At 40.2% G+C, this 68637-nt stretch overlaps 8 protein-coding genes across 17 annotated transcripts; 4 read left to right on the forward strand and 4 right to left on the reverse strand.

Moving 5' to 3' along the window:
• Positions 1-244: 244 nt before the first annotated feature.
• On the forward strand, positions 245-9234 carry LOC147323639 (5-hydroxytryptamine receptor 3A-like). Of its 2 annotated transcripts, XM_086304121.1 has the most exons (12): positions 245-267; positions 1009-1053; positions 1330-1389; positions 1991-2154; positions 2636-2680; positions 2826-2935; positions 3796-3965; positions 4090-4250; positions 6502-6712; positions 7403-7582; positions 7746-7819; positions 7990-9234. In XM_086304121.1, the coding sequence occupies exons 2-12, from the start codon at positions 1047-1049 to the stop codon at positions 8224-8226; spliced, it is 1419 nt and encodes a 472-aa protein (XP_086160247.1). In that variant the 5' UTR covers positions 245-267; positions 1009-1046; the 3' UTR covers positions 8227-9234. The 2 variants fall into 2 exon arrangements, with proteins under 2 accessions (XP_086160247.1, XP_086160248.1); XM_086304122.1 differs by lacking the exons at positions 245-267; positions 1009-1053; positions 1330-1389; ... (1 more) ...; positions 2636-2680; positions 2826-2935 and having other exon boundaries at positions 3681-4250.
• Positions 9235-9803: 569 nt separating this feature from the next.
• On the forward strand, positions 9804-15024 carry lrrc59 (leucine rich repeat containing 59). 2 transcript variants are annotated; one of them, XM_086304124.1, is made up of 8 exons: positions 9804-9979; positions 10125-10234; positions 10392-10451; positions 10811-10969; positions 11265-11369; positions 11452-11524; positions 12748-12939; positions 13124-15024. In XM_086304124.1, exons 2-8 carry the CDS (start codon positions 10133-10135, stop codon positions 13402-13404), a joined length of 972 nt encoding a protein of 323 aa, XP_086160250.1. In that variant the 5' UTR covers positions 9804-9979; positions 10125-10132; the 3' UTR covers positions 13405-15024. The 2 variants fall into 2 exon arrangements, with proteins under 2 accessions (XP_086160250.1, XP_086160249.1); XM_086304123.1 differs by having other exon boundaries at positions 9805-9979; positions 13121-15023.
• On the reverse strand, positions 11631-20585 carry nat9 (N-acetyltransferase 9). Of its 2 annotated transcripts, none has more exons than XM_086304126.1 (6): positions 20421-20570; positions 19395-19523; positions 19166-19306; positions 18975-19034; positions 18713-18807; positions 11631-18621 (listed from the first exon to the last, which is right to left on the reverse strand). In XM_086304126.1, the coding sequence occupies exons 2-6, from the start codon at positions 19489-19491 to the stop codon at positions 18472-18474; spliced, it is 543 nt and encodes a 180-aa protein (XP_086160252.1). In that variant the 5' UTR covers positions 19492-19523; positions 20421-20570; the 3' UTR covers positions 11631-18471. The 2 variants fall into 2 exon arrangements, with proteins under 2 accessions (XP_086160252.1, XP_086160251.1); XM_086304125.1 differs by having other exon boundaries at positions 11632-18621; positions 19395-19504; positions 20421-20585.
• Positions 20586-22962: 2377 nt separating this feature from the next.
• Positions 22963-27431, reverse strand: syt15 (synaptotagmin XV). The gene is made up of 8 exons (XM_086304807.1): positions 27302-27431; positions 27025-27217; positions 26233-26375; positions 25636-25928; positions 24513-24680; positions 24289-24397; positions 23962-24144; positions 22963-23362 (listed from the first exon to the last, which is right to left on the reverse strand). The coding sequence occupies exons 1-8, from the start codon at positions 27306-27308 to the stop codon at positions 23223-23225; spliced, it is 1236 nt and encodes a 411-aa protein (XP_086160933.1). The 5' UTR covers positions 27309-27431; the 3' UTR covers positions 22963-23222.
• A 2062-nt stretch (positions 27432-29493) lies between these two features.
• Positions 29494-35515, forward strand: LOC147323643 (uncharacterized). Its single transcript, XM_086304127.1, has 2 exons — positions 29494-29779; positions 31336-35515. The coding sequence occupies exon 2, from the start codon at positions 31351-31353 to the stop codon at positions 33316-33318; it is 1968 nt and encodes a 655-aa protein (XP_086160253.1). The 5' UTR covers positions 29494-29779; positions 31336-31350; the 3' UTR covers positions 33319-35515.
• A 905-nt stretch (positions 35516-36420) lies between these two features.
• LOC147323644 (elastase-1) lies at positions 36421-39617 on the forward strand. The gene is made up of 6 exons (XM_086304136.1): positions 36421-36556; positions 36637-36746; positions 37485-37579; positions 37667-37947; positions 38305-38468; positions 38567-39617. The coding sequence occupies exons 1-6, from the start codon at positions 36421-36423 to the stop codon at positions 38744-38746; spliced, it is 966 nt and encodes a 321-aa protein (XP_086160262.1). The 3' UTR covers positions 38747-39617.
• Positions 38982-43936, reverse strand: timm23a (translocase of inner mitochondrial membrane 23 homolog a (yeast)). Its single transcript, XM_086304137.1, has 7 exons — positions 42735-43936; positions 42557-42615; positions 42372-42465; positions 41324-41408; positions 41175-41233; positions 40876-40986; positions 38982-39829 (listed from the first exon to the last, which is right to left on the reverse strand). The coding sequence occupies exons 1-7, from the start codon at positions 42838-42840 to the stop codon at positions 39714-39716; spliced, it is 630 nt and encodes a 209-aa protein (XP_086160263.1). The 5' UTR covers positions 42841-43936; the 3' UTR covers positions 38982-39713.
• Positions 43937-48124: 4188 nt separating this feature from the next.
• Positions 48125-65455, reverse strand: qki2 (QKI, KH domain containing, RNA binding 2). 7 transcript variants are annotated; one of them, XM_086304130.1, is made up of 9 exons: positions 64806-65455; positions 62202-62350; positions 60928-61044; positions 55370-55513; positions 54104-54191; positions 53592-53876; positions 52321-52344; positions 51578-51652; positions 48125-49650 (listed from the first exon to the last, which is right to left on the reverse strand). In XM_086304130.1, the coding sequence occupies exons 1-9, from the start codon at positions 64945-64947 to the stop codon at positions 49628-49630; spliced, it is 1047 nt and encodes a 348-aa protein (XP_086160256.1). In that variant the 5' UTR covers positions 64948-65455; the 3' UTR covers positions 48125-49627. The 7 variants fall into 7 exon arrangements, with proteins under 7 accessions (XP_086160256.1, XP_086160254.1, XP_086160258.1 ...); XM_086304128.1 differs by having other exon boundaries at positions 51578-51655; XM_086304132.1 differs by lacking the exon at positions 52321-52344.
• Positions 65456-68637: the final 3182 nt, after the last annotated feature.

Genomic DNA, 68637 nt, shown 5'->3' on the forward strand with positions numbered 1-68637 from the left:
GCTCTGTTTATTTACTTTCACATTCAGGCAGTTTTTTTTTCACTGACTTTGTAACAGCACCATTGGTGTTACTGGTTGCCAATATGCTGCAGCCATTATGCTCTTACAATTGATGTGGACATGGATGTGCAGTAAGTCTTTACATTTGCCCCGCCCTCTTCCAGTGAGGACAGTGAGATTAGTGCAGCATGTGCAGACAACATAGAGAGGTTAACACACTCACAGCCATGAGAATTGTGGGTTTCTTTTTTCTACTCCTCCTCAAAGGTAAGCTGAGACGTTATTGTGTACTGCATGTGTGTTAAATTTATAGAAAGACTGTTTGTTTTTACTTATTATAAATATTTTAGTCTAGGATAGATGCTTGCTTCTCTAAGCATCTTGTAGGCATCTCTGTGATGTATCCAGTTGGAATAATTTACTGACAATATTTACACAAAGGCCTATGATTAACCTTCATGCCAAGTTTTGGTTGCTAAATTCCTGCTCAAACAAACTATTACTTTTAAAAGAATATTATATATAAGATTTGCCAAGTGGGTAAATGGTATAAACTGAGCAATTAGCTGATCTGGGCTGGCAGTAAAAGAGGCAGCCCAGATCAGTCACGAGTGCAGCTTTTCTTTGTGGCTTGCATAAACTGACAATATGGTTGATATTTGTAACTATTGTCATCTTACTGTCCTTCCTGGATGATAAAATACGCAAAGTAGGAAATTTTGCTTTTCATTTTTGTATTAAAAAACTCATTTCTTTCAGGTGGAAATGCCTCCAGTTTAGAGAGACAAGATTATGGTACAGAACAAACACTTCAAAACTTTTTTGCTCTGTGTTTGCCCTGTGATGAGCTCGCAACCTCTCCAAGCTGTGCCCTATACCCTGCCAGCCCCATAGTGACAATGAATTGTACAAGTGGATAAGAACATAGTTAGATGTTATTAACAGATGATGAAATATGAATAATCTAATAGATGTGTATTGTTTGTTTATATGTTTGTTTTTTGCCAGATGGAAATGCTTCCAGTCCTGAGCTACAAGATTTTGGAATGCCATGTAAGAATCTAATTATATAAATATTGTGTAATCATTAAACTTTCCCATTTCTTTAGCCAGGCAGTGTTTTTGTTGTGGATAATTTTCCTGACTAAATAAAGAAAAAATAGTAGGTATACATGTACTTGTGAGCATTTTAAATGGATTTGATGCCATAAAATATAGCTGCTCGTCCCAAGGTAAATATACTAACAGATAAATACATTAAACCAACACTTACCAAATACCATATACTGAAAAATGTGGAAAATAACATCCCATATGTTCTTCTTTCAGTTAATTACTCGGCAGAGATAAAGAATCCTGAAGATATTCTGATCTTTGAACGAATGCGAAGTATGAAACAAAACCTGCAAAACTTCTTCTTTTTCTTCTTCTTGTCTTTCTTCTCAATCTGTCTAATATTGTAGACTGTGAGTATACGTGGAGACTGAACCAGGTTATTGTTTTAATTCTGGGTTGAGTGTTTATGCCTGTATTGAGTCAACAACAACTTGCTGAAACTTATGCGTTTAGAAAACGTATTTTTAAATGAAGACTGTTTTTAAATTTAATTGTCTGCTCAGATCTTCACATTTACAATAATTTCATTAGAGAATTGATTACATATACATGCTCAATTCAGGCCTTTTTGTGACCACAAGCCCCTAGATCCTGGGTTACATTTGTGATCCCATGCTTTTCATGGCTTGTTAAAAGGTTCCTGAAGCAGTCTATACGTACCCACAGAAGTGTTGTTCTGTTGTTCATTGACGCCATTAGCTCATAAGCATTAACATGGATAAACATGAAGTTTGAAGTCTCGATAACCACCAGATCACTGAAGTGCTTTTTGAAAGCAAATTTAATTAGCATGGAAGAGTGGAAGGTGGAATTTGTTTTTTCTTTTTCTTGCAGGAATTTACTCTCTAATGCATTATATGTGTATTCATTTCAGATAGACAAATGGACACAGATGAAAGTTGCAGTTCTCAGGCTGTTGTAAACTACCTGAACCTAACCCAAGACAGTCACAAATACACTCTGAGCCGGCCTGTTAAACGCCACAATCATCTTACATGGATATTTGTTGAAATGAAAATTTTTGCCATCCTAGATGTGGTAAGTTATTTTTACTGTTTTGTTTATTTTTAATGACTGCTCTTGTTTTTAATGTTATTCCCTCTGTAGCTGATTAAAAGGATCATAGCAAACCATCTTTTTCAGCTACATTCACGGAGCTGGAAATTTTTTAAATACTGCATTTCAGTCTGGACAATTTAAGTCAATTAATTACTGTCATTTCCATCTGTATGTGACCGACCCCCCCTCTCTGACTACATGGAAAGTTGTTGATTAAGTCAGAAAAGACATGGAACGGGGGGTTGTGGTGGACTCTGGTTGCACAGTGGTTTGCGGATGAGTGTCTTTTGTCCTGTCTTCCTTCCCTCACCCCCAATCAGTCGTGGCAGTTAGCTACAGCTATATAAATAAAATTGAACTGAATTAACCGTATGCCATTAGCCATCAGATGGTGTGAGATGGCACTGAGAAAAGCTCAGCTTCTCCCTGAAGTAACACTGCTCAATTTCTTTGCTCACAGAGAGAAACTGATCAGACCTTCATTTCTTACATTTGGGTTTATTTGGTGAGCCTATTCTTAAAAATACATAATTTCTCACTCTATTGGTGAAATTAAAAGTATTATTTTTAAAATGACATTTTCATCTTTTCCTCGCTTTTTTTCCCCTCTACTTGTACCTCGTCTCTCTTTTTCTCATTCCTCTGTGCAGAGATGGGACAATGAGCACATTTGGTGGGATCCAAATGAGTTCTGTGGACTTGATCATATATTAGTTCCAACCAAGCTTTTGTGGATGCCGGATCTAACTATTGAAGAAATGTAAGTTTAATAAACACTCACTGATTCACAAACAGTCACTACCAAAGAAATTTATTGTTTAGAAATGACAAAAGCCTGAGACATTTAGATTAATTTGCAGGGAAAACATACATTTTCATCAAGCTGTAACCTTTCAGTCATCAAATAGCTAATGGAATAGAAAATATAGCTAATGAAAAGGTTAGAAAAAAACAATCTTTACCTGAGACATTAATTTTGTCTTTGAAACTTTGAATCACCATACAAAAAACAAAGAGGGAATATGATGCAATGATCACAGTGCATCCATTGTCTTGAATGTGGTGATTTTGTCAGACATCACTGCTTTGCAGACAAAACTGTTTAAGTCCTCTTTGTTCAAAGTTTTTACCGATAGCATCCTTCTTATTATTAATAATAATATTATTAACTATCCACTATCTCACCTTGTAAGCCTCTTGAAATCTCTCTCAAATGTAGAAGTGATATTTTTCAGGTCATTTTCTTCTGTAATATTCTCTTCTGTGCTGTATCTGCTGTATGCAGCAGCCTTCAGACAGTGTAACTGCTGATTTTAAAAAATATCAAAATGTGTTCGAACTTCAGAAATTAGACTTTGGTCACCCTAGTTTATTTTTAGTTCATAGCAGTTTAAAGCAGCGCAGTGAGTAACTAAGATGTGGCTAGATGAATCTTCCATTTAAGCTCCTCCCACCAGTAGCTAGTTAGCTGTTTTATGCTATAGATACTAAAAAAATACCATTCTTATACATGAGAGTTTTTTGTTTACATAGTAGGTGTACTTAGCTTGTTACAGTCCGTAACAGATAATATACTATTTTTAGTTACCATAATCTAATTTGTTCTCATTGGTTACTCAGGACAGAGAAGGACAAAGCCTCTCCAAGTCCTTATCTCAACATTAGGAATTACGGTTGGGTTGAATTTAGGAATGATCAGGTAGTGCTAAGCACCTGCAAGATGCACGTGTACAAATTCCCCTTTGACATTCAGAGCTGCAACCTCTCCGTGAAGTCTATCATGCACTCTGGTGAGCCCATAACATTTTGTTTGCATGTGTTTTCAATGGTCTGATGAGCACACAGCATCAGAAACCACAACATGTATTCCTTCCTTGTTGGACTGCTCACAGTTATTTTTATATTTCACTACAGATGAAGAAATTCTGTTATTCTACCAGGAAAACAGTACTTTGATCTCAGAGTGGTCTCGTGAGGTGATGCACACACAGTACGAGTGGCTGTTCATCAACATGTCAGTCACCAACAAAACTGTTAACCATTTTGGCTTCAACCAAACTACGATTATTTACACTGTAAGTATTGCTAAAAGCAGAATAAAAAAGTTGTTTTTCAATCGTGTACATTGCATACTTTAGCCACACTATGATGACTCATGTTTCTACAGCAAATAAAGGATATCACTATCCATGCTGCTGCGGTTTAGTAAGTTGTAGAGCAATGCAGTGTGCTTGTTGCCAAGTTAGTTGGTTCAAATTAGCAATGATATATTTCAGATAAATACACTTTATTAAGGGGGGGCACACTCTGGCGACAGTGGGAAGGAAAAACTCCCTTTTAACAAGAGGAAACCTCCGGCAGAACCAGGCTCAGGGAGGGGCGGGGCCATCTGCTGCGACCGGTTGGGGTGAGAGAAGGAAGACAGGATAAAAGGCATGCTGTGGAAGAGAGACAGAGATTAAAAACAAGTAGTATTCAGTGCAGAGAGGTCTATTAACACATAGTGAGTGAGAAAGGTGACTGAAGAAGAAATACTCAATGCATCACAGGAATCCCACAGCCACCTACACCTATTGCAGCATTATAGGGATGATTCAGGGTCACCTGATCCAGCCCTAACTATATGCTTTATCGAAAAGAGAAGTTTTAAGCCTAATCTTAAAAGTAGAGATAGTGTCTGTCTCCTGAATCCAAACTGGAAGCTGGTTCCACAGAAGAGGGGCCTGAAAACTGAAGTTCTCCCCTGAGTTCTCCCCATGTTTGCATGGGTTCTCTCTGAGTACTCAGGCTTCCTCAGTCCAAAGACATGTAGTTAGTGGGGATAGGTTAATTTGAAACTCTAAATTGCCCATAGGTGTGAATTCGGGTGTGAATGTGAGAGCGAATAGTTGTCTGAGTCTATGTGTCAGCCCTGTGACAGCTGGGATTGGCTCCAGCCTCCCCGCAACCCTGAAAAAAATAAGTGGAGGAGAATGGATGAATGGATGGATAGTCACTTTATTAATATACATAAATTACTCATATATATACTTCATTTGTAAAAGAGAGTGTAGGTGTACAGAAATGTTCCTTTAAATGTAGCATAACAATGGTGACAGGAATAATGCTAAGATCTTTGCAAGTCAAAGTTACATACCGATCAAACGGCATTGATTCTCAGAGAAAGCAGACATTGTTAACTACCAAGTAAAATAACTGAATGTACAACACAAAATAGATGGATGGAAGGCCTCAGGGCAAATAATCTGCAGGTGATCTCTACAAACTACAAGTTGCATCAATCAACAAAAATATATAGCCAGTCCAGACTGAGGCAGCGGCGGCATGTATATGACTCCTATAACGGTATAGGGAACAGCTGTGCAAGGGAGGGATGCTCAGATAGAAGATGCTATTTATAATTTATAAATAAATATAATACAGAAAAGGGCCATCAGATTAATACATAATGCAGGGTACAGGGATCATACAAATAGACTATTTTTCAAAATGCAAGCTATTAAATTCCAAGACTTAGTGGAGTTTAAAACAGTGCAAATAATATATAAAGTAAGAAATAAAATGCTTCCAAAAGAAATCTGTAAATTGATTATAGATAGAGAAGGTGAGTATAACTTAAGAGGGAAATGGAATTTAAAAATACAAAGTGTTAGAACAACTTTAAAAAATTTGTCTATCTCTATAGCAGGAGTTAAATTATGGAACAGTCTAACAAAAGAAATGAAAGAAAGTAACAACATAAACCAGTTTAAAATGAAATATCAAAAACACATTTTTAACAAATATAAGAATGAAGAAAACAGGGTTAACCCAGGGCGGTAATGTTGCTCGTAATAGTGTTTTAGTTTGTTTGTCTCATAATTTGTCAATCTGCAAACCGTCACTCCTCATTTATATGAAAGTAACTATTCTGTGGTGGGGCTTGTTTATTTGTTTTGTTTATTTGTTTATTTGTTTGTTTTGTTTTTGTCTTTGCTTTACTTTTGCTTCATATGTTGTTTGCTTAATTTAAGGCTAAAAGAAAATTAAATCAATGAGAGGTAAAATTTGAGGGGGTAGGGACTAATACGTGTATACTTCTGAATACTCCTTTTCAAACAAAAGAATGGAATGATATTTTGTAATGATTGTGAAGTCACATGTTTGAAATAAAAATGAACTGAACTGAATATAATATTCTTTTTGCTACTGCACATTGTCACATAATCTTTGTTTATTGCAGCAAAAAAAATGTTTGATATTGTTACTTGTCTTTCTGTGGCTATCTTGTTAGCATATGTATAGTTACCTCTATCCAACATAACCACCTGACATAAAATTTGGCAGATTACCATGAAGAGGAGATCTGTACTCTACATTGCCAATTTCTTGCTGCCAGTCCTCTTCTTCTTGTTTCTGGACTTGGCTTCTTTCCTGATCTCCGACAGTGGTGGCGAAAAACTCGGCTTTAAGATCACTGTCCTGCTCGCTGTCACAGTGATGCAACTTATTCTCAATGAGATTCTGCCCTGCTCTTCAAACAAGGTTCCACTTATAGGTAATGCAGCTGAATCTATCCTTTGTTTGACTGTGCATAGTGCACCAGTTTTACTGCAGAGTTGAGATCTTTTAACACTGAGCTATTTGTTTTAAAACACAATTAATTTTAATAATGACCAAAGCAACCAAAGATGTACTGATCCACCCGCAAAACACTTCAAGCTGCTCATCTCACTGTAACAACAAGTAACTTTGCTGACTCAACACATTATGTGTCCTTGTGATTACTGGGATTCTGGCCTTCACTCTGTGCTCCAGTCTAATTTCACTTCAGTTAAGTTCTGCTGTATCACATCAAAATACCAGTACACAGCCAATAGAGTTAGTGCTTTGAGCAGTCCAATCATGTCAATTATACATCCCCTGGCATTTCACATAAAGGAAACAAACTTACCAGTATATGAGTGTTTTTGTTATTTTTCAGGGCTAATTGTTGTGCAAACCTTAATAAGTCATATCTGTATGATTTTAATACTCTACTCTCAAAATGTTGCACTCTGAAAAGGAAAAGAATAAAATACAAATTAAAAAACTGCAAAATTCATACAATGTTTCTTTAGTAGATACCAATAGCAGTTTTTAACTTTAAAAAATGGTTATGTGCTGCTGTAGACTGTTGGTTAATCTGGCTTACAGACTCAATAATTATTTACTTCTCCATCTTATTGATGCTGTCTGCTCTCCTCAGCAATCTACTGTATTGGAATTTTTGCTCTCATGCTGCTCAGCCTACTGGAGACAATGTTGGTGATGTATCTGATTGAGAAAGACTCAACAGCCCAACACAATGAGACAAATGAGGACCAAAGCCTGACTGAGAGATGTGGGGAAAAACAGCGCAAATCCAACTTCCAGTGCTCTTTTAGAGGTATGCTGTCCCATAGTATCATATAAGCTTATCATACAAACCTCTATTACCCTTGCAGGCTTGTATGTGTAGGTACGGTTTACAAGCTCAGACTGTTTCAGAGCTTACTATATACTGATTGTTTGTATCATTCTAATGATGTGGCGTTCTGTATGTCCTTTAGACATGACAAAATTCATTCACTGTGCATCTGTCTATGATGCAGCTACTGATGAAGCACCACCTGTGACCAAAGAGGTTAGATTAAAGTACAACAGCTATTATAAGCATGGAAGAAATATATCCCTATACTGAATGAGAAAAAAATTACATTATAAGGCAAAAAATGTTTATTGCATGTAGCAGCAACTAATAGACCATATATGGCCTAAAACCTTGTTAATTGCCTTTCTACAAAACCACATTAGGGTAGCACCAACAAACTGATGGAGGTGTCATTTGATATGGAAAAGATCTCAGATGAGCTGGAGAAGATTGAGAAAACTGTGAATCTGCTCAACAGCAACGAGAGCAAAGAGGAGAAATCCGGCTACTGGACCAGAATGGTTAAAGTCATCAACAGGGTTTTCTTAATTTGCTATATCATAGCAGCTACTGTATTTATAGGAACTATGTTTTCATTGTGGAGAACTGCTGAAGACTAGTATCTCTAAAGTCCAATGAAATAACAACAACAACAACAATAATAATAATAATAATAATAATAATAATAATAATAATAATAATAATAATAATAATAATAATAATAATAATAAATATTGCCGATTACATGTACTTATGTGTGGTCTTTGTTCACACCTGTAGTTCATTTCCTTTTGATTAAACCAAGGAATAGGCCAGTTAGGTCAATTTTGTCTCATCTGATGCATCTAATATTTACTGACCTGTTATACATTACTGTATGTATTACACTCTTTTGATGTGAAATGCTCAGTTTATTCTTCAAGTACACAATGAATTATTTAAAGTCTATTGTTTTGTAAGTGTAGCTGACAAATCGAGTTAAAAGCTCATCTGTGGGAATGTAAAACAATGTAGCTACTGCTGCTTTATGTGCACATTTACAACTGTATGCTCTTTTAATGCGTAGTCATTATGTCTTTCTATAACAACCAAAAAACCAACCAGGAGCATGTATCAAAGGTGATCAAATGAAAAAAATAAAATAAATGGAAATTGGAATGTACAATCAGCGGTCTTTATGAGGTACACTTGTTTAACTGCTTGTTGTTGTAAATGTCTAAATAGCCAATCAAACATAACCAGCCAATCAACCTAGCACCTTTGGGATGTATTGAAACATTATCACATCATGGATGTCCAGCTGACAAATCGACAGCAACTTTGTCCTACTATCATGTTAATATGAACCAAAATATTTGAGCAATGTCTAAATGTGTGTCACAGAGAATTAAGGAAAGTGTTCCTGTTGAGTGTATGTGTGTGGGTGAGTGTGCAGTCCAGAGAGATCTACCTCCACGCTGTAAGCTATCCAAAATGGTAAATACTTTTTCTTCTTTCTTCTTCTTCTTCTTATTATATAATATATTTTAAATTTGGTGCAGTGTTAGACTATTGCCAATTTCTAGAAAGTTGGCATTGATAAAACATTGGTTCTGGCTATTTCTTGATGTTGTATTTTAAAAGTTGCAGGTGGTAGAATTTTATTATTTGTAAATTTACATTTACAAATCACAATGTAAATTTTCACAAATTCTGAATTACAGAATTTCTCAACATTCAATTTAATAGCAATGCCTGGTGAAAGATATAGTAGATCATTTGTCTTTGGGCTCAGCGCTAAAGGGACTCTTTCATTAATTCTTCCATTAGAAACGCTGCACAATTGCAAAACTTTTCATTAAAGCTTCCTCTTGTACAATCAGTTTAAGCCTCTTAATTTCACATCTATGTAAATTTAAGAGAAGATGCTGAAGTTTGGGTTCTTTTGCACTTGAGGGATGTCAAGAAGAGAAGCATGGATTGACACATCAAATATAACTGCCATTTCTATTGCCCCCACACACTAACTATTTTAATTTGTTTATAATTATTACTCACAATTTATATTTTATTTAATAATTTCATATTATCATATTCATCATTTATAATTTAGTATATTATGACTTTTAAGAATAAGATCAAAGATAGCACTGGTTGCAGTGCGCTGTTTCCTCCGTTGCTACAGGGGGCGCTGTTCGCTTCAGTATCTCCGTATTGTCGCTCAGTTAGTGACGTGGATTTTCATTGAAGCAGTCAGTGCTGCCAGAAGCAGTTTCTCCAGCCTTATAGAGCTCTCCTTCTAACGCATTTTAACCACATTTACAAGGTGAATCCGTCGCTCTCTTTCGTCGTGTTTCACTTTTTAACACAGTTGTGCCGCAGCTGTCGAAACAGGTGAGCAGGTCGCGTAAAATGTTCACATTGCAGGGTTTTCCTGTTGCTAGTTCAGAAGTATCTGCAGTAAAAAACTACAGAAACTGGCCACTCATGTCAGTATTTCTTTGTGACAGTCCTTGTGATGTGTGTTTACTCACCACAGACTCCAGGATGAGTAAAAACAGCAAAGTGTTGAACCTGAAGGATAAAATCAGTGGGAATGAAGTGGACCTGAGCTTGTGTAATCTCACTGAGGTGCCAGTCAGGGAGCTGGTAAGTTACTCAGCTGCTTCAAAGCATACTGTAGTTTTACACTCACCGTTACTCTGCTGTGGTTTGTTCCCATTTCTGTTTCTTGGTTAAAATGTCTGTTAAATAATTACCTGCCACTAATGTCAAACTTGACTTATAATGTGATGTTTTCCAATAGGCCTTGTTCCCCAAAGTAACAGTTGTGGACTTATCTTGTAACAACATTACCTCCCTTCCTGTGAGTATTGAACACTCAGATTAAACATTTTGTTTGTTTTTGATCAAGTTGATGCTCTTAATAATACAATTTCTTGCAAAGACTGTTTGTTTGAGAAGTTTTAGAGGTCAAAATTATTTTATCTTATTAGGTAATTGATCATCTTCAAATGTTTTAAGTATTTCTTTGTCTTAGTTACTTTTTCATTGTTTTAAAAAGTAATCACTCTTGCTTTAGTGAAGTATTTTCAGTAACTTACATTTTCTGAAACTCTGGGAGCGACAAGTTGAATTACCCTGCATGCATTCAAATGTCTTAATGAATGAGCTGGGATGTTTATAACTGCTGTGTGTCTCTTTGACTGGGTTATCCTCCTGCAGCCAGAGTTCTGCAACCTGACCCACCTAGTGAAGGTGGATCTGAGTAAAAACCAGCTGACCGGTCTCCCAGATGACCTGGGGAACCTGGTGAACCTTCAGCATCTAGACCTGTACAACAATAAGCTGACAAACCTGCCAGTGAGCTTCTCTCAGCTCAGGGTGGGTGTTCTTTGATAGATGTGCATCCATTGTTTAAGTTAGCCTCATCCAGCAGCCTTAGCTTAGCATAAAGAGCTAAATTCATAGCCAGAGTTTGACCTACTGGATGTAAATCTCCTAAATCTCAGGAAGACGCTAGTATATGTTTCTAAACAAAAATCCTTTGCTTTTTTGTTAACCTTTGCTGCTGATAACTTGCTGTTTTCTTACTTTGTAATTACAAGGTGTGAAGCGTGTGGTTGTTGAGGTTCCCAAGCTCAGTTTTGGCTCTTTCTGTGTGTGTCTTTGTGTTCAGAGTCTCAAATGGTTGGACCTAAAGGATAACCCACTGGAGCTTGGCCTGGCCAAGGCAGCAGGAGACTGTCTGGATGAGAAACAGTGCAAACAGTGCGCCACTAAGGTGACAGAGAGAATGACGAGTCAGCAAATTGATGATATTACCATAAATGCGTCCAATACTAAAGATCGTGGGGTTTTTTTAGGTTCTGCAGCACATGAGAGCCATTCAGGAGGAGGTCGATCATGCTCGAGAGAAACGACTTTTAAGAGAAAAAGGTAGGCAACATAATCATTTGAGAACTTCAAAAAAGTAATAACTAGGAGAAAAAAAGCTATTTTAAACTAACAAGTATACTGTTGCATTTGGTTGAGAAAACTGTTTGATACATTAAAAGAAACTGATTTGCAAAGTGGGGTCATATCCTCCCCAAGTGTTACAGGAACATATTTATCCTGTGTATCGTCCACACAAACAACACATTTTTGAAGTTGTGTGAAATGTAGCGGAAACTTCATCTGTAGCTTTAAAAAAACAAATGCAGTGGAATACAGTGAAGTTAAGTATTTCTTACTGAGATCCAGGGTTGTAGAAATTATGAAAACGCACATTTAAAATGCTCTGCGTATAGTAAGGAAACTTAGATGTTATCAACCATTAGTATTCACACTGATTGATGTACATTAATGAAGCACGAGTCTCATTGTGCCCTTGGAACAGACTATAAAAGGATTTGAAAATGTTGACTGAATAAAAATGGAGGATTATAGAATTAATACTACAGAAGTGCTATTAAAACAAAAAACCCCATAAAACAGGAAAAATAATAATAATAAAAATAAATAATAAATGAATGAATAATAAAAAATAATTCTGATGAAAATGTGGGACTTTGAGGGTGAATTCTATCACAATTAATATTGTTCTTACTATTAAAACATTGTGGTTAAAAGTTGCAGTGACACAGAATGATTACATGTGTAAAATAAGACTGCTATTACGCTAGTTTATTTTTACACAGGCACAAGTATGTTATGTTCCTAGTTGGGGGTTTAAAACACAAAAAGTCTAAATAGTATGAATCTAAAAAGCAGACATCAAGACAAATGAAACAAGGAAAACTATACTTACGACTTTACTGTAAAGTGTGTTCATGAATTCTTTCATTCAGTCATGCATTGCTCCACCACTCAAATCTATCATTGTTAAAAATCTGAGTTTTCAGTTAGATAAATGTATTTAAAGGTTAGTGCAGACTCGCACAATAATTTTGTGGGTTGTTTTTGTTCTGGATTATTTGAAAAAGTATCGCAAACAACAGACTGAGAGGATCGTTGTTAATGGGAGTCTTGTTGCCGCTGTGAAAAGAAGTAAATGCACTTCATCTCATTTATGGACAGCAGGAAAAAGCTCCCTGAAATACAAGCTTATAATGTCCCAGCAAGAATAAATCTGTGTAATTGCATCTCTTCTGGCCACATTTCCTTCATCCTTTAATCAGAGCTGGAGAGGAAGAGGGAGGCGAAGCAGAGGGAGAGGGAGGCCAGAGAGAGGGAGGCTCGCAAACGGGAAAAGGCAGAGGAGAAGGAGAAGAGGAGGAAAGAGTACAATGCTCAGAAGGCAGCACTGGCTGCACAAGAGCAACAGAAGAAGAAAAGTGAGGAGAAGAAGAAGAAGAACGGACAGGCAGCAGGTGGTAAATCTATTGAAATAGAAAGTATTCGTATCTATGTTTGAAGACTTTATTCAGCTTGTAACAGGCCTTTTCTTTTTTCCTTTTTCTTTGAAATGCACAAATCACTCAAAGTGGTCAGAAAATCTTTTATTTCTGGTTTGACGAGTCACTCTGATATCAAGCATGTGTTTCGTTACAGCAGATAAAAAGGTCGCTGTGGAGTCTAAGCCTAAACCTCGCCGTTCTGTCATTGGTCTGATCTTCAAGCTCCTCCTCCTGCTGCTTGTGGGATTGGCTGGAGTCGCCGCTGTCTGTCACCTGACTGACCTGCAAAAGGAAGCTTTCTGTCTGCCGATAAACGCCGCAGTGGACGACGGCCTATCCTGGGCCAAAGAGCAGCAGATTGTGCTCAGACAGCTGGTGCAGAATCTGTCGACTGCAGCGAAAGAGTTTCTCGAATCCACACAAACATCTAAGAACTAAATACTCAAGCCTCCATCAAAGCTCAGAGCTCCAGGTTTTCCACTATCACCTGTGAACCAAGGGATTTTGTGTGTTTGTTTTTTAAATATGAGAAATCATGAGTCTCATTAAAATGGGTAACCCTGCATCTCCTTACCATGTTTGTGATGCTGGGGAGGTGAAAGGTCTGTACAGATAAATGACAATGGAACAGGTGTGAAAACCATCTTAAATTCCTATGGAATTGTTTCTCTTGTACCCTCTTTGTACTACAGTGTGTTTTTTAAAAAAGAAGAAGAAGTAATCATCTTAAATGTCTCCCTGTCAACCATGTTTTGCACTTTGACCAGCAGCCAGCTGGTTTGTTTTCTGTGCATTACACGGAGCACAGGCTGTATTTGAGAGACGTTCAGTGAAGTGTCAGGGGGCCCTGTCTGTGCTGCACCAGTCACATGTTAGCTGCCAGTCACAGTTGTCCATTTGCCAGTGTTAGATTAGGCAGTCTGAGCATGTGCAGTAAAAGCTGTGTCAATACAAAGCCTTTCCAGCCATATAGTCAACCCTCCTTAATTTTGCACTTTGGAGTCCAAATGATAGAAGTGGATTTTATGTTGTCACAGCTTATATCCTCAGCCGGCAAAACATTTTCAGTCACACGAATACCAAAGATATCAGAGGTAATTAAGAAAAAGTGTCGGTATTATCCAGCAGAGAGCAAAATCTCTTGTTTAGTACATCCTGTTTCCTGCTTCCAGATCTTTAACAAGAGCAAAAATCCCCTTTCTGACGGTGTAAAGTTGCTTAACCACAAATCGAATCCCGTTTAATAAAAGAAAAGGGCAATTTCACCAGCACATCTCGGTTTTTCTGCATAATAAATAAATGCTGCTGTAGTACGTGCAAGAAATCTGTCTGCACAAATAAATAAAGTGTAATTCATTACTTTGATGGTGTATGAATGTCATAGGAAGAGATCTTTATCAATAGGAAAGGATGGCCTCCATCCAGTGGCCCAACAACCATCTTCCAAGATTGAATTCGATGTCTTCCATTTCACTATAAAGCTCTGTTTCCTTTATGTGCGTTTATAATAAAAAAAAACAGCAAATCAGAAAACAAACGTTTACCTTGAAAGCTCAATGTGCAAATTTAGAAATACTAAATAATTTCAGTTCTGATATAAATTAAAGCTCAGCCAATGCTGATGATTCTAATACAACAGGTCATTTTAAACTTGATAACTCTTTTTTTTCATAAATCCTGCACAGATTGTATCATTTCATAGATTTTTCCTGCTTCCCAACTGTGAGTATTTATCGCAGACCTAATTTTTCAGTAACAATGTACAAACTGTAAATTTGTCTTTAAACTGGACTACCAATAAACAAGCTTTGCTACTGTCGCAATAAATGAATGTTTAATTCAGATGCAGCGGTGAAGGACAAATAAAACTCATTCAGATATTCTGTTTCAAACATCTTTAGTTGTGAATTTCATTCATTTTCACTTTATTGAAAGAGTGGTGTGCTGTTTTTAAAAGCGTGGCATGTCTATCTATGTCTTTCTAACCCCCAAGACTGCTAGTTCAATGTGCATATTGAATTAGCAGTGTAAATAAAAAGCCTTTTTAAAAAAAAATCTGTTTTTTTGTGTAATTTTCCTGTCGGCATAATTAAATGTGCTGCAAAACATATTTGGCTCATATATTGTTTGTGACAGAATAACACCTTGGTGACAAGAAAATGCCGTCAATAGGTTCAGGTCTAGTTTTGTCTTTGTTAATGTAAAATATAGTGTTCAGTCTCTGCACTGCCATTTCATGACATTAGCTGCAGACAATAAATAAAGGCAGGACTTGTACTATGCATTTTTTTTTAAGTTCCATCTCTCCTCTGCTAATTCGACGTATTTCAGCTTTAGCATAGCATTCAAAATAGTGTTGAGGTGGTGCAATATGGAATAGAAGAAATGGTCAACATCCTGGTCATTTATGTAAACGCTGACACGTTTCTTTAGTTATAACCCCAACAAGTTGGATAGTTGGCTTCCTGGGTTTTGCAGTTTGGTGAAATGTTTAACGTTGTTGTAAAATGTTGTGAAACATAAAGTACTCAGGTGATGGAGAAAGTAATAGAGAATCAGTGTGTAATGAGCCTGAATGTAGCTTCTCTGGAGCTTCTGACTTTATTACATCAATGTGACAAACAGGTGGAGCTCATGTGATTATTTGGTATGTTATATGTTAAAGCACCAGGATGGGCTTGGTGGTGAAATGCAGCTTAGAAGGTCAAAAAAGAACTATAATGCTCATATTCAAGTTACCATTGATGATCATTGTTAGTGTTTAAGAAAACATCTTGATCCACTTTTACAGCTGCACTAAGACACCTCAGAGGACTCTGTGCTGTTAGAGCCATTCTCCAAAACTAGACTAAAACTAAACTAAACGAGCTAGAAATTGCAAACAATACCACAAACATTACTCAGAATGCACTCCTTGGACAATTGTAACCTGAGTCTATAAACCACCTAATATGACCAACAAAGCGTTCCGTTTTAGCTGCCGCTGCCATCCATTAGCTTTTTGTCTAATACGACCATTTTGTGTGAATGAAGTCTGGGAAACCACAACAAATAAGTTTTTTAAAAAAAGAAAGAAAATGGGTGGAAAGTGCCTTTAGTGGCGGTTCGTGTTTCCTAAATCTGATTTTCCAAAATAGGGTTGGAAGGAAATTCAATTAAAGGTTTGGTGTCACAACTGAAGTTAATGTAGCAATTCTTCAAAAAAAAAAAGTACCTCTCAGTTCAAGTCTAACAAAACAAGACTGAAAGAAATCATTTCAGTCTTGAACAATCATTCAAGCAGCCACACTGCAATCTGCTTTTCGTTAGGTCCATGTTTTTGGGAGAATTACTTTTTTTGAGGGTAATTTTGAGAAAAAAAAGTACATTATATCACCTGTTTTGGAATTTCTATATATCTTTTCCCTATTTTAAGGGCTCAGAAGTAATCCATTTTACAGCTCCATGAGGCCTGTTCCATCATTATTTAATGACAAATTAGGCAGATAAATCTGGAGTTCATCTGGAGTTGATTTCAAGTCTTAAACTTGATGGGGAAAAAACCTTTCACAGGTCAGCAATCAACAGATGTCTTTATAAAAAAGGAAATCCTGACAGTTTAAGAATCATCTGGATTGTATTCTTCAATAGCCCAGTCAGTCACATGATCTGAACCCAGTGTAGCATGGTTTTCAGTTACTGAAGGCCGAAAGACCCACAAAGAAGCAGAAACTGAAGGTGGATGCAGATGAAGAGGAAAATTTTAATTAGTTTGTTAGTTACGATCTTATATTCTGCCCTTCTCCACTTTTCTGGGAGGCAGTGGGGAGGTGGAGCGTACAGCCTGATCCGGCGGGGAGGTCTGGGAAGCCAGATTGGGCGCCCCCCTTCCGGCTCTCCTCTCTGCTCTCTCCTATCTTGTCCCTTTTGTGTTACTTCTCTCTATCATCATTTCTACCCCTTTGAAGAATTTAGGCTCCATAAATGCTAAAGAGGTAAGTATTATTTCTCAGTTGCAGTGAATAGATAGAAAATAAACTGTAGGAAACTAAACAGAAGAAAGGAGAAGAAAAATAACAGTTTAACATAAACCAGTGACACGCTCTAGGGCCTGATCAACCCTGGCAGGGCCTCCTTATATGAGGGGGTCTAGTGATAATGGCCGAAACACCCGATGAATCCAAGGTCCACTACTGACGATGTGTCCTAAACTTTAAAATGATAATCTAGATCAGATCTCTAATCCCTAAACCTAACCAAGGAAGGAAAATGGCAGATTAGCCTGGGTAAGACCGAAAGTTGAGGCACAGAACGATGTGTACTGCTGGTAAAGTTTCTGGGCTGCCTTTCCTCATGACAGCCATCCCTCAAGAGTCTCTCCATCTAAAGCAATGCATCAGGGACTGTAACATCTAGTCCTTTTTCCTGAATCTCAAGACCTCATGAATGTCCATTGTTAACTGAATAGGAGGACAGTGAGATTTAGGAGTATGAAGTATGAAAATAAACATGGCAATAAAGCTCCCGCAGCTGGCATTTAATGTTTGACACCAACCAGTTTTCAGCAACAAAATTGAGAAAAATATGTGACATTAAGAGGAATATGAGACTTTAATGTATAAGAGATGTGTAAATAACACATTAGGCTGTGGTTTTTAATGGCTGTGCATCAGTAAGTGGAAAAAAGCTCTTAATTTCATTCTGGGGACAGAGTGAATAATTAAAAAGAAGTAGCGCCTAATGCTGCTGAAAGCTGGTGACTAAAACCATCAGTTTGGTCCAATTTGAAGTTTAGTTTCAAAAAGTCAGAACTGGTCAATAGAAATACTGAACCAAACATAAAAACATCACCTTTCAATTTTAAGTGTAAAGCTTCTCCAAACAAAGGACACCAAAGATATTAACTTGGTTTATAGATAGAGAAGCACAAATCTTTGCATTGGCAAGTGATTTCTAGTTTGCTAAGGTGGTACGCAATCAATATAAAGTGAACCAGCTCCACTAAAAACATCAGCCACAGCATCTTTCATTTCATTTTACTCCTCGGGTTGGAGATGACAACGGTTAAATCAATGTCTCGACTACAGTACACGATTTGATACGTGAGGATGAAAGTTTGATGTCATATTCACACCTATGCATTTGTTTTTCAACAGTGTTCAGGTTACAATTTGCAGGTTTTTTCCTCCGCAAAGTCCAACATCCAGCAAGATCACACCAAAACCACCAAGACGAATTCCACAAACCTGGTGAAGCGTATCCAAAAAGGAAGAACCCATTCAACTCTATTGTGAATCTGGATTTCCTTATTTAAAATTGTATAATGAGGTATGGCTTTGTCCTTGTCTGCCTCTGTTTGTCTTATAATCAGAATTTTTTGCCACTATGTGACAGAAAATAACATTTCTTGTGACTCGAATACAGAATTCTGTTGCAAGTTTTCAGATTCACATGTCATCCTGTCACATCATCCTGCTTCACAAGCTGAAGTCTTTAGAAGGTGAGTGAGAAGCTCAGTATAGAACCTCACTGTGAGAGCAGTTCAGGTCCGCTGCTGCAGGTCTGTCTGTAATCTCGTTCCTTCACGTGAGCTGCATCGTCCAGCAGCTTCGTCCGAACGGACTCATCTACCGTCAGCTCGAGTGTCACCTCTTTAAACACTGCACACTGCGACACCTGCAGCAAGCAAGACTTTGTATTGAATTCCCAAAGAAAAGGTTTATTTTATAGAGCATATCCACAATTCCACACAGTGGGATCTGGTTACCTCTTGGAAGTGGAGCTTCTTGAACATGGTGATGCTGACCTGGTTCTCCAGCCCGATCTTTGCTTGGAACTTTCTGACTCCGAGTTTGGTGACTCCTGATGGAGGAAAACACGCTAATCACCACCATAAAATAACTGTTTTTTACAAATGTAATGTAAAAACTGTACTATACTGTCTACAGTACTTAAAAAAAGGCTGAAAAAATCTTTCATTTCCATACAGAAATCTTTAAAAGTCTGACAGACTGTTCTGGCTGCCTCACCATAGCACATCATCATACGTGTCACCTCCTTTCCGATGCCCTTGCCTCTGTAACTGGGCTCTGTTAAAAAACAAACAATAAAAACACTTCTTCTTTATCACAGAATCAAAACAATGTAACAACTGAACAAAAAGTCTGCACCGAGCATGTAAAAATGCACTGATTGCTCTCTTATAGATGTTTTTAAGAACCTGCTATCATGATCTCCAGCTCAGCCAGCGAAGGGTCTGTTGGATCAGTCAGGAAGATGTTGACATCTCCCACCATGCACTGCTCCTCCTCCACACTGGGGTCAGCCCACCGCTGCTTGTCCAAAATTATGAACGTGCACTCTGGAAAGGCAACATAAAAACACACAAACACAATGAAAATGCTTTTCTTGGCATTGCTTTCCTATCATGTCTACTGACGGCTCCTCACTGTCGTCATCTTCCCTCCAGCTCTTCTGCATGTCGTACTCCTGATCCAGGGTCAGCGGCTCTGAAGCAGTCAGCTGCTGCAGCTCCGGAGACTTCATCCACTCATGATACCTGGATGAAGTTAAACTCACTAATAAAGACGCCCAGGAAATATGAAATAACAAAGACAGCTGGTTACTATGATCAAACTAAATTACTCAGAAATTGAAACATTTGCTGTAATAATAAAAAATAAATAAATAATGGGTTGAGAAAAATCTATTATTGCCAGAATTACGGTAATTATGAACTATATGTTTTAATATGGGAGGTACTTCTGATTTTGCTGTGAAAAAGGCTATAATAGAAGACAACTGTGGCAGATATGCATCTTGCTTCTGGCTCAACCTGTTCAGGAGTTCTCCAGCTGGCTATGTCAATAAAACTGTTTAACTAACTTTTACAGCCACACTCACATGTAAAGAAGCATCCGATGGAAAAACAAACGATGAGCTGAATGAGAACTCAGAGAAAAACATCTGCATGACTGTGTGGCTCAGTCATTTTATTTCAGTGTTATATGACAGGTTATCTCTAACATTAATTTAGGGGGATGACCAGTTTAGAAACACTCTTATAGTGCAATACATCTTAACGAGTTGCAACACAATAGTTAATAGTGCAAAAGCAGAGAAAAGGCTAAGATTATGCCTCCTTTTTCCAGGTTTCACACTTCGCAAAGCCTTTGAAAGACCACGTATTTGATAGCTCTGCCTTAAAACATACTCTTTACTAAAGACAAATAATGTGTCATTAAGCAGTAAATATGACCTGAACGGATTAATCTTTATTCTTTGTATTGCCTTTCCTTGTGCAGTTGTAAATGCTATTGTAAACAAATGTTTTATACTTAGCACTAAAAGACTGTCACATAAAGAGACACACACATTGTAACAAAATGTGGTGATAAGAAGAGGAATAAAAGGGGCAGAGGACAGTAAACAGCTGTGATGCGGGGATCGCTTCCACTAACAGCTGTTCACGTTACCTGGGCACGTGGTTTACGTTGTAAGGAACCAGCACGACTCTGTGTCCCTCCAGTAAAGTGTTCTCGTTTATCTTCATGGCATCAAACCGCTGATGAAGCTGTAATAACTTTAAAAGCGATCCACGTTTCTGCTCAGACACCGCTTCCGCATACACGCTTCCTGCAGCTGCGCACAGGAGTCACACAGACAGGAGGCGCCACCTGCCGGACAGGATTAGGAAGCACGAAAGGCAGGGAGGTTTTGTTTTGTTTTTGCAGAACTTTATTTGAAATTGTAAAGTGAACAGTCAATCGTTCCAGTTCAGTTTGTACAGTAGACATTCAGGGCAAATAAGAGTAACAATAAGCAATACAATGAAAATGAAAATAAGAGGGGTAAATAAATAAATAAAGAAGAAAAAAAGGGATGTGACAGACTTCATAGTAGCTTTGTGCTTGAAAATTGTATCTGTGACAGCTCATTTGTTGAAAATTTCTGGATGAATTTCAATTAATGATAAACCTTTTTAATTTGAATTTCATTTAAGAGAGTTTAAGTAATATTCAATTTCAATTAAAAACAAACTAAATATTGGGATTGAGTTTTGAAATTTACATTTATGCATGTGGAATTTCCCTAGTAAGATATTAAGATTGACAATGGCACATAATTTATTTTCTTTGGTTTCAAAGTAAGTGATAATGTCCTTCCGGGGAGTTTAAACTTCTAACACTAACCTGTGACTCATGGATGAACCAGTCACGTGCTTACACATAACAGACATTTTGGCAAAGAAACTATTTTAAATGATTTTAAATTGTATAAAATTTTGTAGTATTTTTGTATCAAGATATTAGCATAAAACCTCCATGATGTACAGTGTGCCCTTAAGTTTGAGGAAGCTGGACAGTGTGGACAACTAAAGAAGTGACAAGTCTAACCAACTATCAGCAGCTTCTGAAAGTCATATCCTTGAGAAATATCCCAAACAAATCAATGAAAGACCTGAAACAGGACCTGAGAGATGCATCAGGCCCTTCAGTTCATCTGTCTGTTCACCCTCAGTGGAAAGGTGGCTGTCAAGAGGCTAATCTCTAGCGAGGGGAGATGGGGAGAAAAGGCTGAGGTATCCAAAATTAGACAAGAACTGGACTGAAAATCAGTGGCAACAGGTTTGATGAAGTGATGAATCCAAATGTACATTTTTGTATATTAAATTATTATCAGAGGAGAGCGGTACGACAGTGAGTGTCTACAGCCATCTGTGGAACAAAGCTGAGGCTAAATCACGGTTTGGAGTTGCATGTCAAGCAGTGGCGTCGAGCATTTTAATTTGCCAACATGTAATACCATCTGGAAAGGACTGTGTCTTTATTTCTGAGCAATGACATTGATACCAAACATATTGCCAATGCAGTAAAAGCATAGCAGGGTGAAAAACACACCTGAACGCTACCAGTCATTGATTGGCCTCCTGCAACATTATTGAAGCAGTTTGTTATCATCTTGACATGGAACAGAACAAAAGGAAGCCAACATCCAAGTAAGAATCTCCTGAATCCTGAAGATCTATTTCTGAAGACTACTGAGATAAATTACAAGGAAGATACCTGAGAGATTTCAGGCTGTGTAGAAGAATAAAGGCAGTCATACCAAATTTTGACTTTAGTTAGAATTTTCAAATTACAGCATTTTCATCTATGTTTGCACATATTTTAATAACTTGCTGAACCTATTTCCCATTTTCTTTGTAAAACACAAAGAAAGGATGAGTGGCTCAAGACTTTTGCACAGTACCGTAAAGATTATGAAAGTTTTTTCTGTTTTTCTAAAGAAAAGAGAAAAAAAAGAAAAAGTGACTATCCCATCCACTTATTTGTAAGATTTTTTGTAATAAAAATAATAATTATAATAATTACAATTTGTAATAACTAGTCATTTTAAGATATAATATAGTATAATATAATGTAATTTTAAAAACACACAAAAGAAAATCACGGAACAACAAACTCAAGACCATTTATCCCAGCTTGATATGGCAAGCATGCCTCTTTCTAACGTTGCTACACACACGATGCACTCTGGAGTTCACTCGGAAAGATCTGAGGATAAATCATAGAGGTTGAAAGACGAATAATAAGCAGGAACATGAGAATGTTTATATCAAAGTCTATATTTTGTGTTTGGCTGCTCTTATGTTGGTGGTTTAGACTGAAAATATCTCTACATTTGAAATGCTTACAAGCCAAATAAGACTTTCCTACACTGGCTTTAAGATGATCTATATTAAAATCTGAGTCTTATTACAGCATTTTTATTAAACCCTATCATCTAATTGTTATGTTACATAGTTTCTCACATTAGAATTCATATTCCTTTGTTTTAAAGTAATACATGAATCTTCAGAGAATTGCACAAAAAATGTTACTGAAACTTGTAGGAGCCCAAATATTTATTTATGTATTTATTTATTTATTTTTCACCATTTGGGGGCAGCAAAAACTCAACTTCGTGCTGATCTGATGAATTTAAGTCCATTTTTTTTAGTTCTGATTTGTTCAATATCAGCTACAGAAGATGACACCTGAAAATACATTTGCTAAATGTTGCACAGCAGCAGCTGAAAACAACACTTTGAGAGCAGTGAACGAAGAGAGTAAAGCTACAGGTCAAAAAACTAAACAATGAGCTTTTCTCAGCTTTTTTCCTTTGATGTATTCCAGAGTTTCCTGTAGAAATTTTTCTTAACAAATGGTAGATGATTGATTCATACTTATTTTATTTCATTTTTGATATCTACTCATATGAGGATGCTTTTAGCGTTAGGTGGGTCTGCGCAGTCCGTGCCACAGTGTGACGGGCTCCTGTGCCGTGTTGACCATGTCTATCCAGTGCTGCAGCTGAGGACCCCTGGAGTACATGAAGGGACCCAACACCACCACTCCCAGAGGGGTCGGAGGTTCTGAGAGGAAAAGAAACAGAACCAGTGAGAAATGTTATCTTCTGAAGATGCTGTTTTTTACTTATTTTTTTAATAATAAATTCCTAAGAGGAAACATTTTTAAAAAGGGAAAAAATAAGTTTTTTTCTGTTACACATAAACTTTGAATAAGAACCTTTATTTCCAATGGACAGTTTGTAAAAACCCGTAAAGCATTAAAGACAAATTAACAGTAATGCCTAACCTTGGACTCTCCAGACTGATAACATTTTATTAAATATGATTATACCTCTACTAATAAACAACTCAAAAAACTCAATAAATATAAATAATATAACTATAAACAAGAAACATGCTTTTCAGTATACTTGGAGCTTTTCTAACATTTTACTTCTTTAAAAGAAGCCCTAAAACACTCGACATTCTTTAAATGTCAGGTAGGTGAGGTCTTATTGTTATTGTCAGAAGTTATATGTCAGAAATTAAAATTTTAAAATGACAAAGATGAGTGTTTGATGAAAAGCTTTTAATGCCTATCTTATGAAACACTGACACATTGATCATTTCCATTAATCTCCAAACAAAGTTTAGATCTGAAGTTCAGCCCATCCAACAGTCACCTGAGCGGACGCTGCTCGGCTGCTGCAGCTCAAACCTCACGCAGGCCTCGTCCAGGTGCTGAGGTCGCAGTTTAAAGGTCGACCTGAAGTTGAAGTAGGGGTCATTTTCACCTTTCGCCACACAGCTGCGCTTCATCTTCACCACCTGAGTGTGCTTTTGTAAGCTCACCTGGACACACACACCTTAGAAACACACACAGGTGCTGTATTACCGGACATTCCTTTGGTCATAACCAGATTTATCTCATACTTTCTTTCTTTTGTAGATAAACAGTGGATTTGTGTACTCCACACAAGCTCCATCCACAACCATAAATCACCTCGTACCTGCGTCTGTGAGCAGCTGTATGCCTCGAGCCCTCAAAACCACCACTGAAAGGCGCTGCAGGGACCTACTGTAGCTGAGAGATATCTGCACATCCCCCAGCTCTGAACACTGACAAGCACAGCAATCATGAACTTTTAGCTTTGCACTCATGTGCAGTACGGTGTGTGTGTGTGTGTGTGTGTGTGTGTGTGTGTGTGTGTGTGTGTGGTTGTTTGGTGTGTACCTGTGGGTCTTCCTCAGTCTCAAGGTCTCTCCAGAGCACCCTGCCAGCCTGACCGAACTCCCCCTCCAGAGAAAACAGCACCCTACCCACCACATGGCGTTTACCATCCTGCTCCACACTCAGCACACACACACTCAGGGTGCTGTGAAGCACACGCAACGCTGACACCTGTGGAGCCATTGTACTCATTCCTCAACATCAAAAAGCAGATTTCATATATCCACAATATTTATCTGAGCTATGACCTCAGTCTCTGTGTACTGAATGAACTCTGATAAATTGTTGTTCTTAGTATTTAATCACTGCAGAATGGGAACAATACTGTTGCCAATACAGAAATTAGACCTTCACCCATGATTCTGAAGTCAAGTGTGAAATTGCACAGACTGCGTTCAGTTTTGTTGCTCCTAACTCCCAACGCTCCCTTTAAACTTTCAGAGAATGATATCCTTCAAGCATTTTATGATCATCCATCCATCCATCCATTCATTCGCTTCCACTTATCCTTTTTCAGGGTCGCGGGGGGCGCTGGAGCCTATCCCAGCTGTCATAGGGCGAGAGGCGGGGTACACCCTGGACAGGTTGCCAGTCTGTCGCAGGGCCAACACACAGGGACAAACAACCATTCACACTCACATTCATTCGCACATTCACACCTAGTGACAATTTGGATTATCCAATTAACCTATCCCCACAAGCTGCATGTCTTTGGACGGTGGGAGGAAGCCAGAGTACCCGGAGGGAACCCACGCAAACACGGGGAGAACATGCAAACTCCACACAGAAAGACCCCGGCCTGATGTTGGAATTGAACTCAGGACCTTCTTGCTGTGCGGCAACAGTGCTAACCACCGTGCCACCGTGCTGCCATTTTATGATCATTATACTAAAAATTAGAAAAATCTCTGTGCCCATCTGACCCTCCATCTCTTCTTCCTCTCTCTCAGTGGGTGTATTACTCGGGACCTGGGTAGCAGTATTTGTCCCCTTTCACATCTCCAGTCAAAACATTATAAAAACATAAATGATATCAGCTTTAAATAAAAGTTAAGGAAATCATTTTTGTCTTCTCTTTTGTCTCTAACTTCTAGATGTGAACTTCTGGAAACTTTTCTGCCCTCACCTGGAAAATGAAGCAGTCGGTGAACTCGGGGTCTGGACCCGTGCCCCGGGCCTTGGCTTGACGGGGCCGCCTGTCATCAGGGAGAAGTCTGAGCTCCACCATCGTGACGTTGCCATGGAAACGTGGAGGGAGGTTGCTGAGGCGGAGCAAGAAGACCATGAGCTGTTCGCTGCTGTGTCGATACTCCACGGAGAAGCAGAGGCGGGAGACCATGCCGGGAGGGGGGGCCACCACCTCATTTAGAGGAGGTACAGAGTAGAGACCAGCCAAAACCGTCCCCACTGGGTACCAGCCTGAAGGAAACAGCAAAATATCACAGTTTTTCTTCAACTTAATGAAAGCTATGTGATACTTTGGTGTAATTGTCAGGCCCAGGACTGGCCCTGTTGGTTTGAAGGAGTGTAGGTGAGCTGGTCCCCCCCAAAGCGCCACATCTGTCCAGACTGAAACGTCTTAACAACAATAATATCTTCTTCAGGTGATCGTAGGTGAATGCTCTTATTATCCTCTTATGTTTCCACAAGCATAAAACCAGCACCAACAAAGTGGCTCTAACTGTCTTGATACGCTGTCATATAAAAAGAAGCAATGACCTACTCCTCACTGAGAGCGACCCACGATGAGCCAGTACGTCCCGCTGGGGATCCTCCTCCTCTTTCTTGTCCTGCTCGTTATTTTTCCGATCTCCATGGTTTTGTGTGATGAAGCGAGGAGGTAGAGTGAAAGCGATCTCACGGGGCCTTCCACACATAGAGACAAATAATATTAAATGAGTGTTGAGTGGTGCTGCAACTGCCTTTAGCAAATAGCTGTCAGTGGTCAGAGATGTCAGTAAAAGTCTGACTAAATTCCTCACAAACTGAAAATAATAGACGTTCTCGTTCTCACACAAAAAATCTTGGAAAAAAAGGGAAATATGGGCTATTAAACAACATCTGTTAAAAACTAGAAACAAGATCTAACAGATAAAGACTTAAACATATACTAGCCAATAGAAGATATGCTGGCTTTATGTCGTGAAATACATTTTTAATCTTTAGTCTATAAAGATTGATATTTTCTCAGTACTCATGGGCCCAATCACAACCCAAATTGTTATAGTTTTGTCACTGAGTTTTAGTGTTAGTGTGCTGGCAAACACCTGCTGAAGAACTCAAATCTGCCTTAGTGATTCCTGCTACAGGAGGTATCTCCAGGACCACACAGATTCACAAGGACAAACCAATATGAGCCATAGTGTAATACTGGGAACCACCTGCAATCACTGATGAGGACCGTGTGATAAAGCAGAAAGCCTCTGAGTCTTATTAATATGTAATATTTTTTTAATTAATAAATTAATGCTTCAAGAGCCCGTATGTAGATATTTTATGTAAAATGCTCACTAACGTGGCCCAGGAGCCCTGAGACACCAGGATCACTGGAGCAGAGCATGCCGGGACTGAAGGCACTGCAGAGAGCAGCTCTTCATACTGCATCTGCTCTTTTTTCCTCCTCCTTAGGTAGCACACTATCAGAATCAGCAGCAGCAACAGCAACAGGACACCCACAGACAGACCAACAGCAAGCTGTAACATGTGATCTGAACAAAACACAAAGAGGAGGAACGATAGGGTGTAATACAGGTGTATCACAGGCAGTAGGTTTAATCTAGATTCCTGCTCACCAGCCATGAAGAGGTCAGCTCCAACACGTGAATAACTTTTCTTTCCTTGTCAGCTTTGACTCAGACAGACTCACCAGGAATGAAGCTACTGCTTAGCATTCATTGTTAATGTGAGAGGTTACCGTTTGTGACTCCGCAGAGCTGTGAGGGTGCGACACATCTGGCTGGTTCCCATGCTGTTATATGCATGGCCGGATTAATCTCCTGAGGACCCACCGGGCAAAAATTTGCCGTTGGGCTCCAGTGGAGCCTCAAATTAATTCTAAGTTAAATTAATTCACTAAACAACCAGAAACTAACTTGAGCTTTAGAGTGGAATTTATTTGTTAATTGTTTGCTTTGCATAAATTAAAAGATGAAACATTTAATAAATGGTTTTGTCTCATTTTTTCCTTGCAGAGAGACATTTTTTCGTTGGGTTTGATGGTGCTTTCTGGTTTTAAGGATTTATTTTTGTTCTTGTTCATTGTCAGAACTGACAGTCTTTTGTGATCCAGCTTAGAGACTGGCAACTACTGGCATTCATTAACTTCCTTAGTGAGCCATTGCTTCAGTTTTACACATGAAGGTCAGTTTCCCAACCATGACTAGCACCCAGTCATGCAAAATTGCAGATCTGGAAGAGTGTCCTTAAAAAACGTCACGAAAAAAAACCCTGTTAATGTCATCAAGCTGTTAGCTGTGTTGTGGTAAATTATTCTTAGAATAAGTCAGGATATTTTGGTCTCAGCTGCATTTCTCTTGTTTGTGTCTCTCTTACTTAAGTGCTGAAGTGACTCTGCTGCATCACATCTTAAAACAAGACTATGTCTTCTGTTCTTTTGATCCTTTATTAGACTTTGAATCTGAGGGAACTTGTTTTATTCAAAGAATTATCCAACCTAGTGTCACTGGGGGCTCTGTAGTACCTCATAGCTAATATAAGAGTAGCAACAGTAAGGTCCATGAGATTTTGGATAATGGCAGGATTTTTGTGATTTCTCCGTACACCTCTACAGTTGAGTTTAAATCAAACAATCAGTATGTGACTCCCAGGTGCCCTTAAGTATTCTCAAGGGGATAAAAAGATGGTCCAATGTTCCAGCACCAGGACAAAAACCACATTGTTCCTCCTGAATCTGAGGTTCAACTGGTGAACCAGGGATTCATTTCAGAGTGACTGTAGCTCAGGAGGTAGAGCAGACCATCTACTAATCAAAAGGCTGGTTGGTGAGTCTGCATGCCAAATACCCTTGGGCTAGATACTAACCGATTATCATTCAAAGTATGAATGTGTGTGAATGTCAGATAGAAAGCACTTGTGCATTTATGCAGAAAAAGCACTTCATACTCAAAGTATAAAGTGCTTTGAGTGCTCAAGTAAAGTAGAAAAGCACTATATAAGAACCAGTTCATTTACCAATAACTATTCAACTCTTCTCCAGCACCCTGCCTCAGACTTTGCCGGGGGGGCAGACATCTTAAAGATGGGAACCACCACGCCAGTCTTGGATAACCTTATCTACCTTATCTACCCCAGGGGCTCTGCCACTGAGCAGTTGTTTAACTGCATCAGTAACCTCACCCCAACAAGAAGCGGATGGTCACTCTCTTTCCCAGATTCTGGTTCCATTGCAGAAGGCAAGGCAGTGGGATTGAGGAGTTCCTTAGTGTTCCTTTAACTGCCTGATTACATTCTCAGTTGAAATCAGCAGCATCCCACCCCACTATATACAGTTTGATTAGAACATTGCTTTATCCTGAAATGAAGATCTCGTGGAAGGGGCCTCTGCACTGCCCTTAAAATGTGGTATCAACATTCATGGTATAAGAAAGGTGACTGATTTTAATGAAAACACCCGACTTTACCTTTGTAACCATTAGGAGCTCAAAGTTTCTACGCATTCTGTAAAATATATCTCTCGAATGGTTGACTTTCGAACATAATTAATTTAAACATCTATATGATTTCTTTTGCTAGTACAATAGTCTGCACACACATACAATGGTGGTCATGACAGCTGGCCTGACCTTAACTCAGAATCAAAATAAGCCACTTGCTTACCCACTGATCACTTACACACACGCATTCATCCACACGCTCAGACTGCTCAGAGATTGGACGGCAGCTAATAAGATGACCGTTAATCTTCTGGGCTAAAGGTAGAGTAATGGCCCCCTCTGTTTCCCCCACACGTCAACATACCAAAGAACTCAAATTCACAAAAGGAAATCATCACATTTACACTGATGCCAGCTTCAAATGAAGTCCAGCTAAGACAGAGAGGGAGATTAAGCTTGAGCAAATTGACAACAGACAGACACAGAGTGCGAAGCTGTGGGTTGTTTTAATGCTAGAGACAGCAAAGGTGATCTTATTAAGAAGTGAGGGAGGAAGAGAGGGGAAGGAATGAGGGGAGGAAGGAAAGACACCATTTAGGGCTACCCGCTCTGTGGCATGGCAGAGGCTAAAACAGGACATAACTTGTGAACTTAAAGGTAGGACTTTACTATTTGTTTTTTTCTGTCTTATGTAATACTGTTTTGTTTATGTGAATAACCATTATGGGTAACTAAGAGTTTATGTTGTGCAGATTAGGTAGTCTGGGTACCATCGGGTCAGTTGTGGTCTAAATACTACTAGGTCAGTTTGGGACAGAGCTGGACAGAGCCAGCTAGGTAATGAAATAAGAATGCAGGCTTTTTTTTATCAGAAATAGTAGCATTATAGTTATGAATCATGAATGAATAGAAGGAAAAAAGAGGAAAAGCATGAACAAATCAAAGATTTAAAAAAGGTTGATTGTAATTTATTCTAAACTCCACCATCCACTGTAGTTATCATTCTTTGTCTCTTTCGGGTCTTTGTTAAATGAGTCCCAAACAGGCTTTGTAGTTCTGTCTCAAACAATTTACCCTTTGTCTCGTTGACCAAATAATCTGGATTGTGTAATCTTATTTGGCTAATCTGGAGTGCCTGCGGATGTGTGGGGGTGAGCATATACGTGCACTCAGTGCGAGCATCGGCCTTCTCATCCAAGTCTTGGCATGCATTTCCTAAACTGTTGAATTTAGTTTTAGTAAGGTGGTCAGATGTGATGTTTTCAATAATGAACTGTATCATGTGACATTATGACAATCTGCAGCTTCCCTTGACTCTATGGAGCTGTACAAGTATCAAACTTGGTACCTGTAAGGGGGCTAAACACATAAAACTAGAGTTACACCCACTACCTACTTTTTTGAGTGGTTAGTTGGGGAACAATTTTTCTACCTCTCTACTAGAATCAAAATAAGCTACTTATTTTAACCTACATATCCATGAATTTAAACTGTAATTTGAGTATGACACCATAAATAATACACATTGTTCCAAACAACCTGCTATGCCTGCAAATAGCTTTTTGACTGATGACCAATGACTTTTACTAACTGAATGTTTAAATCATCATAAAAGTGTCCTGACATCACTGCACAGAGTTGTTAATTATTGTTGAAAATTCTGACATTTAACACTGAAATGTTTGATTAAGAAACACACACAAGACTAGTTCAATTCAATTCAACTTTATTTATACAGCACCAAATCACAACAACAGTTGCCTCAAGGTGCTTTATATTGTAAGGTAGACCCTACAATAATACATACAGAGAAAAAACCCAACAATCATATGACCCCTGTGAGCAAGCACTCTGGCGACAGTGGGAAGGAAAAACTCCCTTTTAACAGGAAGAAACCTCCGGCAGAACCAGGCTCAGGGAGGGGCGGGGCCATCTGCTGCGACCGGTTGGGGTGAGAGAAGGAAGACAGTAGTTTCAACTATTTATAAGAAAAATAATCAAAATATAGTAAAGTGACTTTGATTGAGTAATCAACAGGGTATTTAGTCATGTGTAAACTATTACGTTGCAAAAATAACCTTCCCAACAATGGTGATGATACTCTATGTCAGTATTGTGTCATAGAAGTGTTGCTGCTTCCCTCTTAGTGGCCAATACTTTTGCATCAGTGAAAAACAGTGAATTAATGTTAAAAGGTGTGTCTTCCCAAACAGGTTAGTGCCGTTACCATGGCGAGGGCTGGGCGCCCTGCATCTGAGAGCTACCAGCCAGCTTGCTTTTCTGTCAGTCAGTCGCTCTCTTACTCCAGTGGAGCTCCAAAGGTGGAGGATGAAGATGATCAGGCACCGATTTTCTCCCTCTCTAAGAGCTCCATGGATGTTTTAATGGCTGCAAGTCCGCCACACAAGCGTGATCCAGCGTGGACCAGACTGGACCTGAGGCGCAGCTCAAGCACAAACACCCACTATGAGCAGAACTCCGTGACACTGCAGCCGCTGCACGCTTACATGTGGCAACATGTCAACACCACCAACAGCCACCAGTTAGCATCCACAACCAATAATGTTAACATCAATAGCTCTCCTGCTCTCAGCGAGCATTGGGTTTCCAACATGCAGCGATGGAGTGGGTGTAGTGGTAGCACACATAGCCGCAGCAGCACTCCAGACACAGTCGTGTCACGCCCCTCCAGTCTCATCCATGAAGCCACTTGTTCTGCAGCACCAGATTCTCCGATGTCCAAACTGACCTCTCCAGAAACCACACCCTCACCGTTCATCTCCCCGCTCAACACGCCTACTTTACCACCTGTACAGACTTCTTCTTCACCACTTCCACTGAACTCACTGCAGCAGGAAGATTTACTAGAACTTTCACCTGCATTCTCATCCCCAAAGATTGACAACTCTTCAAGCTTTCAGTCCCACTCTCCTGAAACACTCCAGCTCACCAGCACAGAAGATGAAGGCTTCTTGGAGAATAATTCCCTTTCATTTCAGTTCCCTTCCCCAATCCTGTCCTCTGTTAGTTTAGATGAAGCAGGAGTGTCTTCAAATCCCGAATGTCTTGTTGATGACGTGATAGAACTGCTGTCCAGCCCTACAGGAATACTGGAGGGTGAAGAAGCAAGAAGCCCTGTGCAAATGCTTAGCTACCTGACACCTGATTCTCCAAAGCAGCAGTCAAAAACAGGACCATCTGTCTGCTATCTTGAGCTGCCGTGGCAGCCAGAGCAAATCTGTGCAACAGGTCGAGGTTGGGGGTCACCACTTGTCTCTTCCCTGAGTGACTCACGGTTGGGTGACACTTGCAGGTGCTGCTTAAATGCCGGAGAGGGCACTGAAAGGGCAATGAAGGTAGAGCTGTTCAGGCAAGAAGCTCCACCAGTGTCACGGCCAGAAATGGCAGATGCAGCTGTGCAGACGGTCTCTCCTGTTGGCTCATGGTGGGACCTCAAGAGGAACATTTCCACATCCAACATGGGGTCCCATTCTATCTTGGGCTCGCCACCTGGATCCAGACTGAACCTGAAGTCTTCAGCAGGGTCTAACTCCAATCTAGTATCAGCATCTTCCAGCATGTTCCCAGTTAGCAGTGCAGAGGAGGAGGAAAAACAAGTTGAAGACCCTGCATTGGAAGTTACCTCTGTTTCTTCACATGATCTGGAGAGCAGGAGGCCGTGTCTGAAGATTCAGGCAGAGGATAGGGATGAGCTAGGTGGAAGGAGGAGCAGTATGAAGCAGGTGCAATGGGATGAGGATGGTATGACATGGGATGTTCATGGGGCATCTGTGGACCCTGAAGAGTTGAACACAGCCATACTAAAACATCTGGAAAGCAAGAACAGCCCAGAACCGCCAAGACGTTCCTCAAAGAAGAAGAAAGCACCTAAACCTCCTCAAAACCTTGATATCACTGTGTCCCCTAAGAATGAAGGAACAGCAGAAGCAGAACAGGGTAGAGAAGAAGAGCAGGAAGGAGGGGGAAATAAGATAGAAATAGAAGAAGCTTCACAGAAAAAGAGTACAGCAGAAGATGACAAAGCAAAAGAAGATGAGCAAGAGATTTGTGGAGAGGAAGGCAGCCACCATTCTAAGTCCCCCTCATCTGGGAATGGACACAGCCGGAAGAAGAGTGTGTTAAGGTCACTGAGGAGGCCAAGATGGTGTGGAGCCTCCACAAAGGCAGATGACTAATATAGCTGGCTAAATTAAATCTATGATAACTAATTAAATCCTCAGGTTGCACAATATTCATAACCTTGGATTGAAGCTGAAAGAGTTTCAGAGTTCTGTTCAGCTCTATTCTAGACTTTCTGTCAGCATGTTTTCTGTTATTAGGTACATCTTTCAACAGGTGCAACATTAGTAATGTTTTCCTCTCTCACTGGTATTCACTGTTTAGTTGAAGATAGATGTAACTCTGCTAAACTTTTCATAAAAGTCAACAGTCATCACTAAAACTTGTTCCTGTAGATGTACAATAAAATATTGGTGTCCATTGCTGAAATTCTTTGGTTTGTGAGTGATTACTACAAATGAGCAACACAATGGACATAAGGATAAGAAGTGAAGGGTAAGAGTTTTCTATGTGCAAAGACATGCTTTTTGGGTTCATTCGTCATTCTAAATTGAATCTAAATATTTTTTATGTGTCTTATCGAATTCACAGCCTCAGACATCTGTGAGACCCAAGTCGAGATATTTTCCACACTCTCCTTCAGACATACTCGTACTACTGGAAAAACTCTGTTGTTTAGGTCAGGGAGTTTCCTTGATGTAGCCTTTAGCAAGGCAGTACACACGTTGTCCACTGGTTGGCAGTGAATGCATTATTATTCTCACACCGCTACAATCTGACATTACTTTGACTTTGTACAAGAGAATTGGCGTGCTACCATAAGACCAGTTAATGTCTGATCCACTTGGCCATTTGTATTTTCAAATGCACCGCTGTGGGTAAAGTCAAAAGTACATGTGTAAAAACAGCCTGTTAGCCCTTTGAAGGTTTCGTAACTGTCCAGGGCTCTAGCCTCACTGAGCCCTAGTGTAATAACCAGATCAGAAAAGAGATTGATGGATGGATTGATGTTCCTACACACATTGGAGTTGGGGGCCAGTCGAACTATTGCCCAACTCTTTTTGCTTAGTTTGTTTAGTTCAAGCAAAATAAATACATACATTGACATTTCACTGCAAATAATTGTTATGTACTGGGCAGGTTGCTGGTTACCAACCACTCCGCACATTATGACTTTAATAAACACAACAAAGGAATATACACGGTAGCTAAGTTAGCTCTCTGCACAAATATGTGTTTTATGTTATTAAGCACGAATCCCTTAAAAATGTACTTTTGCGCGTTTGTGTTAAAACTATGAATGCACGAATGTGTTTGTAAATGGGTTTTTTATTTAAAAAGTGCTACCTGGAGTAAAGGTCTGAGTCCTTCAAAACCTATTACAAAAATCTTCAACAACAGCAACAACAACAAAATAATAAAATGAAAATGTTTCAGAAATACACATTTTATAATTTTGGTCTCTTTTCTAAAATGTGTAATTGTTTGGCTACTTTGTTGTTTGAACTTTTGAAGCAACACATCACCTCACTCAACTCGTTCACTGCGGGGGGAAAACACACACACAACGTTCAACTGTATGTAAACTTGGTGAACCACAGTTGTGAGTTTTGGCCATTCAGGCATTGCCATTCAGATGAGCAGGCACATTCTCTCTCATTCACCAAGGGTAAAAAGGCTCAGCTCACTAGTGGCTTCTACTGCAGTTATTGTTGTCATATTTTCACAGATCTGGATTTGTGTGTAGAAGAAGCAGGAGGGTCACTTGTATTTTTATGAAAATTGATAAGCCAATAAGTTATAAATAATTTACAAAATAGTCTGTCAAAAGAATTTAATTTAGGTGACATAAACACATGAACACGTTGTTGTTAATATTTGGGTGAACGGACTGTAGTAGAATCAATAATGGTTCTTTAAAGCTGATATATTTTGTGCTATTTAAAAGTTCATAAAATTTAATAAAGATGTAAAGTATTCAAACACTTGTGGCTTTTAACGTCCTTCACCAAAATACCCACGAGGTGAGTGACAATTCAAAAATAAACCTAGCAGCTCTGTGAGGCTGGAAGTGTGATTTGGCACACAAGTGCAAATAACAGTCAAGGTCCATTCACAAATGAATAGGAAAGCAACCCTCTCAGCCACCAGAGAAGACCTCAATATAGGAGCTCAAACTGCTTTCCAACCAGATGGTGACGCCTCCAAACCATCATGGTAGATGGCTGCAACTCTCAGACCTGGTTCTGATGGAGGTTTCTTCCTGTAAAAAGAGAGGTTTGCAAAACTATTAAAATGATTGATAATGCTATCATTAGTTCAACAGATATTTAAATGTAAAGCAGTGGAATTTTGACCTGATTGTGGACATTATGATCGGGAAGTTGACGTAGGAATCATCCTCTGCGAAAAATTCATGTTCACACAAAATATTATGCCAGTCTAGCCAAAAGCTATGGGTTTATTTTTTATGTATTTCTGTAAATAGTGAGAAATGAATTTAATCTTATTGAAAATTTGTATGTGTAAGAAAACCTGAAAATCTAAAAACCTAAAAATGAGAACAACTGAAATATTTGACATCTCTTCACAATGATGTTGACAGCGTGAGATCTGTTACGTGTTCTAGCTGACCAGAGTAAAAGTTTGTTTGAGTTTATATGAGTCATTTATACACTGGGTGTTGTATTTTGTCCTCTAGAATCCAGCCCAGTTTTTATTTCCCCACTGCCAGTTTCGAGGGACACTACTAATCATAGGAGCTCAAGGTAAAAACATGTTTTCTTCTGGGTCATCTTTACACAGTGAGAACTACACTGGTTATTTGGAATACCAGTTTATCTAAATAGTCCACATGCAGAGATAAAGGTCATTTTCAGGTCACTATGTCACTGCTTTAAGTCACGTGACATGATGTGATGTTTGTTTGCATACAGTACTATGTTGTCTTTGTCTTGCATGCAAATTAGTGTCATGTGAGCAAACTATATGTGTGTGAAAGTGCTGATGGGACTCCCCAAAATCCCCTGTTTTTCATTTACAGTGGAAACTCCAAAGCTAGAGGAGAACTATCCAGCGCTCAGCCTTTGTTGTGACACGGCTCATTGTCCCTGGAGGTGTGTTGTTTTTGCGTGTGTGTGTACCTGTTTATGTACATCTGCATGTGCTTGGTATAAAAAGCGTGGAACGCGGGCCGGCCGGTGATTCTCTGGAAGACGATGGCTGTACCAGGACCTCCTCTGCTTCTGCTGCTGTCTCTGTTGCTGCCGCTGCTGTTGAGCAAGGCGTCCCTGCCTGCAGCTGCATACACACTCACCTCTGAACAACAGCCACAGCATAAAATCCTTCACCTGGGTGAGGACTTGAAAACACTTCTAAATATATGAGGAAAACAAAATATTTGGTGCTCATATTTTCTGCCTTTCTCTTTTTAGACTGGCCTAAGGATTGTGGTATGGCCCACTTCAAGCCCAACATGGCTGAAAGGATTGTGTCTGGGAATGAGGCCAGGCCTCACTCTTGGCCCTGGCAGGTTTCTTTGCAGGTAAACCTCTTTGACGTGGCTCAGTATTCAAAGAATCTGGAGGTCTTACATTGACCTAAAAAGGTCATATCAGTTCTAGACTGTAACTAATCATTATTTTCATTATCATTTTAAGTGATATGTCTAACCTATCTGTATTCTTAAGGAGAATTCAATTGTGGTTTAGGGATGGGAATTTTAGGAGCTTCTGAGAATCACTGGTTTATTCAGAAGTGACCATGAAAAGCCTTTAAAGCACACAGTCTTCACTTTTATTGTCATCTCAAGTAATATTAATCTGCCAAATTGGCCGAAAACAGTCAAAAGTCATAGATGACCTGAACATTTAGCCAATTACCCAGCACATGCCTTCCACCCGGAACTACATAATTTTTGGAACACCACACAAGGAGGAAAAATCACAAACAAATTTACTTGATCAGCAGATGCAGTTTTGTTTCTGATTCACACCCCAACCAGGCGAGACAGATGGTCGCCCACTCGGAATTTGGAGACTCTCCTCTTTACTGTAGCCAATTGCTGCTCACAAGGGAAACTGATGAGTTCCTCTATGTGATATTCAGTTTATTTGCTCTGGAACTTCTTTGCAGAACGTAGTATTTAAAATTTACATTTATTAGTGATGAGAGAAATATGTATGACTAGGCTCTTTTTTAAAAAAAAAAATAAGGAAAGCCGGTTAATTTCAGTATCTGAGCAGTAAGAAGCCACGTTTTTTGAGCTGGTTGTTTCTCACAGGTTCGGCCTAGAGGAAGTAAACAGTACATTCATGTCTGTGGAGGCACTCTCATCCACAAGACCTGGGTCCTTACTGCTGCTCATTGCTTCCAAAAGTAAGAAAACATTTAGTACACTTATAATTTCATGCTTATACCAATTCAACAACTACACAAAAACTACACGTGTTTTTCGTCTATCAGGGGTAAAGCTGAGGATGCTGGGAGCTGGAGGATTGTCCTGGGGAAGCACCAGCTGAAGCGTTCAGAGACTGCAGAGAGGATTATCCCGGTGAAGAGGATCTACCGGCACGAGAACTTCCGCTATCCCACTCACAGCGAGCTGGACTACGACATTGCCCTGGTTAAGTCTGCCACAGATATCGTCCCCTCAAACTTCATCCGCTACGCCTGCCTGCCGCGCAAGCAGACCAGCCTCAAACCAGGACACTACTGCTGGGTGACCGGCTGGGGAGACACCCGGGGTGAGTAGTGCAGAAAGGTACTGAGATGCTGTGCAATGACAGAACTTTGAGCTTAAATCTTAAAAGCAACTTAATGCATTTTTTAGGAAAATTTCTAGGGTCTAGGGTTATTGGTAGAGGGTTAGTGGTAGAGGAACAGCAACACCTTTTTAAAGAACGATCATGTTTGGTATAATAAGCTAAATATTTTTAGCCTTCTATCTCAGATTCCACAACAGAGCTGGTGCTTTAAGGGATGTCAGAAGTATTCATCCACCGAAGAAAATGTCCATTGATATAATGTAAACACAGTTAAAAAGTCAAGAAGAGCAGAAAGACGTTAAGAGATATAATTTCTTAAATCATGTCATTTTTCAGGTGGGAAGGAGAACGTGTCTCTGGCAGAAGCTCTGAATCAAGCCCGTCTACCAATCATTGATTTCAAAACCTGTCGGCAGAAGAAATTCTGGGGAGACCGCGTCCGAGACTCCATGATCTGCGCCGGGTTCAGAGACACCGAGGAACCACCAGCTGCATGCCAGGTAGGACTACACTTTTAACTATCCTGAAGTCAAATTTCATCCACCAGACTCAATTCTCATCTCATCTTCCAACACCTGTCTCCATCCTCCTTTCTCAGGGTGACTCTGGCGGTCCTCTGCTGTGCCAGCTGGACCGGGACCGCTGGGAGGTGCACGGCGTGGTGAGTTTCGGCCCCATCGGTTGCACTGTGGAGAACAAACCCAGCGTCTTCACCCGCACCGTCGCCTACATCCCCTGGATCGAGGCAACGCGCATCAGGGACTTCTTCCTGCACTGAGCGCTCGCAGCAAGCACAAGCTCTGCCGTTAAATGTCCGACGTCTACAGACAGTCTCACAGCCAGTTCTTTCCACTCCATGATGTTAATTCATGTTCTGAATGTGTTGTCATCTTCTTACAGTATATACTTATACTCTGGTGAAGCACTGCATAGTACACACTGCTCACCACCTTTTACATCCAATCTCATTTATGCAATAAAATTGGTTAAAAGCAAAAGCTCTGAACCGCTCCTTTGTTTTTGTTTTTTATTTTAATCTATAATACAGTGGGTTTGATGGACACATTAACAGCATGCACTTCAAGGTACAGTTTACAGAGATTTCTTCTTCCACAGTGGGCCAGAAGCCAATACGTTTCAATAAATAGAAGAGTAAACTGACCCCAAGGCTTCCCTCTGACTGCAGGTCTGAGCTGTTCTTCTATTACAGAAGAGTCTTTCAGTCCAACATGAATCAGAACATGAATCTGTTGTTATTCAAGGGCTAAACAACACGACAGATGTTGGAGGTCATCTTACAAATTGACTCACTGAACTCAAATATCATGGGTGTTTAAAATCTAGCGTAACATTAACAATCATCACAAAAAGTCATATTTTTATACCGCATCCTCACAGAGTGCTCTCATTACTGATCAGATCAGTGACAGGAACACCTCAGAGAATCAACATAAATGAAAGGAGAACTGTCACTGGATGGTCTACGTCTGGATTTCATTTTAATTCAGTTCAAAACTTTTCCAAGACACATCTCATAGTTCCCAGAATGCTCCTGGAAAACAGCTATGATGGGAAACCAGTGAACTGCGACCAATTCGCACCATGAAAAAACCCAAAAAATCAAACAAAAAAGAAAAAAAAAAGAAAAAGCATTTGACCAGAGTCTAATGTCTTTTAGCGCTGTGGTTAAAGGCTGTGTCCTCAAAATATTTGGCCCTAATGTTGAAGCAGCTGTGTGGGGGAGTTTAGTACAGCCTCGATGAAGGAGAGCCGGTGAGATGGTCCCAGTTGTTGTAGAGAGCGTAAGCACCAGACAAGGCTAAACCGACCAGACCTCCACGGGCTACGCCCTTTAATCCACCTGAGAAAACAAACAGAGTGAGTCATACGGCTTAACATGCATCACAATAATCATTTTAATTACAGTAAACAATAATTGCTTCAGCTTAGCCAAAGTACCAGGTGGGCAAAGATAAACCTAATACTTCAAACAGCATGAAGTAAATTAATAACACAAAGTTTAGGTGCTTTCCAAAGATAATCTCAGTGCCTGTGCATTCACTGTACTGCCCTTTGTAAGTCACAACATGCCCACACAACATTTATACAGCATAAGATGAAAAAGTCAGTGCAGTATTAATGATTACGACATGTGGTTCAAAATTTAGCCTTGATTTAATATAAAGAATCCCTGCTAACAGCTTTTCAAATAAGAGAATAAGAACACTGTATGTGTCACATTTAACAAATTCTTTTGAACAAACTATCATTTTAATAGGATTTTAAACGTCTGCTAACTGACAACTTAAACCAGCATCTTCACTGGCCCTTTTATTTAGTACACCTGTTCACCTGCTTGTTAACACAACTGTCTAATCCGCCAGCTGAATGGCAACAGTCACCAGATCTCCATCCAACAGACCACCTAAGTGGTGAGTCATCGTGGAAGTGCAGCTGACAAATGCACAGCAACTGTGTGATACTATCATGTCAGTGTGGACTAAAATCTCCAGGACGTTGTTGAATCGATGCCACGAACAATTAAGGCAGCTCTGAAAGTAAAATGGGGTCCAAGTCTGTACTGGCAAGGCTTACCTAACAAACTGAGCATTTCCATACATGTTTGCGTTTACTTTGTTTATGTTGTCACCCATTTCGTAAACAAGGACCTAAGAAATTTTCAGTCTTTATCAAACTGCAGAGCAAAATAAATGACAAATAACTGATGAACACCAACATTGGTAAATGCCATTTTGCTTGCTGACAGCCTGATATTTGCTAAAACTAATGTTTGGATCATTTATTTGTAAAAACTAATATTTAAAAGGTTAAAAACACACAGAGGTACATTAATATACATTAATGCCAGATATAAAGTAGAAGCAGAAAAAAGGAAAAGACACCAACCGCCGGATTTAAAGAGCATCCCCGTTAATGTCCCAGCAGCCACTGTGTTGATATCGTCTTCTGCTCCTCTGGCTTTCTCTATTGCAACACCAAAAGCACTATACAGCAAGGCTGCAGTGACATAAAGAAAAACAAAATAATTAAAGTATGATTATATACTGATTTAGAAAACTTAAAATCCTATAAATACATCCATCCATTTAAATCAGTAACACTAAGATCTTCCAACCATGGGATTCATAGATATTCTTGTTACAGTAACACCTCTACATCATTTTTAAGTAACAATAAAGCTTTACCAATAGAGCCCAGAGTGTTGGCCCATGAAGCGCCCTGCCTTGTCACCATGTTGAGAATCCTGGGAAGGGAAGATAAACATTTGAACAATATGCAACCCAAATCCAAGCGTAAAACCATTCGATAAACTGAATTCTGTAACCAAACTTACTGTACGTTACGTGGTTTGGACCATGCCATGTCTCTGGTCTCCTTCAAGCCCATTCTAAGGCCATTTAAAGCCCCAAATGTCGCCCCTGCATTTCAAACAAGGATGCAGAACAGGTCAACAAAGAGTCAGTGAAAGAATTATTTCACACTATTCCACCTGCATCATGCTTTGGGTTTAATAAATAATATGGACAGATTTATATGCCATTAACTGTGTGTGTTCTTGTTGCATTTGTGTTTCTATGCCCACACTTTATGTCTGTCTCTTGTGTTTTTGTTGTTTTGTTTTGCTTTTTAAACATAGCTGAAGCTCAAGGTCTGGAAGATGACCAAAACTGTCACCCTCATATGACAGGAAATTGGTTAACACGTTCAGAAACAACCTAGGAACCACCAAGGCTCAAGCCTACCATGAACTGGAAACCGAAACACCAGCCTCACTGTCCATAAGTCAAATTCAATGTAAAAGCCAGTTTTACATTACCATGGGCTGAGAAAGTGCCAACCATGAAAGATCCCCTGCTCCAAAAACCTTCAAGCTCGTCTTAAATTTGCAGTTACCCATATGAACATATCTGTAAATGTTACATGAATATGTTCCAAAGTTACAGACTCTGCTTAAAAGCCAGGTCCATGCGGGAAACAGCAAATAAACTCTATCAATTCTGCCAAGAAGTGTCATCAAATATCCAGCCACAGTTATACCAGAAGCTTGTTGATGGAAACCAAAAGCATCTGATCCAGGTGGAACTTGCTAACCAAATAATAGCTGGTATACTATATTTGAGCCTCTACGTGCAATTTAGACTGTGTCAAAAATAAATTAAATCTTGATTTCACTAAAGATGTATGCAGTGCAATCATTCCTCCTTTATGTAATCTTCTGACCACAGCTGTCGCTCTCAACAGAAAAAAATGTAGATCAATTGGACAGACAAAACAAGGACATCAACATACTTGTACTTAGTCTGTACTATACAGTACTTTAATTTGTATTTCCAAGTCATATTCAGCATTAAACCCGTTTTGTCAGTGTACCAGTTTCTTACCAGTCATGCAGGAGCCTCCGATGGTAAAGAAAGCCAATTCAAATCTTCCTCTTGTCTTATTGGCCCCTGTAGGTAAGATGAATTCATCTGTGTCCTAAAACACAAGATTCAAACAGTGATGCCCGGAAAAAAAATCCAAAACATTCTCACTCACAGCAAAGAAAAGGAGACAGACTCAGCTTTACCTGAACCAGAAAACGTGGGTCCACGTTCAGATAAGGGGACAATGGGCTCATTCCAGTCACTGTAATGTAAACGATCAATTATCGACCGAGTTGATTTTTCAGATACTGAATGACAGTACAGCAACACTGAAGTAATGTAACAGCAGCTAGCATCACAGTTAGATTACATGACACTTACGTGGGACACCTGCGAGCTCTGTGTTGGAGTATTGAGGTGCACCCCCTCCAAAAAGACTCCCCAGGCCTGCTTTAACACCCCCTGATCCTTGTGAGTTGTTATCCATGCTTGGATAAATGTTCCGAGTGTCAAACAGGAGGCTGAAGGGGAGCTGCTACAGCAGCCGACTGGCTAACGTTAGCAAGATATGTCGAAACCCTTAAGCTATTAGACAAACGTATATCAGACGAGCTCCTGAATTCACTGCTGTCAAAAGGAAACGTCAACACAGGTCGTATTTGTTGGTCTTGCTGGATTTTTGGAGCGAAAACTACGTCTTTTTTGCTTCGATATTACCAATCTCGCGTTATCGTCATGCCTCTGACCTCCAGCAGCACGCTCCGCCGTAAAGCGATGACCGGTGCTGCACTGTCGTTACGTCATCAAAACCCACAGTAACTTGTGAAAAATGAGAGAAAAAATCGGCTCAGACTTATTTTTAACACCAAAAGTTCGTACTACTGCGTATCTATTAGTGATAAGTCGACTAAAAAGTCTTTCTGATGTCGTTAATAAAACCACGGTTTTACGACAGTTCAACGGATCTGGGATCTGTTGACTTAACTGAAGGGCAAACTTGAGGAGCAGGCAGAGCATAAAAAACTGACTGCATGGTAGTTGTGGACACGAGATCCTTTTAACCTATGGAAATTCAGAATTTCAACCCTATAGAGATCATATAATATAATAATATATGTAATATTCTGATAAATCAGAATTCTGATGAATCAGAATATTACATATACCAGTGACAGACTTTGTGATACTTTGTGAAACTACTCTAAGGTAGTAGTATCCAATAAGACAATGTGGTTATTATGGTATATAACATATTTACACACAAACCTGCATATCACCAGTCACAGCCAACTGCTTCATGGTACTTGGTGAAGCTATTGTAATCTCAAGTAAGATAATTTGGCAAATGATTTATACATTTCTTCAAATATTTAAGTTAATGTAAGTTCAGTCACACAGTTTTGTCTAAACCCAAATATGTTATGTTATTCTCTTGCATAGTACTGAATGGGCAAGCTTCCATACAAGAGCCAAGTAGACCACTGCAAAAAGAAACAAGAAAAAAAAATAGATCTACCAAAAACGAAATGATAAAATATTGATGCAGAAATTTTAAATATATAATACAAAGTGAAAAAACATTAGAACTACTGGTGGTACAGTTTTTTTCTTACATGTAATGAAATCAAAATTAAGTAAATCACAAATATTGAATTACTAAATCATTTTTAGCATTAATAAGACTAACAGGGAAAATAAACACCAATATATGCAACTTAAGTATAATAAAAACTGCTAAAAGGTAAAAAAAAAAAAAAAAAAACGTAAAATTACACATATTTAACTATTATAGCCTGAAAATGTCTGAAATACGAAATAAGTACGGTTCACAGATCCATCCGGTGTATGTCAAAAAATGTTCTTACCATTGCTTGCACTAGTTTCAGGTGAACAGGGCCTGTGATCAAATAAGGTGCCACCATTTTTATGCCACAAAAAATAGAACAACTTTACCACTGTTAGTTTCAATGTTATGACCGCAGGTGTGGGAGTTGGTAGGGGGTAGAAAAATTCAATTTCCTGAAAGAACACTGAGGTGTGAAATACCCCAGGTCACTGCTGATTGATTGCATGCAATAATGTCATTATCTGTCACATAGCCTGATCTTTGCTGATTGGCTAGGATAAATCCATATTGTTCTGCAGCCAGCCTCATGATTCCTTGCATAATAAAAGCAGATATAGAATGTTTTTAAGATAGAAACTGCATTGGTAGTACAAGAATATATTCCGTGTAAGTAAAAGTAATTATATGAAAATGTCAATAATGGTCAAATATAATAAAAAAAAGAGAAAGAGGAACAATCAAGTAATCTGTTTTAACATTCTGCTACTCCTGGTAATAATGATTATACAGTATAAACTGGTAAATATATAATATTGTTCTTGCACTTGAAAACAAGTTTGACTTCATGATTTGTAAGTATCCATTGTCAGCTTCAAAAATGCTTTAATGAGCAATTTGCAAATATACCAACAATTATTTTATGTACAAAATACTCACGGCACACTTCTTTTTACTTAATGGGTATAAAAACTTGAACGTCTTAAAAATCCAATCATTATGCCTCATTGTCTGAGAGACACATCTATTGAATGAACCGATAACATCACCAGATGAAGTAGATGAATTTCAGATGTTTGACATATGGTGCAATAAAACAAATCAGATGTACAACAGATAACCCCATGATTATTAATCATTATTTAATTCTCATAGATTTACTGCAACTTTTACTTATTTTATTTCTAATCTAATCCTTCTATCAGAAGTTTGTGAAATTGTGAAAAAAAAATCCCCATCAAGACTCATTGTCTTACCTTTCTTGGAACTAGTCATTCAATCAGATAACGAATTGAGCTCTACTGCTGACGCATGCTGTGGGTTTTTTATTTTCCTGTCTTTTAACTCCTTACCTGTTCGGTTTATTGCAAACATTTCGCGAGTAAAAGGTGCAATTCCTCACATTCGGCACAGGGCGGCAGCAGAGAGCCCACCGTACAGATGAAACCGGTTGCAGAGGGTCAAACCTGCTGGTTCTGGTCCTTTCGGTCCTCGCTCTAATTAGGCTTGATTTAATTAAATGATTAGGTTAAATTTGTTACCAGTCGTGGCACATACAAGTTAAATTTGCATGACGCCGTTTGCATTTACTTGAAGCAGGGAAGCAGAGCTGAGGAGGTAAAACAACTTCCACGACACCTGTCACACCTTTCAGGCCAGCTGGGTGCCCTACCTGTCGTGCAACACATGACGTGCACGTTCAGTGCAGCTCGGACCAGGCCATCTGCTGCTGGCCAAAGGGATGGAGGCACTGAAGGAATGTAGTGTGTTAAATTTCACGAATAACAGAGCATCTTATTTGGATTCTGCCATTGTATGTGTGTATTCAGAGGGGGCCAAGTGGAGCGATGAAGTTTGCCATTGTCGCCCAGTGTGGGTGTTTTCAGACTCTCTGGCATGATCTGTGAGTTAGTGTTCTCTGTGTTACTGCCCAGTGTGCCCACTGTCTTTCCCACAATGCCCCATTCAGCCCTGGGCCTCTCCCCCCCTCTCTCTCAGATTGAGCTGCTACCCATTTTGTGCCTCTGGCTACTCATCATCATAGTCAGCATCACTGTTGGGCTACAAACCAAATTTTCAGTTGTGGGATAAAATAGCAGTGATGTCATCTTTGTTGTCTTTTTCAGTAAGTCTTGTTTTCGTCTCCTTCCTCTCCTCTCTTCTTCCTCTCCCTCTCTCTCTCTCTGTCTCTCTGAGCTCCCAAACACAAAAGACAGAGAGGCCACGACAGGACCCCAGTGTATGCTGGTTGCCAAGGATACAAGGAGACAGTGTTGGGTCTTTAAACTGCCTCAGAAGGGTGTGTGGAGTTAGGGGGAGTTGGCCTTATTTACATGGGAAGAGGACAAGAGAGGGAGAGAGAGGGGTTTGAAATACAACTTTTAAGCAGCTTGTAGGAGTCCTCTGAATTTCAGCTAAAATCATTCCACCGCTCAGTCATCAAATATTTACCAAGCAGAGGAAATCAGGGGTTGTTCATTATGTGGAGAATGCTGTGCATACATAGCAATGTAAATCAACCTGTCTTTCCTTCTCACTTTTTGCTCATTTTCTCACACACACACACACACACGCACACGCTAACACACTTTGATTGTAAGCTCTGGGAGCCCTGGGCCCCAGTGTTGGCAATGGGGAGCGCTGACTGCAGAATACATTACCAGATGCTTAAAGAGTGTTTCATACCAGAGAACAAGAATTTAAAAAAAGCACAAAAACTCAAGTGAAAACAGGAAAAACGAAGACAAGGGTACACACCCATCCAGACATGCACGCACCCCCACCCATCTCTATCCACACACACACACACACACACACACACACACACACACACACACACACACACACACACACACACACACACACACACATTCTCTCTTCTCTTTTTTTCTCTCTTGCTATGTCCACTCAGTGCTTCCACTCTGCTTCTTCCTGTCCAGAGGATTGTCAGCAGCGGTCACATTATGTCCCCTCTCTCTCTCTCTCTCTCTCTCTCTCTCTCTCTCTGTGATCAGTGGGGTTGCCTCCACAGTGCAGGCTCAACTCCAAGCCTGAAGTTCAATATCAACCCCCCCCACCCCCTCACCCCCCGACTCCACAATGAAAGCAGGAAGGGCAGGGAGAGGGCGAATGAGCCACCCACGGGTTCATTCACCACAGAAAAAACCCTCATGTGATTTTTTTTTTTTTGCATGTGAGAAACTTTAAATCTGCAGTTTTAAAAAGAACTTTTACTTAACTACAGGTGTCGACAGGCTCAAATTTCTCAGTTTAAATGAAAACAAGCAATAGCTACCATGACACACAGCATGTGGGTTATTAGCTGTGGTTTTCTGAGGCTTCAGGGACGGACCATGATCATGTGGAATATTTACTCTGCAGATGTTTAAGGGCGAGCTTGCACAATCAATTTCCCTTCAATTCCCCAGCCATCTCGTCCCCCAAACCTGAAACCCACACGCCGGTTTTATTTTTTTTTCTGTTATACATGTGCATGCCTGTGAGAAACCATGGTGAGCTGGGTGTTTTCTTCTCTCTTATTACACACATCAATGTGTGTAATGTCCACTTAAATAACAGAGGAAGACAGAGAGCCAGAACACAGGAAGAAAAAAAAAAGAGAAGTGGGAAAAACATGTTTTGGCCCTTTTCCCTCCTTTTTGTCTTTAAGTATCAGCTTGGGTTTTTCCCCCACCCCTTGTGAATCTGAGGAGTGTTTTGTGATTAGTATGCGGAAAGGAAGCCGATTTGCATAATTAAGTGCTACAGAGAAAAAGCAACAAAGTTTGTTAGTTTTACAACTATGAGTTTAATCGTTTACAAAGAGTTATTTCTGCTCAGAATACTTTAAAAGTTAAAAGATCATCGTTCAACACGTATCTTCCTGTTTTCATTTTAATTCTTTTTAGACACACATGTATTTTTTTTTAAAAGGCAGAGACAGATACCATTAAAGAGGTTAATAATCACAGAAGTGGTAACAGTTAGTAACCTACACTTGGCACTGAAGAGTAGATTAATGTTGTACTACACTGTTAATTGTCACACTCATAGTATACAAAAAGGCACAGAAGGCAAGCAAAGGAGGCTCAAGTTAATACAGAGAACATCAGAGACTCCAGTTTATCAGGACATTGTGACATGATTACTTATGACACATGAAGGATAGTGATAGTTATCAAATTATTCTCCATAATAAGGCATAATGTTCTCATCTGAAAAGGTCATTTAATGTTATTTTCACGTACAAAATAGGATATAAAAATACATTATAAACTTGTTACAGATGTTACGAATGCATGTTTTCTCTTATATCAAGGCATCACTTGGCTTGTGTGTGTGTGTGCGCGTGTTTGTAAAACCGTACCACACCCTCGAAAAAAAACAAAAAAAACAACACATGCAGAGACATAAGGACGACTTCATCTCCAGCAGCACAATCACCCAAAAGAAACAATAAAACAAAGACATAAAATGTAACACTGTTCTACGGAGGCGTCCGAACCTCACATAAACATTTCAGACGTAGCTTCGATACTGCGCTGCACTTCTAATTCAAATGAGCCACCTTTTATTATTTTTATTTATTCTCTTGGCACCGTAATTTGAATTGAGAAGAGCCGTGGATGTAAAGTCGTAAAAATGGAGATGATATAATACCAAGCTGGGCACAATGCCATGATGCCATAGTAAAAGATTTAGGTGTAACATTGTTCCATTGCTCAATAAATAAAGGCACTGTTGTTCAAGCTCGCTGAATACTGTAGTGTGGAGAAAAAAAAGGCATCGTTGTGTAAGTCCTCGAGAATTTGACAAAAGGAGTTCAACCTTCCCTCCCCTTTATGTGTGTATTCATACTGCACAGGCTTGGCATTCGTCCTGTATGCGTCGTCTCAGTATAAAGACACGTTACCTATTAGGAAACACTCAGAGATACTTTGGCATTTTGGATTCCAGTTTGTTCTTTTTCCCCATCGAGCACCTGTCGCTTTATAATGAAAGAAGTTTTTTTTAAAAAGCTCCACGTTGGCATTTTATGTGTTACCAAGAGGAAGTAAGAGACATTTTTGACGGTACGTGCTGTGCAGTATCTGACCTGTCAAATGCATATCTGGAACCGTCTTTTTAAAAGGAAAGCATGACAATACGTGAGCATTTGTAAATGAATTATAAATGTTATAATGTGAATAAGGTAAGAGAGGTGCCCGCTGAGGAAAAAAATGTATCAAAACACCAACATATCTCCGTCAGTTTAGTATTTATGGAGGGTTTCTGTGCTGGATAAGTATCACCATTATCAGTTTAGTTACCATGTTATTATTATTGCATCAAATGGACTGAAGGCATGGCAGCTCAGAGAGACAGTGTGGCACAGCCGGGGGTTATTTAGGAGCCCTTCACCAGTTTGTGGCCCATCCTCAGTAAAGTCTACTGCTTAAGGTTGTAATTTCGACTGGCTTTGGGCTATCGGAAGAAGGCACGTTTGGTAAAGTTTGGGTTAGGACTCGGTGATGGGCGGGGTCCTGAGGTTTATTCCCATGATCGCTGTCGTCTGGTTGGTTGGTTAAACAGAAGCAGCTGGGTTGCTCCCAATGTTCTGGTCTCTGGTTGGCTGAGCTTGGGGGAGTGGCAGGGCCGCGGGCCAATGAGCGCGCCAGCGGGCAGAGATGGGTGGGTCATCAGTGGACGGAAAGGTCAGAAGGTCAAGGGGTCATGGGTTAGTTGCCGTGGCAGCTAGAGTTAGACGGACAGAGACGGACAGACGTGGAAAGGAAACAAAAAGGGCACATAAAAGGGGGGACATAAAAAGAAAAAAAGATAGAAGAGAGATTAGTGTCAGCTAGTGGCGTCGGGATGACAACAAGGCAGATCTACTGCAGTCACACAGCAGGAGGCGCATTACACAAGAGCTGCACAACACCTTCATGAGCTCCGCATAACCATTCGCGCAAACTTACATCAACCTCTGGGTGTTGACATAAGGAATGGCTGGTTAGCAATGCTCACATGTGCTCATGAATGCGTTAGCAGGGCTGAGGTTTAGGAGGCGCCCCTCCTGTCATGAGACTGCTGCTATAGTGATACTACTCATGCTAGCTGGGCTACGTCTAGCACAGACAGACAGTGAAACCATGGACAGAGAGGGAGACGGCATGGTTTCATGTGGGTGAGAGAGTGACCTTTATGTCCAAGGAAAAAAGTGCTCAGGCCTCAGAAAAACTTTCATTTACTCACAAGTGGAGCTCATGTTTAGCAGCAGGCATAAGATCTTGGTGATTAACTGATTATTGATTATGGTTTGATCCATTTGCTATGAAGTATTAGAAGAGCGCCTAAAAACTACAGTAAGCAAAGAGGCACCGTAAGAGACAGCAATGAGAGGTTAAGAGATGGTGATTTTAGAGGGACTTAAGAAACAGTTTCACAATAGACAAGTCTATCTGCAAGAATTTAGAGGCTTTGGTTTTCCTTAGAGATGTTGTTTTTTTTTCAATAGTCATCTTTATTGCCTTTTAGTGTTTTTTTGTCCATTGTGTACAACAAGAGCGCCACCGCTCACACACACATATATTGTAGCTAGCTAAGTCCATTTCTATTGCATAAAACAGTCACGAGGCCCGTGAATCGAGAAGGTCACCTCATCTTAAATACACAGAGCAAAACACTGCCTTCATTGCCACCTTCGCGGTGACTAAAACAGTAGTAGCTACACACTTTGAATAAAGTTTTACATGGAGACACTTCATCTATAAAAAGCATACCATAAAAACAAAAATAAAAATTTACAAACTAAAAAAAAAACAAAAACAAACTACAAGTATTTCCAAGCGATCTTGTTCCATAAGCTTTATATAAGCACTTAAATCCTTACTTAAAATCCCTATATACAAATTTATTTTGCAGCTAAATACATGGTAACAGCACCACTCTGGCTAGGAAATAAATGAAAGATGTAAACAGCCCCAATGATAAAGTCCAGTGGGCGACCGATAAGACCACAAACAACAGTATTTCGTACAAAAGAGCTTGTAACACAGACTTCAGTAGTTATCACACGCTGTGTTTTAGTAGTAAAAACTAAAGATCGCCATGAATTGAAAGATCTTTAGAAGAAAGAAAATCCGTTTAAGTGTCATGTAGTAAGTGGGCGTAACACAGGATTTCATCAGTAATAAAAAAATATCTGTGGAATCTAGTGGAATGAAGTTGGGTATAAATATGTTTCCCACAGTATTTGCAGGGTCAAAAGTAGTACTGAAGAGATAAACAACAACAACAACAAAAAAAAAAAAAGTTTCTGAGAGAGGACTCCGAATCCAGAGTCACAAGGACCGAGTCACATGAATGGAACGATCCATTCTAATTGAGAGGTTCCCGGCCTGAGAGCCATCCAGTTTAAGTTAACAGGCGAGCACAGATAACCGCTGCAGCTGTCACCCCTAACATGGTTCCTCCCAATCCGCTCACTTATTTCACTTTCACTGCAACAAATACTGTTTCACATTGTGACCTTTTCGCCTGACACAGTTACTTCTTATTTAGGCATGCCATATTACAGACACATGTAAACTGAAATTGGTCCATTGGTCTGCATGCACACACGCTAACACTCACACATACAGATACACATACACATAAAGTGGCTGGTGAGCTAACTAACCTCTGTCTGTGGTCACTACCCTTTGGTAAGGATGGATTCTCTTGTCGTGGCGTCGTACCTTAGTGGTCATGGCACCTGCTAACAGCCATTGGCATCGCCAAAACAGAACACAGAAGGTTACTCATCAGAAAGACATCAGACAGTCCACCCATGGCACCAACATCAGTGAAACCAGGAATTTACAAAGTGTTCAAGGCTGAGGGTGAAAATAAGTCAAACACATCTCGCTTCTAAGAGAGAGAATCTTTTGTTGTTTTGTGGTCTTCTGTTCTCTAAAGAAAATATTAAACCAAACCACTAATTTCTCATTAAGCTTCACTAGTAGATTCAACATCAGCTGTAAGCAAAGTCACTCTATATAGCTCTGTGATCAAAATAAGCTTTAACATAGGTTAAATCACAAACAGCAGCTCTAAAATATCTATGGGTTCACTAAAATAGGTTAAAAAATTACAAGCGGAAGCTGAACTATTAAAAAAAGTTAAATAGCTGTCACACCACAACACTAGTGTGCTAATACAAAGAGGAAATTAACAGGAATGGACACTTGACTACATAATGACTGTTGAGGAATCTGTCATCCTAAAGTATAAGCAAACTTTGCATGTTTGCTCTGTGGGATAAGTGTGTAGGAGGATGGGAGGGAGAGGAGGAGGAAAGGGGAGGAGGGGTCTCTGCAAGCCAGTCCGTGTGTGTGCTAGGAAGGGTTGCTATCGCTTAGCCTTTGGTTGGGAAAGCCATACCTGCAAAAACACAGGGAGAAGGGACTGTTAGCCCAGCAATGAGCTTCTGCATGCATCTATATATGCTGTGGATGTATTACAAGAACTGGATATGGTAACCAATTTGTCCCTGTGGCAAACTGGGCCCTTTAATTAAGTTAAACTGAAAACTTTGTCGCTAAAGTGCAGTGAATAAATAATTTATTCCTGCTTTTTATCTTTTGAAAGGGTTTAGAAACACAGTTATCACGATTTATCGTAGTTAACTGCCTTGAAATGCATCAAGATTGGTACAATTGCTGTATTGTAACTGTATAGTGATAGTGTCCAGTGGCGATTATAGAATCTTTTTAGCCCTTGGACAAAATTTCACAACAGGGCCTCTCCAACTAAATAATCTGATACAACACCAACAGCAGTCCTGTAAAACAAACAGGTAACACATTAATCTAATTTTTATTTTTGCAACAGCACCAAGCTGACTGATTATGACGTTTTAATACTGTAACTATTAGCTTCTACGTTCATCTAGCCTGCAGGCTACATTAACAAGTAAATTGTAAACAGACTTCCCAACTCACATTCAACTGTCACGTCATGGCCAGCAGATCTGGACACACCAGGCTGCTCTGCTAGCTACGATAACAAATGGCAAACATCAAAGTAAACAAAACAAATTATTTGATGCTTGAGGAAGTTATGTTATTTAAGTGTCCGTTAACCAGCGTTAAAGCTAGACTAGCAATTAGCATTATATTCTGAGGGACACTTTCGTTGAGTCGTTAGTAGGGTTGTTTAAACAGATTCATGCGTGCCACAGTAGAAGGGGAGTGAGTGGAGTCAGGAGAGGCCCTGTTAGGGAGGTCAGGTCTCTCCTACTGTCATCATAAAGGATGCACATTTCCATTGCTGTAGTTTAAAGTTCGTCAGCCCTGGGGCCGGGAGCCCCAAGCAGCACCTCTGACAGCACTGCACGGTGAGCTACACTGTGATAATCTTATCTTTAAATTAAATGTAGTAAAATAATAATGTGCACTTTTATATGACTCTGCTAACCACAAATCTATAAATGTAGGTTTGGTGATGCTAGTGCAGAACTTTGCTGTGGCCCTGTTCAGTATTTCAGTGTGAAATTTTGGGGGTAAATGGGAAGGGCAAGGAAAAGAAACCCTTACGGAAGGATTTTCTTTTCTAATGTTTGGTAAGAAACTTTTATTGGAGTCCAGTATCCAGTTCTCATAATACATCCATTGACTACGCATGACAGTGCAGGACTTTCCATTTTTATATACCTAATACTCCAGTTGAGTCAATCGGGTATTCCAATATGGAGGGCGTGAGTGTGTAGGGATACTCATAGGGCGTGTAGATGATTCCAGATTCGGGCCCTTGCTGCACCAGCGCCGGATGTGGATTGGCTCCCGGCACGAGAGTGGAGCTCTGGATCTGACGGATCAGAGGCATGAGTGTAGGTGTGGTGACAGGGGCGGGGTTGCGCAGGGTGGGGGGCAGGACGGGCGTCGGGCCTGTGATGATCCGAGGCGCCTGAGGGGTCGCTAGAGGAAAGGCAGCGGTGGCTGTAAAGCACACAAACATATAATAATGAAAAATCTGAGCACACACCCACATGTGAGCGCACACAAAGTGCACATACAATAGACAGAGAAGAAGAAGGGAGAACAAACAGTCTATTTAAAAGGAGAAACAGAGGCATTGTTCATATATACAGTGGACTCCTGTACCAAGACCCTTCCTTTGTCACCCACCAACCCTCCTCCACATGTATCTATGATGTCATCCTTACGCGTCTTGACATTGGCGTCTCTGTAGGTCCCATTGAGAATGGCCAGCTCCATCAGCTGCATTTTCTTCAGGTTGTCCTCCCCCTCAGCCTACACCAGCACATGCAAGCAGAGCAGCACAATCAGCTTCCTTAGCCATGACTGTCACTGACCAATTCACAAGCAAATGAATGAACTTTTGTCAGATTCCCTTCAAGAAGTCATCAAATCTTACAGTATGCTAAATGTTTTCTAAAGGGAAAAACGTCGGGGATCTTAAACACTGCCTGTGACGAAGCCGAGCAGACCTTGAACATAGCCGCCCCACCACACAAGACATATTCAGTGTCAGTGACGCTAGCTTCTTAGCTCTAGTTACAGCGTGGTGAAAAGCTTGACTGATTTACATTTCGAGAGGAAGGTCAGCTGGGTTAAACTAACACATATCATTGACGTTATCCTGCACACAAACACACATACATGCACAACCATAGATTAACAGGTGTTTTAGCTCCTGACTGCCTTCACACACTCCTCACATACTTTAAAGCTGAGGGCTGGCGTGTACCGTGCTGTGACGGAACGGGAAGTGACGGCTGATTGCTGCAATAGACCCCCCCCCTCCCGCTGGGCTTTTCATTCTGTTTCTATTGTTGCAAATAATGCAGAGATGAAAAAGGAAAGGCTTTGTGATTTCGAAATATGTGCCTTTGTGGTTATGTGTCAAACACGGGATAATTTAGAGTATTGGTGTGTGTGTCCCTGTGTCTATATGCCCGTGTGTGCGCAATGTTCCAGTGTGATCACTGTGTACGTTTATGTGAGTCTGTAGGGGGGCAGTAGGTGGGCTGGGGAATGTGAGAAATGTTGAGGAGTGCAATCAAAATGTTCTCTTGTGTGGACAAAAAAAAAAAGAAAAAACATGGAGAAAAAGGAATACTGTAGCCAGTAGTTGGGAATCAAGTGAGTTGTGAACGAGTGAAAGCAGTGATGGAGTGGGGAGAACGAGTGAACAGACTCTCCATTCATTCCCTCAGCCTTTCAAACAACCCGGGGTTTCCATGGAAACCCCTTTATGCGTGTTCCCTAATTACCCTAACCCTTTACACATACTCTCTCATACACACAGAGACACACACAAAAAAAGGCACAAACACACACATATACACACACACTTTTGGTCTGACAATCCCCCTTCCCCCTTCCATGCATACCAACACAGCGAACTCTGATCCAGTCACACAGTTTTTCCCTCGGTTCTGTACGTAAAACGCTATACTGATACTCACAGCGGGCACGAGAAGTTTCTTGACCTCGTTGATGGCCCGCTGGAGTTTGATCTTGGCGCGGTTGTGTGTGTCCTCCACTGTGATCAGGACGTGGAGGTCCTCGCTGAGGTGCTCCCAGTTGGGCTTCCCTCGGTTCATCTCCTCCTGAAACACACAAACAGTTTAAGAAAAAAAAGAAGCTCTTTTTTGAATGCACCACACACAACCTCGGTCCTTTTGCTACGGAGAGGGAACAGGATTTTCACTTTTCTTTCTTCTTTGGCTCTGGTTCTGGTTCGCCCTCAAACTACACACAAGGCTCAAGGTTGTCTAATGCAACTCGGGAGGCGTATCAAACTCGTGGAACAACGTGCTGTTCTTCAGTGGTTACACAAGATTGGTGTTGCATTGAACTGAACTGAAGGTTTTGCACTCTCGAGTTTTTGTGTAACATCTCCCTAAATCTCTTTTGTCTTTAACACCTCCTTTCTTCCCTTCTCCCTGCTCTGTCACTTCGTTAAAACTGATAGTGAAATGACTAATAAATCAACGCTTATGAAGTCGTTGTCAAGTAAAACACCAACGACACTGCAGCTGATTGCATTTGTCGGTTTCCTGGTAAACCTGGTTACACACATGTTTTGGATGCATCTGTGTTCCAAATAGCTCCATTATCTGCTTTTGTGTGTTACAGATAATTCATAGTTTTCATGTGACACATCATTATACAAGGGCCCACCTGGAGGGCAACACAAAGCTTTCTTACACTGCCCGAGTTATTTTTTTACCAGCTTTGTTTTGCCTAAATGCCCGATAGCCGGTTTTTCGGATGCACTAATGAGCTACTCGTTTTTTTCGCAACTGATAGGGAAGAGCAGAGTGCAGCTATGCAAACCAATTGATCACAGCAACTCTGTCAATGGTGGGTCATTAAAACCGACATCAGACATGGGTTTTGATTAAAAAACGTCATGTAACCTTTTCAAAATATTACTGCCTTGTTTTTAATGCCCCAGAACAATGACTCTCAATCTAACAACAACCAATCCATGTTAGATGGCATGCTTCCCTTAACTAGTCCTTACTATTGCTTTGACAAGGAACAAGTCCTTTTCCTGTCTCATCTCCCAAATGTCATAAATGTTGGCTCAGATTGAATAAACTGTACGTAAAACTGCTGTTCTTCCAAAAGAAGGTATAACCCACAACACATATGTAAAACACTGCAAATGCTGAGCTCTGGCACAGACTTCACAGCTTTTAGTGAAATGCTGTGACAGATGCAGTATATGGATTGCAGGTACCCAAAACTTGCAGTTTGTTTACACATCTTTTATTTTTTGGGAAGATCATCTAAATATTTAAGGCTCACAACAGATGGAAAAACCAACAGGCTTGTGTTGGAGTTTAATGGAGTGTGTCCAGTATGTTGGAACAGGCGCCAGTCATGTAACTGAAAACGGTGAATTGCAATTTCCTATCATGTAATTCAAGCAATTTGAAGAAAGTCTGTTTGGGAATAAGCTTGTTATCGTCAGCCTCACATGGACACCTGGGTTGGCAAAATCTGTTGGGTGATTCGGTCAGCCATACTAGTAAAAACATTACATTAAAACTTTATTTATTAAAAGAAAATACCAGAACTCTGACACTCCAAAGTTTTCTCTTTCTTTAGTGATGTAAATAAGTACATTCTGGAGATTTCCTCCTAAAAGCTGAACACTGACCCCATTCTTTTAAAAATCTGCCAGACAAAGCAAGACATAGATCTTGGTTAATAATTTTCACATTTAATAAGTGATCCATTTAGAAAATGGATGATGAGCAGCATGAGATGTCATAAGACAAGGTGCGATTTCAGTTCAACTCCACATGTAAGCCTATACTCACTCTGTGTGGATAAGAAATTAAGAGATTACAGTGGAGAGCCACAAACTCTTCACTTGCAACAATACTAGTGTACTTTTTAAGATTTACACAACTTATTTGCAGATACACATACTCTTTACTTTCACACAGCAGGTTCCTTCTCCTGTGTAGTAAGTATCTTTGCTGAACTTCCAACTATTTTTCAGACTTTGCAAATCCACCTATTGGACCAAATTAGATCCTTTGATGGACTGCTTCTGGCCCCCGGGCTGCATGTTTGATACCCTTGGTCTAGACTAAAATATCTGAGCAAAGGTTTCAGATTTTTCTTAGGCATTCATGGTTCACCAGAGATCTTTTCCACTCAAGTCTGACAGGAACATTCTTGGTTTTCAACTAAATAAAACAGCATGTGAATGGGACTGCTGTGGAAATTCACGTCCGCCCCCAGCATCAACCGCTACAGCTTTGCCTACAACTTTTCCTCCAGCAACTCTGTCAGTACAAATTTCCTTTTTTCAAATGCTTTGGTTTGCCATTGTTGTTGTTGATGTTAGCCTTAGCTTCAAGCACAGCGGTGCATAGAGGAGCAGCACATTGTTTGCAGCAACTTGAATAAACAAGCAGACACGACACTCGCAGTGTAGTGCAAGGGGAGGGAAACAAGCGATCTGGGTCGAGCCTAGAATAACAAAATCCGCCGAGTAACAAACCAAACAACAAAAGTTTGACAAAATGGCAAATTCGTGGCTTATGTGAGGAAACATTTCTTGACTATGCACAGTTTAGTTGCCAGGCTTGCTTCTTTCCTTTCAGTCTTCATGCCAAGATAAGTGAACCCTCTTCAGTTTCAAATTTGTTATACAGAAATGAAAGTGATAGCAATCTCATCATCTGACTCCGAGGAAAGAATGAGCAAGCTTGTCCTTCAGAGCTAATCCTCTGAGTGAAGCTTCACACAACTTCAGAATCGTAATTTTGTTTTTCAGAATTGACTGCCAGATATTACAAATTATAAATAGACTATTTTCCCAGTGAAGATAACTGCGAGGTGCAGCTACAGTTAAAACAGAAATTCCGAGATCTCAGTGTGGCATTCCGGCAGATTGTGTCCTCTGTGGCTGTTTTGTCAAGTGAGATGTATCATTTTTGAAGAGCACTAAAAGTCAACATCTTTCTCCCTTCTCCCCCAGTTGCCTCCCACTGTGTCTCTGTTTTCCTTCCCTCTCTGTCTCTGTGTGTTTCTGTATGTGTGAGTCTCTGACTGAGGGGCGTGCAGGGTAGGGAATGTTCTGGAGAGAGAGAGAGAGAGTGACTGGGGAGGGGGGTGGAATGCTGGACTTGCTCCACCTGCCGTTTGGAAAGCTTGAGCCGACTCCGTCCAACAGCAGACACCAGGGGAGAGGAAGGGAGGACAGATGGACCGAACACCAGGACAGGAAAGAAAAACGGAGCAGCAAAACTCAGTTTGAGAGAAGGAACAGACAGACAGACAGACAGACAGACAGACAGAGACAGACAGACAGACAGACAGACAGACAGACAGACAGACAGACAGACAGATAGATAGATAGATAGATAGATAGATAGATAGATAGATAGATAGATAGATAGATAGATAGATAGATAGATAGATTTGCTCCCACTTAATCTGTCTCTCAGTTTCTGAGCCAACTCATCTCAACTCACTGCCTTTTCCAATTAGCTAGAAAATTATATATAACCTACATTTTATTTATCTATCCGCCCTTCTTTCTGTCTTTCAGCTCTTTGACCCATCATGGGATACATGGTCTGCTTCTGCGTGCACGTCAGCTCGTTAGGATGACAATTATCATGGTCTCGGAGAAACATTAAACTGTGTTTGTGGCTAGATGTGGCAGAGTGGTCAAAAAGTCATGCATAACTATGCGTCAGTTTAATCATTTCACCCAGTAAGGCCCCGAGATTTCCAAAACTGTTACATCTAGTTGCTCTCTGTCAGGGTTTTTCCTGCATAGGGGGAAATTTGGGTATTTTTAATTTGGAGTTTTACATGCAAATAAAATATGAAGTGAAGGAAAAAGGACTCATTGTTTCTCCTGTGCATGAACCACATGTGCGTATATTGTTGTCTCCCCCCCCACGACCTCAGAAGTCCCATTCTGGGCCTGGAAAAACCCGTCTCTCTTCGTCCACTTCAGCCTCGCTCTCTATATCTATCACACGTCCCCAATGTCCTGAACATAGAAGCTAATCGTGCATGCTGCTGAACATGGATAAAATTAAGCTACTCGTTAAAGGTTAGACACTAAGATCATCTAAACCACAAAATAACATATTTTTTTTAAATTACACTTACTAATATAAACATTTTTCATTTAGAATTATATAGACCCACATGGAAAAGATATATATAAATCTTATAAAGTTTGTATCTGTCTTGTGTGAAAACAGATATAAGATCCCTAGAAAAATTATATAAATGAAACTTGTATGTTTTGGATACTTACTAAAACAATATATGAAAGTGGACACTTTCATGAGTGAATCATATAAGCCTTATATGATTCACTATATGAAGTAGGCCACATCTGATGCAAGGTTTTTCTATTTCTTTTCCATATGGGGATGCTTGATGATTCACTCAGCTTATATATCATATAGATTTCTACAATTTTAAGCCATGTTTCAGTGTGTGGTGGGTTAAAACATTCTTTCTCCAAATCACAGGTACTGTTAACAAGTTACAAAGCAAGTCTTAGCAGTTTTTAAATCTCTGGAGGAGTGTAAAGGCTTTTCAGATTCATCTCATTGTTGAGCTGTAAAGCATCTAAAACTAAGATCTATAGGAAACACACCAAAAATGAAGCTTTGACAGTAATGTCTTGCCTCAGCCAGAGTTTCTCCAAGTCGACTTTCAAGCTAAAAGGAATGTAAACCTGCCATGAAACACTATTACACTTTGATTTGATTTCTTCCAGAGTTACATGAAGAGAATACCATCACTGCCACAGCTAAAAGCTTAGATTGGCTGCAGACTGAAAAGAGAGGAAAACAGCCAGCTTTGCAATGCCCCGAGGCAATAAAATCCACCTACCTGGGCCCCACTTGTTAAAATGTTATATCATTTTCTTTAATATGTAAAAAAACAAGTGAACAATGGATCTGAGGTGGAAAGATTGGAGGTGCAATCATTCTATACCAGTTCCCTTCATCAATAGTCTTTCAAATTCATATTTCCCAAAATATATTTGCTCACTCCCACCTCCATGCTGTCAGATTCTAGTAGAGTAGCTTTGCCTGATTCACCATGCAAAGTAATCCTTCTTATACTAGCTATTTATGTAGACCCTTCAGGTCATCTTCTGCATTAAACAGCTCATTTAACTCTTCTCCCTTTAAGGCTCCTTTTAGCTAGCCTTCTTCTCATTGGCTGCCCCTCAGAAACAGAAGGTTTGATCAGCAGGTGGTTGGAGCTTCAAAGGTCGCAACCAGAATTAGAATTTCACAGATCAAAGAAGAGAAACCAACCAAGCAGTTGCATTTTTGGTGCAATGGTATGACCTATTAAAATTAACCCCATCATTGAACCTGTGGATAGAGATGACTGAAAATCGAGAAAAGTATATCAGACTCACTTTTAAAAAAGATAACGTGAAGATGTACGAAAACAGTCCTAAATGTGATGATAAAACACACGTATCTTCAGCGTTACTTGGTGCGTTTACCTTCTTCTTGTCTCTCATGGAGCCCTTTCCTCGCACCATAATCTTGCAGCCGGTTTCCGCTTCCAGTTGCTTGGCCGTCAGTCCACGTGGGCCCAAGATCCTCCCAACAAAGTTGAACTGCGCAAAAGAGCGAAACACACAGATATAAACAGAGCTGAAGGAAGAAATGATTTGATGCGCACTGCAAGCCAAAACTGTGTCGTTACTATGTGCCAGTATTTGTACGAGCGAGTGTGCCTTTGAGGTTTGTGCATCTGCGATGTGTTTGTGTTACTAAGAGAGACAAAAATAGCTCATTATATGGGTGCTGGCTGGTGCTCGTGGCATGACAGGATAGCGACATTCTCTTAACCTTATCTGTCACTAAGACTGAGTGATTAACTGGACAGCTGCCCCCCTGTGTGTGTTTGTGTGTGTGTGTCTTTTTTTTCTGCCACTATTCCCTATTGCTCTGTCTTTATCCACTTGTCTGATAACAACTGTCCAGCTTCTTCCACCTTTTCTTCCCTCCAGTTTAACCAGAAGTTAACTTGAGTAATGGCTGCAACATATTTCAACCTCTAAGGTCACCCTCGACTTTCACCTACACTCACACAAATCCAGGTTTGTGTGCACACTCCTCTCTAAATTTAACCCTGATCTCAACCATTTTCCAATGTAGTCCTGCATGTGTCCTGTTAGTCTCTTGTCATGTGAGCGAGGACAGCCTGTCATTGTATTTGGTAATTTGGCGAGCTGATGCGTGGAGAAAATCATGTGAGTCGTTCAATCTGGATCAGCATAACTCATATTGAAGTGCTTAGCTTAGCTGTACTTGGCGTGAGCAGGGATGTGCTGGATGGTAAAGTCTCTTCGCTGCAGTGCACTTGTCTTTATATTTGGTGGAAAATCTTAATCCACTGTTTTGAGCTCCTGTAAATATTTATGGTATAAACCTAAAGGTGAAAACAGCGTCACAGTGGGGAGATTTACATCACAATATTGGCTTTTGGAGTAAACAAACCGAGATATTCCTGCAAATTATTCATTTATATGCCATTGGACCCACTGGCTATGGTTCATTATTGATCTATTTTAAGTTCAGATTACATCACTGGGTGTAGACAAAGATGATCTCAGAATGAAATCAGCTTTTAGATGAAATCTAAATCAAAATGTCCCTGTGATCAGGAGCCACGCTGATTTTCTGGCATCCTTTCTGCACTAAGAAGAGATAAAGCGACAACAGTGAAAAGTAAACAGAAAGGTCAAAGGTCACTGATTTGCCCACTCACATCTGGGTACTCTTTGACAGGCACGAAGAGCTTCTCCTGCAGCTGAGCCACGGGACCGACAGCTTCGGGAAGTTCCTCCATGTCCCGTCCGTTGAACATGCCGCCGTTCAGCGTGTCGTTGTACATGTCTTTGCGTACCCTGCCAATTTCTTTGGGGGGGGGGGGGGGAGAAAGAGAGAAAGGAGGAGGAACTATGAAAGTCTGTCCATGGAGGAGGGGGACAGCAAGTTTCACATTTCTTTCTTCTCTTCTGTCCGTTTCTTAGGACGATGACTCACCGTCGCCAGAATTAAAGGAAGCTCTGACAGATAAACAGGCAGGAGACAAGCATTCTGCACCACAATGTAAAATCTGAATGCTTTGCAATAAGGTGTCCTCCATTTCTGACAGCCTCCTGTCTATTTCTTTCTGTGTGACACACACACACACACACAACTATAGATCAGATCGCTGTGTAAATAATGCGAGTGAAAAACAGAAGTTACTGGGGGCCTTAGTGACCTACCAGTCAATGAGGGTCCTGTGCAGGGCAGTCGTTCAGAGGCAAATATGGAAAAGGTATCTTATAAAGCAATATGAGTAAGTATTAGTATTAATACTAGTATTAGCAAGAATTTTAATCTGTAATCGCTTTTTTCACTTATCAGCATTTTTTTTGTGTACGAATATCTTGTTTTGTCCAAATATCACTTGGATAAGTTACAATCAATGAATTTGGCTTTAAAATTAACTTTAAAAATAGATCCCGAATGATTTTCTGAAACGTTTCAGCTCGACGAAACATCAGAAGAGACTATAAAACATATTAGCATACGCAGTCACTGAAAAACCAGAACAGCTGACTTAAGTGTAAAAATTAATTTCTTAAAAGGTCTAATCTGTGGCTGGGGTTTGCTACAGAAGCACCGTTATAAAACAGACTATGTTTGTCTGCCTGTGTGTTTGTTTAGTGCTGTCTCGATGACCAATGCTAGCCTCTGATGCCTTTGTAATGACACACTAGCACAATAATAACTGGTACTGGAGCAGACAAACACATATGTGACACATACACACAGACCCCTGGTTTGAACTCACACACTGACAAACACACTTACACACACACACACACACGGCAGAATAACTGCCTTGAGGCGCAAATATCATCTGACCTAAGCACGCTGACAGGCACGTCTCCCTGCTCTGAGAGTGATAAGTCTGACCGTAATAACTACAGTAGGACGCTATAATTACAGCCACTGCCGCAGTGACACCGATGATCCCCTAATGACCAATTCTAACCTATTGGACACCAGAAGTGACTATTAAAGCAAGCACACAAACAAATCTGTGCAGACAAACACGGCTTTTGTCACACTTGAGTTAAAAGTAGCTCGAGGAAAATGAGAAGTGAAAGAAGAACAAGAAAGTCCAAGGAGAAAAAGACAAAGCAGGGAGCTGCAGCAGGCCTTATCTTAACACTTCAGCCTGTCATAGGACTTTATATATAGACTGGGCAAGAGTGCAGCCTTGGAGGAGTCAAGTAGCCTGACAATGCCTTACATAAACTTTTTTTTTCTGATATAGAGGCCTTACGTCTGAGCAGCTTGACCACATAACTCAAGCAGAAGACACAGGCAGCCTCAAAAATGGGAATGGCACAATGTCTTTCATGCTAACCATGGGTGTCACATTATCGCCACTGAGGGATGAATACGCTCAGCTGTCAGTCCTTAACACGAACACAACCAGAGATGTTAACTCGACCTCTTTACCGAGCTGTAGAGGTCGTCTGATATGAGAACAACCTTGCTGCGTCACGAGACTTGTCACAGAGCGCAAAGTCGGGACCTCTGTGATCCTGATGTGCAGCAACCGCAGCAAAAACAGGCCTTGATAGCTGGTGGCAACTAGAGACATTTGAGCTGTGTCTCTTTGCGATTCCTCTCTTTTATCTTGCATATCAACAAGTACAACTAATCAGGTGCATTGATCCTCTGTGCAGAAAGCATGACTTCAGGGTGTGTAAGCAGCCAGATACAGATATCAAATATTTTGCACAGTGACAGTCTCGTTCCTGCTCAGGGATGGGCTCAAGCATTCACACAAGCCTGCGCATTAGGTCACTGGGAAAGACTAACAACTGTCTGTTTGTTCCCATCACCAACTGCCCCTCTGTGAATGTGTGTGTGTGTGTGTGTGTGTGTGAGAGAGAGAGAGAGAGAAAGAGAAAGGGAGAGAGAGAGAGCTTTGCTTCTCTCAACAAATTAAAATGTGACTTCATGCAACAAACACATCCCCTACATCCACAATTTGAAGCCAAGAATGTGGGTTTACACTCACAGCTCGGCAAATGTTTTGATATCCAAACAGTCTTATTGGACTGTGAGCAGGATAATTTACCACTGTGTGATGTGGGTAACACTGCTGTTACGTTTCTGAGGAGCCACTGAGGAATTCCTTCAGTTAATGACTAATTCAATAAAGTCAGTCGATAACGGCCACGTTTTATGAACACTGACCACTAAACTGGACGAGAGACAGAGAGAGAAGATGGCCTCATCTCCCCCTGTAGTGTGACAAGTGGCTACAGAGTTCAAAGCTTCAAACACATGCGGGGGTTACCTTCATCCAGCAGCCGCTCCAGATGCGTGAAGATGCCGCTGAAGTTGGGCAGGGAACTCATCACCTTTCGGTCGTTCATCAGCTGCATTAGATAGTCCGGGTTGGACTTGGGTCTCTCCTTCACCTCTGTCTCCCCAACCATGGCTTTTGATTAAGCAATAAAGTGACCTAGCGAGCAGGGAAAACTTGATGAAGGGTTTATTTTCTTTTTTCTTATTTATTATTTTTTGAGGGGGAGAAACACACGCCCCGAAAAGCGATGCGAGGATCCCAGAGGACTCCGCCGAGCGCGACCCGCTGACCGCTTCTCCACCTACTGAGAAAATTCAACTCTCAACTCCTGTAAAATCGACTGTCCCTCGGTTAATATCTCGTATGCGAGCCCTGTCTTCTTCCACACGGTTCCCCCTCTGCCCGACTCTCCAGAGTTTGAAAAAGTTCCTGTACGGGGAGAGAGTTCAGCTCGGTTTGACACTTTGCCCGACTCCGCGCACGTCTCCGGCGGTTACAAGTTTACCATCAACTAGTCTGATCCGCCGCGGCTCCTCTGCTTATGTCCGCCGGTGTGTGGGTATTCTGCAGCGGGGATCGGCTCACTATCATATGATTACAGTACAGCAGCGAGACGAGTGGGCTATCGGGAGCGTGCTGCGCGAAGCCGATATCTGTGAGATGGGCGGAGGAGGAGGAGGAGGCTCGTGCCCGTCCCCTCGGCAGCAGCAGCAGCCTGAGAAGCAGCACCCCTCTTTCTCCCTGACCCCCACACACACACACACACACACACACACACACACTGAATAACAATAAAACAGCTCAGCATAGGTATGCACACCTGTTCTACAACAGTTACTGTCCATCACTCGAATCATGAAGGGTGTACGCCCCCAGGATCTGAATGTTTTGAGGTTCATGCACTTTATTATTATTATTTTTTAACTTAAAGTCCTGCAGAGAGGACGATTGTACTTTTTCTTACCTTACTGGATTCGTTTTCTTTTGATTTCAGTAGATCTGTTCATTACAGTTTAGGTTTTCTTATAAATATGTTCGATTTTTGGTTTAGTTTTCACGAGTTTTCAGTACTAATTTTCCTTTTCCTTCGTTATGTAATGGGTAGCACGGCTTATATTTTGTCAGGGGTAGCAGATGTGACGTTCAGAACTGAACGGTACACCAGTACAAACACAGACGGGGGGGGGGGGGGGGGGGGGGGGGGTATACTCTCCCAGTATACCTCCCAGTCTCACTAAACACAGGCACCAACACCTCCTCAAACTGGTTATGCTGACAAACATTTTCAGGAAAAGGCATTTATGGAAAATATTATATTTTTGATGGTACACAACAATAATCAATCACAATAACTAATGACAACATAGAAATAAATAAAAAGTAAAACTGCCAAATAATAGCCAGTAAAAATACTAGAAAAAAAGTTGTGCATGATTTAATGTAATACTTAAAATCAAAACTTCAAAGATAGGTATTCTGAAAAATGACCTTTGTGACTGACAAATGATCAGACATGATATTACTGTGACTGAAGCAACTGAAAACAGCAGTATTCATCCTATACAGCAGGGAGTCCCAGCCTCTAAGATAAGCTTAAGGGGACATGAGATGATTAATGGAATACGAACTGCAAAAATCTAAGCTTTTATCAACACTTTTATTCCTACATTTGATCCTTTAATCAGAGACGTTTAAAGGGAAACCTAAATGCTCCTAAATGTCTGAAACATTGCTTTCATAAGAAGTCGCAAGCCACACATGTTGGAAATCACTGGTTTACTCTGAGCTGTGTATTCTATACATGTATATAAAAAATAACCTTGAAGTGGGCTGAAGCTGTCAAATAAAAAAAGTGTTTCATATGCAGGTGTTAAATCAGTAATATAAGCACCTCACAGCTGTGCACAAGTACAGTACTTGAATAAATGAACGAAGAGCTTCCCAACACTGCTGATTGCATTTATTAATGATTGATATGTTGATTGCTTTTAATGTCAGGAAATGGTCACTTGATCCAGCCACCTATAGAGAGAAAAGCAGCAAAAATTTCCTATTTGAAAGGAGATTTTGGCCAATAGATTCAAAATTGACAGATTTTCTCTTTTCAGATTACAGTTTTACACAGATTATATTTATCAGTTAAGAATACACAGCCCTAAGATCTAAATTGAACATTGAGGTGCCTCTTAATTAGTATATGTATATATTCTAATTGCTTTTTGTTGGTAGTACTGTACTCATCCTCCAGTGGAAAACTCTCCTCTCCTCTCCTGTTCACTGCTTTGAAGACTTTTGTCACTGAAATAATAAGATGGTGTGAGTGCTGCATTTGTCCTTTGTGGGTGGTTACGGCTGCTGCTGCTGCTCCAGCAGGAGAAATGTTACTGCTGAAGAAACAGATAGGTGCGAGGGTCTAAACTTAACTTGTTGTAAATCACACGCATGTTCGCGTCCACTCTCTCTCTCTCTCTCACACACACACACACACACACACACACACACACACACACACACACACACACGCATAGTGGCGACACAGTCTGTGTGCCCATGCATGCCTCAGCTTAAGCCTTTTGTCAGGCGGTGCTGGCCTCCCACCTGGTTTCTCTCCTCTCTCCAGTGTTATACACACAGTGTGTTTTTTCCTTGTAAGACCAAACTTATGATTGAGGCCGTGTGTGTACGTGTTTGTGTGTGTCCGAGCAGCAGGAATTGTAACGGTGCAGCAGTGCTGGTAATGGCTGGTCAGCTGGTATGGCGAGTATTCAGGGCGGGGGCAGTGCATTGTCCTCTCATAGCTCTAACAATGCCCCTCTGAACAGGCCACACATCTACCAGTCACGGGCCTCTCGCTCGCTCTCTCTCTCTCTGACTTTCTCTCTCTGCTTTTCTTTCTGTCTGCCATATTTATTCAGGCCCATAGTGAAGTGTAAAGTGAGATGTGATAGCAGCTAGCGTCCCTGACCATTGACAGAAGCGTCAAGGTCAACGGGCTAATATTAGAGCTCGTGTCACTCATTGCCTCTCTGCAACCACATCACACCTTGCATGTTCATTATCGCGTTAAATAATTAATAAACACCTCGAATCTTGCATGTATTCATAAGTGCCACTCCTTTATGAATAATTAATGTTCAGCATCAGTTGTTAATGCACTGATTTTTAAACAAGTCTCATATATGAGAGACTGGGGGCTTGGTTAGTATTTTTTAAGTATTTAAATAGCAAGAACTCCAACATTGCTGCATATTTTCTTATGTCTCACTGGGATGGAAGAATTTCAATCACCAATTAGAAATGACCATTTTTTTCTCATTTTATTTGTTTTTTAATAACTGATTCGATCTGTTTAGTGTGTCTCAGCTTTTACAGCAATAAGAGTTATTGTGTCATATCGTTGTATGCATGTTATATTTTACATTTTGAAAGAGCAGCTGCCTGGAATGAACTTTTTGAAAATGGTTTCTGATGTTTTACATGCAAACTATTTTATGAGGAAGGAAGTAAATAATAGGTTATTTACTTAACAATTTCAAAAAGTTGGTGTCATTTTTTAAACAGTTTTCTCTTTTCTAAGTCTAAATTATTTTTAAAGAAATTGTCAACAGATTAATTAAACGAAACTCAAGCAATATAGTTCCTCTTCATTCCACAATGAGAAGGCCACGCCTGCTGCATTATCACTGATGGAAAGACACCCTCTTGTGGGCTTCTAATGTAAATGAAATCATTCAGTTAAAGCTCTACAAAGCACCCAGTTTGCCACCAAAAAATATGAAATTTGGAATCCAAATAAAATAAATCGAAAGAGGCAGATTAT

The sequence above is a fragment of the Aulonocara sp. 'chitande type north' Nkhata Bay genome, linkage group LG8, assembly GCF_057382095.1.
Source record: "Aulonocara sp. 'chitande type north' Nkhata Bay isolate Kocher_YH1m ecotype deep benthic linkage group LG8, A_spYH_male_GT1.1, whole genome shotgun sequence".
NCBI lineage: Eukaryota > Metazoa > Chordata > Actinopteri > Cichliformes > Cichlidae > Aulonocara > Aulonocara sp. 'chitande type north' Nkhata Bay.

Excerpts from the sequence above, each read along its gene's own strand:
- LOC147323639 (XM_086304121.1), top strand. Across the intron at positions 2,936-3,795 it reads GATCTAACTATTGAAGAAAT|GACAGAGAAGGACAAAGCCT; the intron begins GTAAGTTTAATA and ends TTGGTTACTCAG. Across the intron at positions 3,966-4,089 it reads GAAGTCTATCATGCACTCTG|ATGAAGAAATTCTGTTATTC; the intron begins GTGAGCCCATAA and ends ATTTCACTACAG.
- lrrc59 (XM_086304123.1), top strand. The coding sequence starts at position 10,133 with ATGAGTAAAAACAGCAAAGTGTTGAACCTGAAGGATAAAATCAGTGGG. Across the intron at positions 10,235-10,391 it reads AGGTGCCAGTCAGGGAGCTG|GCCTTGTTCCCCAAAGTAAC; the intron begins GTAAGTTACTCA and ends GTTTTCCAATAG. Across the intron at positions 12,940-13,120 it reads GAAGAACGGACAGGCAGCAG|CAGATAAAAAGGTCGCTGTG; the intron begins GTGGTAAATCTA and ends GTTTCGTTACAG.
- nat9 (XM_086304125.1), bottom strand. The coding sequence starts at position 20,497 with ATGAAGATAAACGAGAACACTTTACTGGAGGGACACAGAGTCGTGCTG. Across the intron at positions 19,035-19,165 it reads GCTGGAGATCATGATAGCAG|AGCCCAGTTACAGAGGCAAG; the intron begins GTTCTTAAAAAC and ends GTTTTTTAACAG. Across the intron at positions 18,622-18,712 it reads AGAAGCTCCACTTCCAAGAG|GTGTCGCAGTGTGCAGTGTT; the intron begins GTAACCAGATCC and ends TGCTTGCTGCAG.
- syt15 (XM_086304807.1), bottom strand. Across the intron at positions 24,398-24,512 it reads AGACTGAGGAAGACCCACAG|TGTTCAGAGCTGGGGGATGT; the intron begins GTACACACCAAA and ends TGTGCTTGTCAG. Across the intron at positions 23,363-23,961 it reads GCCGAGCAGCGTCCGCTCAG|AACCTCCGACCCCTCTGGGA; the intron begins GTGACTGTTGGA and ends TTTTCCTCTCAG.
- LOC147323643 (XM_086304127.1), top strand. The coding sequence starts at position 31,351 with ATGGCGAGGGCTGGGCGCCCTGCATCTGAGAGCTACCAGCCAGCTTGC.
- LOC147323644 (XM_086304136.1), top strand. The coding sequence starts at position 36,421 with ATGGCTGTACCAGGACCTCCTCTGCTTCTGCTGCTGTCTCTGTTGCTG. Across the intron at positions 37,948-38,304 it reads CGGCTGGGGAGACACCCGGG|GTGGGAAGGAGAACGTGTCT; the intron begins GTGAGTAGTGCA and ends GTCATTTTTCAG. Across the intron at positions 38,469-38,566 it reads AACCACCAGCTGCATGCCAG|GGTGACTCTGGCGGTCCTCT; the intron begins GTAGGACTACAC and ends CTCCTTTCTCAG.
- timm23a (XM_086304137.1), bottom strand. The coding sequence starts at position 42,840 with ATGGATAACAACTCACAAGGATCAGGGGGTGTTAAAGCAGGCCTGGGG. Across the intron at positions 42,616-42,734 it reads AGAGCTCGCAGGTGTCCCAC|TGACTGGAATGAGCCCATTG; the intron begins GTAAGTGTCATG and ends TTTACATTACAG. Across the intron at positions 39,830-40,875 it reads GATGCTCTTTAAATCCGGCG|GTGGATTAAAGGGCGTAGCC; the intron begins GTTGGTGTCTTT and ends TTGTTTTCTCAG.
- qki2 (XM_086304128.1), bottom strand. The coding sequence starts at position 64,947 with ATGGTTGGGGAGACAGAGGTGAAGGAGAGACCCAAGTCCAACCCGGAC. Across the intron at positions 54,192-55,369 it reads AGAAACTTCTCGTGCCCGCT|GCTGAGGGGGAGGACAACCT; the intron begins GTGAGTATCAGT and ends GTGCTGGTGTAG. Across the intron at positions 52,345-53,591 it reads TGACTCAACTGGAGTATTAG|TCCCTTCTCCCTGTGTTTTT; the intron begins GTATATAAAAAT and ends CTGGGCTAACAG.